Source organism: Lolium rigidum, chromosome 2 (assembly GCF_022539505.1).
Source record: "Lolium rigidum isolate FL_2022 chromosome 2, APGP_CSIRO_Lrig_0.1, whole genome shotgun sequence".
NCBI lineage: Eukaryota > Viridiplantae > Streptophyta > Magnoliopsida > Poales > Poaceae > Lolium > Lolium rigidum.
Genome location: NC_061509.1, coordinates 255,656,665 through 255,728,753, shown reverse-complemented (window position 1 = coordinate 255,728,753; position 72,089 = coordinate 255,656,665). Strand labels below are relative to the sequence as shown.

Sequence of the window (72,089 nt, the reverse complement as noted above, 5' to 3'; positions counted from 1 at the left end):
TTCAAAGGTATAACCGTGCTATGTAAAACTATTTCTACTTCTTCTTAATGAATGAAATAGGGCAAAGCTTTTGCCCTCTTTTCAAAAAAAAAAGTTGTAGGCCTTATTGTGATACTTAATCTGCCTCCTCACCATAACAATCGGCACCATCACAGCTGTCATCATCCATCTTGTTGTAATACCAAATCCTAGTCTGGTTTGCAAATGTACTCATTTGATCTATCGTACTTCGTTTATATTTATGATGAAGTTATTCGCTCCATGAGTCAATAGTTCCATTTGTTCTTTTGAAGATGGAGTAACCCTAGCACTTGTATGATTTTAAATTAAGATTTAAGATCGTTTATTAGTAACATGTGTAGTGACGGTGGAGGAGGGGGACGACGACAACCTGGCGAGCAGGAGCGACGGGATAGACCATGAGGATAAGTCGACGGAGCAGAGAGCCATTCTAGAGTCTTACAAGAATCAGAAAAAAGCAGTAGGACAACGCTCACGCCCGCGACAAGGCCTTCGAGGAGCAGTGGTGGCACACCGTTGGGATGTTCGTCGAACGGGCGCCTGTTGAGAAGGGGGCTCACCGCCTCATGGCGTACGAGTGGCAGTGGCTCGACGAGTAGGCGTGCGGACGTAGGGCTTGCGCCAACGATGCAGGAGGAGTGGCGACGACGGAGCAGGGCCATCGAGCCCTCCAGTGGATGGCGAGTAGGATAGGGTCTAGTCGTAGAAGTTTTCAGTCAACTTGTAATATGTAAAGAAAATTTAAATGAAAACTTTTAATTTCATCATATTCTTCTGAGAACGAGCGTCCCAAACAACGACACCACCATCCAACGTCTTTCATTCAATTGATCCGGCATGTTTATCAAATGCCATTTTTTTTTGAGAATTCGGTCGTTCTTTATTGATTAACAACAATAGCTTGTACAGGAATGTTAAAACCATCCGGTGGCCCTAGTAGCCACACTTGACGACCGCTAGCTAGATTTACAGAGCCCCTTGCTAGACGGTGAGCCTCGCCGTTTGAGCTTCTGTCTTCGTGTTTGAACATCACCTTCTCGAAAAGGGATGTCGTCTCCTTGATCTCCCGTGTGATCATACCATACACTCCCATATACGGCTGTTGTAGATTTTTAATGACCTCCAAACAGTCCGAGACCACACACAGTCTAGAGAGATGCAAGCCTTGAGCCAACGCTAGTGCCTCGCGGCAGGCCAGAGCCTCAAGCGTTGCCGGGTTATCCTGGTCCACTATTGTTAGAGCCGAGGCACCCAGGAACTCCCCTCCTTCACTATGGCAAACCACTGCAACTGCTCCTCCTGGTCCAGTCTTCGCCGTCGCCGCATCAATGTTCATCTTGACAAAACCCTGCGGTGGCGCCTGCCAAGGTGTTGATACCGCATGCCGGGTTCCTCTAGCAGGCTTCGGAATAGGAGCTGCCATTGCAAGATCATTCAGGAAGTTTCGCACAAAAAGGAACGTCGATAGGGGGCTTTGCTGTTCCCTCTCATGGATCCACCGCCTCCTTGCGTACCAAATGGCCCATAAGGTAACTACCAATTCCACAAAAGCTTCATGTTCCAGCGAGCTCATCATCGAGAAAATCCACTGCTTCGCCGATGGTTCCAAAGTCGAGCTTATGTGTTCTGTAACTTCCTCACTGACTAGAGCCCATACACATCTAGATGGTGTACAATCAATGAGCGAATGCCTCCAGGAGTCGTTCTCGCCACATATCGAACACTTGTTCGAATCTGCCATATGCCGCCGGTGCCGAACGTCTCCCGTCGGGAGGGACTCATGAGCTAGGCGCCATAAGAAGACGCGGAGTTTTGACGGTACCTGAACCGACCACATTTTCTTCCATAGCTTTTCTTGCCCTGCCTAGTTCGAGCCCCCCGGACGGTGCTCGATCCAATCTTCCCTCCTTCTCTTCGTATGAACCAGAAGGCGGTATACCGATCGCACAGACAATGCTCCTGAGCGCTCATAGTGCCACGCCCAATCATCCTCATGGCGTCTAGTACTCAGCGGTATCTTGCAAATGTGCTCCACATCCATAGGGAGGAACCACTCCTCTAGAATTGCCTTGTTCCATGATCTGGAATCACCACTGATAAAAGCACTTACTTGGGTTGGCGGATTTTCCTTCTTGCATCCGAGAGGTCGCAGCATATAGTCACGCGGGATCCATCCCTGGTTCCAAGCGTGTGTATTCGTGCCCGAGCCAATCCTGCGGATTAGACCTTGTAACATCACATCCCTTCCTTCAACCAGGGCACGCCATATTTGTGAAGGATGGGAACCAACCGCAGCCTCAAGGATATCTGATGATGGAAAGTAAACAGCCTTGAGAACTCTTGCACTAAGTGTGCTTGGGTTCTTCAGAAGACGCAAGCTTGCTTCGCAAGCAGAGCTAGGTTGAAAAGTTCGATATCGCGGAAACCCAAACCACCAGCAAACTTTGGGGAGCACATGACCTCCCAGGAGACCCAGTGCGTCCTCCTCTTACCATTCTTGCATCCCCACCAGAAATTCCGAATCAGCGAATTAATGTGGTCGCATAAACCCTTCGGCAGCTTAAAACAAGACATAGAGAATGTTGGGATAGCTTGAGCCACTGACTTGATCAAGACTTCCTTCCCCGCTGCCAATAGCAATTGTTCTAACCAGGCTTGGACTTGCTTCCAAACCCTGTCTTTTAGATACTTGAAAGCACCATTAAGTGATCTCCCAACATCTGATGGCATCCCCAAATATTTTTCATTCAAAGTTTCATTGGGTACAAATAATATGCCCTTCACAACTTCTCTCGTTGCCTCTGGACATCGCTTGCTGAAAAAAGCATCTCGATCGGTGTCTGGTGGCCCCAACGCACAGGAGCCCCGCCCATTGTCGAACGGCCCAGCAAGTTAAAAGGCCCAGGCAAATAAAGAAGCAACTAACGCTAGCGACACCCAGTCCACTCGATTCATCTGATCACCGCTAACTTGATGCAACTTTTTATTGCCCCGAAATCAACGCCTTCATAGCCGCAGTATTATCGCTTGAAGCTCGTTGTGGTGTCACTAATGGAGAACGAGGCTCCTACGGAGACCAAATCGCTCTCTATTTGCAAATTTCTACAGGTGCACTTAGGCACAATCGTTTCCCACCGGAGATTCTCCTTGACGTTTTTTTTTTCTTTGTGTCATGAACCACAGATTACAATCTCGCTTATCCACTCATTGACACAACAAATTCTCAAATTTTCTAGACCATCATTCGTAGAGTGAAATTAATGATTTGGAGTTCAAGAGTTCAACATAGCCAATCGTTCGGATTAAAAAAATCGGAGATTATCGACTATTCAACTGTTTCATGTAAGCGGCCCTATACTTCTATTCGATTTCTGTTATCGCCGGATTTTAGCCAAAGTAGGAGATGGGCCGTGATTGAGATGGACTTAGAGGATATGCATATAAATTGTTTCTGAATCGGCCTTGTACAAGAGTTTGGGCTAGATTGCCCGTGTATCTGTACATTATGGTAGATCACGTTTCAGTTTAGAATTAAGAGATAGAGTTTAGTCGTACACAGTTAGGTTTATTCCAAAGATAGAAAGTCTACGGACTATAAATATGTACCTAGGGTTATTGAGAAAGGAGGACGATCACGTTCACAATAAACACAATCTAGGCGCATCGCCACCCCTTGTTTCGAGGGTTTCTTTCGGGTAAGCGTCATGCTGCCCAGATCGCATCTTGCGATCTAGGCAGTATCAGTTTATTCGTTGTTTTTGTGTTGCTCGTACTGAAGCCTTGTTGATGGCGAGTAACACCGTTATCATAGATGTTTTGGGGTTAACAACGATACTTTTCTGATATGTTTGCTTAATTATGCTGCCCCTAAATATCTAGCTGCCTTTGCACCTATCTTAGGTGTAAGGGCAACATCTTGCTTGGTCTTTATTTAGTAGATCTGATCTGTTATGGTTGTTCCTTGTTCTCCAAGGATTAGTTTGATATCCGCATGGTCAGGCCTTGCAAACGGATTGAACGATCCAGTAGTGCGTAAGGTGTGGTTTGCCGATCCAAGAGGGGTTGTTCCGGGAATCGACTCTGTGTTGGTTTTTAGGCCTCTTCTAGGACTAGTTTTCTGTTATCTTTCGTATCTGCCAGGCTCAACTATGCGTAGGACGTTCCAATTATGCGGTGAAAACACTAGTCTGTCGTAGATTGATTTAACTTGGTATTGATAAAGCAGGATCCCCATGTTATCGTAGATCCAACACGAACCATGGATCAATCGGCTCTTTGAGCCGATTCACAGGGTAACCTGAGAGCCGATCGAGGCTCAGATTTAATGTTTACGTGTCTGCCATGCAGGAAACTAATTGAAGCAATTCATCACCTTGCTGACCAGGTATAGGTTAGGTGGCACGCCCTCGCAATAGTCAGGACGTGTGCCGGAGTTTTGCGGGCCGTCGCCCGAGGGACCAGGGCCCACCAGCAGTTCTGGGAGCCTCCCGGCTCTTCGTGTTGCTCGTCGCTGCTCGCCGGTGGGTTTTGGCAGACAACACATTCTGGCACGCCCGGTGGGACATTCTACAGCAACTGTGTCAACATCTGCAGCTGAGATGGCGGACGCACCAATCACGTACGAAGATCTGCCTGAGGAGCACAAGAAGAAATATGATGAGATTAGAGTTGTCTTCGAAGCCGATCTCATCGGCTCTTTCGAGAGGACCCGTAAGCATGGCATTAGATGGAAAGGGTTCTCACCCGAAGGCGTTCTCGATGAAGTAGATCTGTCTCTCCCTTCAGAGGAACGCACCAGAGTTCTGCGCCAGGAAGTTAATTACATGGTGGCTCATTCTCTACACCGTCACTCTGAGAGCCTGGTGAACGCTTTCGAGCGCATTGCGGTTCGCGTGGTTCAGGAAATCATGAAACATCAGTACTCTCCGTCAGGGCCTGCCCTAGGGACTCACCAGGGAGAAATACCGTTCCAGACCAGACCGCAGCTGCCATTCGCGCTTGCAGCTCCAGAGCCACAGGGTTCACCGGCATATGTCGTCTACAAGATTGGAGGCGATCCTGGCGATTACCAATTCCTGTATGAGCCGCCTAAAGAAATTCCACATGGATACGTGTGCACATACGTGCCGGACTGCAATAACTTGGCGCGCACGAACCAGATTGCAGCAGGAGGGATTTCTGGAGCGGACGCCGATAAACAGGCGTGACTAGCTAAATATGCCACCGGAACGAGTCACGAAAGCTCAGCCCCTGCAGCTCATACCGTGGAACAGATCAGTACAATCTTGAGAGACCAGTTCGGCATCCTGCCAAAGAGGAGAACAGTCGGCTATTCCAAGCCGTTGAAGGAGATATGCCCTAGAGGCAATAATAAAGTGGTTATTATTTATATCTTTATGTTTATGATAAAATGTTTATATATCATGCTAGAATTGTATTAACCGAAACATTAGTACATGTGTGATATGTAGACAACAAGAAGTCCCTAGTATGCCTCTTAAACTAGCTTGTTGATTAATGGATGATTAGTTTCATAATCATGAACATTGGATGTTATTAATAACAAGGTTATATCATTATATGAATGATGTAATGGACACACCCAATTAAGCGTAGCATAAGATCTCGTCATTAAGTTATTTGCTATAAGCTTTCGATTCATAGTTACCTAGTCCTTATGACCATGAGATCATGTAAATCACTTATACCGGAAAGGTACTTTGATTACACCAAACACCACTGCGTAAATGGGTGGCTATAAAGGTGGGATTAAGTATCCGGAAAGTATGAGTTGAGGCATATGGATCAATAGTGGGATTTGTCCATCCCGATGACGGATAGATATACTCGGGCCCTCTCGGTGGAATGTCGTCTAATGTCTTGCAAGCATATGAATGAGTTCATAAGAGACCACATACCACGGTACGAGTAAAGAGTACTTGTCGGGAGACGAGGTTGAACAAGGTATAGAGTGATACCGAAGATCAAACCTCGGACAAGTAAAATATCGCGAGACAAAGGGAATTGGTAATGTATGTGAATGGTTCATTCGATCACTAAAGTCATCGTTGAATATGTGGGAGCCATTATGGATCTCCGAGATCCCGCTATTGGTTATTGGTCGGAGTGAGTACTCAACCATGTCCGCATAGTTCTCGAACCGTAGGGTGACACACTTAAAGTTGGATGTTGAAATGGTAGTTCTTGAATATGGAATGAAGTTGGAATATTTGTTCGGAGTCCCGGATGTGATCCCGGACATCACGAGGAGTTCCGGAATGGTCCGGAGAATAAGATTCATATATAGGATGTCATTTTATGTGAATAAAATGTCGCGGAAGGTTCTATGGAAGGTTCTAGAAGGTTCTAGAAAAGTCCGGAAGAAACCACCAAGGAAGGTGGAGTCCACAAGGGACTCCACCTCCATGGCCGGCCAGCCCTAGTGGGGGTGGAGTCCCAAGTGGACTCCACCATAGGGGGCCAGCCACCCCCACATGGGAGGTGGGAATCCCACCTTTGGGTGGGAGTCCTAGTTGGGCTAGGTTTGCCCCCTCCTATGGAAGGTTTTGGTTTCGGGTCTTATTCGAAGACTTGGACACCAACACTTGGGATCCACCTATATAATGAGGGGCCAAGGGAGGGGGCCGGCCACCCCAAAGACCATAGCTTGGCCGCCCCCTTGAGTGGCCGGCCACCCCCTCCCAAACCCTAGCTTTGCTCCTCCACTTCATATTGCCCGGTTTGCTTAGCGAAGCTCCGCCGGACTTCTACACCGCCACCGAGCACCACGCCGTCGTGCTGTCGGATTCAAGAGGAGCTACTACTTCCGCTGCCCGCCGGAACGGGAGGTGGACGTCGTCTTCATCAACAACCGAACGTGTGACCGAGTACGGAGGTGCTGCCCGTTCGTGGCGCCGGAACCGATCGTGATCAAGATCTTCTACGCGCTTTTGCAAGCGGCAAGTGAACGTCTACCGCAGCAACAAGAGCCTCATCTTGTAGGCTTTGGAATCTCTTCAAGGGTGAGACTCGATACCCCCTCGTTGCTACCGTCTTCTAGATTGCATCTTGGCTTGGATTGCGTGTTCGCGGTAGGAAAATTTTTTGTTTTCTATGCAACGTTATCCTACAGTGGTATCAGAGCCGTGTCTATGCATAGATGGTTGCACGAGTAGAACACAATGGTTTTGTGGGCGTTGATGCTCTTGTTATCTTTAGTTGAGTACTTTGCATCTTTATGGCATAGTGGGATGAAGCGGCTCGGACTAACTTTACATGACCGCGTTCATGAGACTTGTTCCTCGTTCGACATGCAACTTGTATTGCATAAGAGGCTTCGCGGGTGTCTGTCTCTCCTACTATAGTAAAGATTCAATTTACTCTTCTATTGACAACATTAGTATCAACGTTGTGGTTCATGTTCGTAGGTAGATTAGATCTATATCGAAAAACCCTAAACCACGTAAAATATGCAAACCAAATTAGAGAGCGTCTAACTTGTTTTTGCAGGGTTTGGTGATGTGATATGGCCATAATGTGATGATGAATATGTATGAGATGATCATTATTGTATTGTGGCAACCGGCAGGAGCCTTATGGTTGTCTTTAAATTTCATGTTGAGTAGTATTTCAAAGTAGTTGTAATAGTTGCTACATGGAGGACAATCATGAAGACGGCGCCATTGACCTTGGTGCTTCGCCAACGATGATGGAGATCATGCCCGAAGATGATGGAGATCATGTCCGTGCTTTGGAGATGAAGATCAAAGGCGCAAAGACAAAAGGGCCATATCATATCACATATGAACTGCATGTGATGTTAATCCTTTTATGCATCTTATTTTGCTTAGATCGCGACGGTAGCATTATAAGATGATCCCTCACTAAAATCTCAAGATAATAAAGTGTTCATCCTTAGTAGCACCGTTATCAAGTCTTGTCGTTTCGAAGCATCTCGTGATGATCGGGTGTGATAGATTCAATAAGTACATACAACGGGTGCAAGACAGTTTTGCACATGCGGATACTAAGGTGGCCTTGACGAGCCTAGCATGTACAGACATGGTCTCGGAACACATGATACCGAAAGGTAGAGCATGAATCATATGGTTGATATGATGAACACTTTGAGTGTTCGCCAAAGAAATCACACATTTTCTCGTGATGATCGGGTTTAGGTGCGGTGGTTTTGGTTCGTGTGATCACTAAGACAATGCGAGGGATATTGTTTTGAGTGGGAGTTCATCTAGATTTTTAATTATGTAGAATTAAAATTTGAACTCAATTTGTCATAAACTTAGTCTAAACTATTGCAAATATATGTTGTAGAGATGGCGTCCCCAATCAATTTTAACCAGTTCCTAGAGAAAGAAAAGCTTAAGAGCAACGGTAGCAACTTCACCGATCGGTTCCGTCATGTGAGGATCTTCCTCTCTGGCGGAAATCTGCAATATGTGCTTGATGCACCGCTAGGTGACCCTCCTGCTAGAAACTGAAACCGATGAAGTAAAAGCTGTTTACGCAACTCGGAAAACTCGGTACTCTCAAGTTCGGTGTGCCATCTTATGCGATCCGGAATCCGATCTTCAAAAACGTTTTGAGCACCACGATCCTCATGAGTTGATGAAAGAGTTGAAGACTATTTTTGAGACTCATGCGGCCGTGGAATGCTATGAAGCATCGAAACAATTTTTCAGCTGTATGATGGAAGAAGGCAGCTCCGTTAGTGAGCACATGCTCGCCATGACCGGGCATGCGAAGAAACTCGGTGACTTGGGAATAGTGATTCCTAACGGATCGGGGATTAATCGTGTCCTTCAATCACTGCCACCAAGTTACAAGAACTTTGTGATGAACTACAATATGCGAGAACATGAACAAGGAGTTACTCGAACTCTTTGGCATGCTAAAAGCTGCTGAGATTGAGATCAAGAAAGAGCACCAAGTGTTGATGGTCAACAAGACCACCGGTTTCAAGAAACAGGGGCAAGTCTAAGGGAAAATTCAAGAAGGGTGGCAAGAAAGCTGCCACGCCTCCTGTGAAACCTAAGAACGGCCCTAAGCACGATGCTGAGTGCTATTCTCGCAAGGAGAAGGGACAACCGGAAGCGTAATTGCTCCAAGTATCACGGCTGATCCGAAGAGCGGCCTTGTCAAGAAGAAGAAAGAAGGTATATATGATATACATGTTATAGATGTTCATTTCATTGGTTCTCGTTCTAGTACACTGGGTATTTGATACTGGTTCGGTTGCTCATATTTGTAACTCGAAACAGGAACTAAAGAATAAACGACAACTGCTGAAGGATGAAGTGACGATGCGCGTTGGAAACGGATCCAAGGTCAATGTGATCGCGATCGGCACACTTCCTCTACATCTACCTTCGGGATTAGTTTTAAGCCTAAATAATTGTTATTATGTACCTGCGTTGAGCATGAACATTATATCTGGATCTTGTTTAATGCAAGACGGTTATTCATTCAAGTCCGAGAATAATGGTTGTTCTATTTTTATGAATAATATCTTTTATGGTCGAGCACCACAAAAGAATGGCTTATTTACGTTAGATCTCGATAGTAGTGATACGCATATACATAACATTGATGCTAAGCGAATTAAATTGAATGATAATTCTACTTATATGTAGCATCGTCGTCTTGGTCATATTGGAGTGAAACGCATGAAGAAACTCCATGCTGATGGATTACTAGAATCACTTGACTTTGAGTCACTTGATAGATGCGAAGCATGTCCGATGGGAAAAATGACTAAGACTCCATTTTCTGGTATGATGGAGCGAGCGACTGACTTATTGGAAATCATACATACCGATGTGTGCGGACCAATGAGCGTAGCATCGCGCGGTGGTTATCGTTATGTTCTAACCTTCACAGATGATCTGAGTAGATATGGGTATATCTATTTCATGAAACATAAATCCGAAACTTTCGAGAAGTTTAAGGAATTCCAAAGTGAAGTAGAAAATCAACGTAACAAGAAGATTAAATTTCTACGATCTGATCGTGGAGGTGAATATCTGAGTTATGAGTTTGGCATGCATTTAAAGAAATGCGGAATACTTTCACAATTGACACCGCCGGGAACACCACAACGAAACGGTGTGTCCGAACGTCGTAATCGAACTCTCTTAGATATGGTTCGTTCTATGATGTCTCTTACTGATTTGCCGTTATCTTTTTGGAGTTATGCATTAGAGACAGCCGCATTCACTTTAAATAGAGCACCATCAAAATCCGTAGAAACGACACCGTATGAATTATGGTTTAATAAGAAACCTAAGTCTGTCGTTCCTTAAAGTTTGGGGTTGCGAAGCCTATGTAAAAAAGTTACAACCGGACAAGCTAGAACCCAAAGCGGAGAAATGCGTCTTCATAGGATACCCTAAGGAAACTATAGGGTACACTTTCTATCACGAGATCCGAAGGCAAAATCTTTGTTGCTAAGAACGGAACCTTTCTTGAGAAAGAATTTCTCACTAAAGAAGTGATCTGGAAGAAAAGTAGAACTCGATGAGATTGATGAATCTATACTCGTTGATCGAGTAGCGCGAGTACCGGAAGTTGTACCTGTACCGCCTACACCGGCATTGAGAGGAAGCAAATGATAATGATCATGAAACTTCGAACGAGGAAACTGCTGAACCTCGCAGATCGACAAGGGAACGTACCACTCCTGATTGGTTTGATCCTTGTCTAAATGTCATGATTGTGGATAACAATGATGAGGACCTGCGACGTATGAAGAAGCGATGATGAGCCCAGATTCCAACAAATGGCAAGAAGCCATGAAATCCGAAATGGGATCCATGTATGATAACAAAGTATGGACTTTGGTAGACTTACATGAGAGCCGAAAGGCTGTCGAGAATAAATGGATCTTCAAGAGAAAAACAGATGCTGATGGTAATATTCTTGTCTATAAAGCTCGACTTGTCGCAAAGGGTTTCAGACAAATTCAAGGAGTTGACTACGATGAGACTTTCTCACCGGTAGCGAAGCTAAAATCTGTGAGGATTTTGTTAGCAATAGCTGCATTTTTCGATTATGAGATTTGGCGGATGGATGTCAAAACGGCGTTCCTTAATGGAGACATTGAGGAAGAGTTGTATATGGTACAACCCAAAGGTTTTGTCGATCCTAAAAATGTCGACAAAGTATGCAAACTTCAGCGTTCAATCTATGGACTGAAGCAAGCATCAAGAAGTTGGAACCGACGCTTTGATAAGGTGATCAAAGACTTCGGGTTTATACGAGTGTCATGGAGAGGCCTTGTATTTACAAGAAAGTGAGTGGGAGCTCCGTAGCATTCCTGATATTATATGTAGATGACATATTATTGATCGGGAATGATATAGAACTATTAAGCGAGTGTTAAGGGTTATTTGAATAATAGTTTTTCAATGAAAGACCTTGGTGAAGCATCATATATATTAGGCATCAAGATTTATAGAGATAGATCAAGACGCCTAATAGGGCTATCACGAGTACATATCTGGACAAGATTCTAAAGAAATTTAGAATGGACGAAAGTAAGAAAGGGTTCTTACCTATGTTACCGAGGCAAGGTATTGAGTAAGACTCAAGGACCGGCTACGGCGGAAGAAAGAGAAAGGATGAATAATATCCCCTATGCCTCGGCGATAGGATCTATCATGTATGCCATGCTATGTACTAGACCGGATATAGCACATGCTTGTTAGTTTGACTACACGAGATATCAAAGTGATCCGGGAATGGAACACTGGACAGCGGTCAAGAATATCCTGAAGTACTTGAAAAGAACTAAGGATATGTTTCTTTGTTATGGAGGTGACCAAGAGCTCGTTGTAAACGGTTACACCGATGCAAGTTGGAACACCGATCCCGATGACTCTAAGTCACAATCCGGGTACGTGTTTATATTGAATGGTGCTGCAGATAGGCTGGGCAAGCTCGAAGCGGTGCACGGTGGCGAAGTCTTCAACGGAATCGAGTACATAGCGGCTTCGGAGGCTTCATCGAAGCGGTATGGATGAAGAGGTTCATTGTAGAGCTCGGTGTGGTTCCTAGTGCATTGGACCCATTAATCATTTACTTGTGATAACATGGGTGCCATCGCCAATGCACAAGAACCAAGGTCACACAAGAGGCTGAAGCATATCAAGCTGCGTTACCACTCGATTCGCGAGTACATCGAAGATGGAGAAGTAAAGATTTGCAAAGTACACACCGATCCGAATGTAGCAGATCCGTTGACTAAAGCTCTCCCTAGGGCAAAGCATGACCAACACCAGAATGCCATGGGTGTTAGGTATATTACTATGTAATCTAGATTATTGACTCTAGTGCAAGTGGGAGAGCGAAGGAGATATGCCCTAGAGGCAATAATAAAGTGGTTATTATTTATATCTTTATGTTTATGATAAAATGTTTATATATCATGCTAGAATTGTATTAACCGAAACATTAGTACATGTGTGATATGTAGACAACAAGAAGTCCCTAGTATGCCTCTTAAACTAGCTTGTTGATTAATGGATGATTAGTTTCATAATCATGAACATTGGATGTTATTAATAACAAGGTTATATCATTATATGAATGATGTAATGGACACACCCAATTAAGCGTAGCATAAGATCTCGTCATTAAGTTATTTGCTATAAGCTTTCGATTCATAGTTACCTAGTCCTTATGACCATGAGATCATGTAAATCACTTATACCGGAAAGGTACTTTGATTACACCAAACACCACCTGCGTAAATGGGTGGCTATAAAGGTGGGATTAAGTATCCGGAAAGTATGAGTTGAGGCATATGGATCAATAGTGGGATTTGTCCATCCCGATGACGGATAGATATACTCCGGGCCCTCTCGGTGGAATGTCGTCTAATGTCTTGCAAGCATATGAATGAGTTCATAAGAGACCACATACCACGGTACGAGTAAAGAGTACTTGTCGGGAGACGAGGTTGAACAAGGTATAGAGTGATACCGAAGATCAAACCTCGGACAAGTAAAATATCGCGAGACAAAGGGAATTGGTAATGTATGTGAATGGTTCATTCGATCACTAAAGTCATCGTTGAATATGTGGGAGCCATTATGGATCTCCAGATCCCGCTATTGGTTATTGGTCGGAGTGAGTACTCAACCATGTCCGCATAGTTCTCGAACCGTAGGGTGACACACTTAAAGTTGGATGTTGAAATGGTAGTTCTTGAATATGGAATGAAGTTGGAATATTTGTTCGGAGTCCCGGATGTGATCCCGGACATCACGAGGAGTTCGGAATGGTCCGGAGAATAAGATTCATATATAGGATGTCATTTTATGTGAATAAAATGTCGCGGAAGGTTCTATGGAAGGTTCTAGAAGGTTCTAGAAAAGTCCGGAAGAAACCACCAAGGAAGGTGGAGTCCACAAGGGACTCCACCTCCATGGCCGGCCAGCCCTAGTGGGGGTGGAGTCCCAAGTGGACTCCACCATAGGGGGCCGGCCACCCCCACATGGGAGGTGGGAATCCCACCTTTGGGTGGGAGTCCTAGTTGGGCTAGGTTTGCCCCCTCCTATGGAAGGTTTTGGTTTCGGGTCTTATTCGAAGACTTGGACACCAACACTTGGGATCCACCTATATAATGAGGGGCCAAGGGAGGGGGCCGGCCACCCCAAAGACCATAGCTTGGCCGCCCCCTTGAGTGGCCGGCCACCCCCTCCCAAACCCTAGCTTTGCTCCTCCACTTCATATTGCCCGGTTTGCTTAGCGAAGCTCCGCCGGACTTCTACACCGCCACCGACACCACGCCGTCGTGCTTGTCGGATTCAAGAGGAGCTACTACTTCCGCTGCCCGCTGGAACGGGAGGTGGACGTCGTCTTCATCAACAACCGAACGTGTGACCGAGTACGGAGGTGCTGCCCGTTCGTGGCGCCGGAACCGATCGTGATCAAGATCTTCTACGCGCTTTTGCAAGCGGCAAGTGAACGTCTACCGCAGCAACAAGAGCCTCATCTTGTAGGCTTTGGAATCTCTTCAAGGGTGAGACTCGATACCCCCTCGTTGCTACCGTCTTCTAGATTGCATCTTGGCTTGGATTGCGTGTTCGCGGTAGGAAAATTTTTTGTTTTCTATGCAACGTTATCCTACAGCCGTACCCCAACGAATATGATCTGATTCCGCTGCTGCCCAAGTATCGGCTCCCTGAGTTCTCAAAGTTCAATGGATCAGAAGGGTCTAGCTCAATTGAGCATGTGAGCCGATATTTGGCACAGTTGGGCATGATTTCAGCATCAGACCCGTTACGTGTAAGGTTTTTCGCGCAATCTCTCACAGGACCAGCTTTTGGGTGGTACACCTCGTTGCCACCAGATTCAGTCCGGACGTGGAAGCAACTGGAGGAGCAGTTTCATGTTCAATATCACTCAGAAGCCACCGAGGCTGGCATTGCCGATCTGGCGCAGGTGCGGCAGAAGCGAGGAGAAACGGTGTCGGAATACATTCAACGCTTCAGGACTGTCAAGAACCGATGTTATTCGGCTCGTTTAACTGAGAAAGAAGCAGTCGATCTGGCAGTGTTGGGCCTCGCAGCGCCGATCAAGGATCTGGCTTTCCAAGTGGAATACAATTCACTGGCACACTTGGTCCAGAAATTAACATTGTACGAGCAGCGCCACCCAGAATTGTATCAAGAAAAGTTCAAACGCCCGATAGGCCTGGTCGAGACAGAAGAAGTTGGGGACTCTGCAGAAGACCAGGAAGTAGCCGTGGCTGAATGGACTCGGGGGCAGATCCCGTGTCCTGCAAATGGGTGAAACAACAAGGGCCTGCAAAAGGGTTTGACTTCGATGTAAGCAAAGCTGAGCAGATATTCGATTTATTGCTTAAGGAAAAAACAGCTGAAATTACCCGAAGGCCATAAAATCCCTACGGCGCAAGAAATGAACGGGAGACCGTACTGCAAGTGGCATCACTCGTTCACCCATATCACCAATGACTGCAAAGAGTTGCGTCGGCAGATCCAAACGACGATAGAACAAGGCCGTTTGATCCTTGGACAGTTTGCCATGAAAGTGGACACGCAACCGTTTCCTGGCGTCAACATGGTGGAACACAATCGCTCCACGAGGCATCAGATAGATTTCTCATTCGATGTTAACATGGCAGGGCCTGTATACCACCATGGCAGGGATAAAGAAGAAATCGGTCACTCCCGTGGCAAGGAAAAGGAGGAGGCCGGCCCACGCGACCGGCCCCGATATGATGACAGACGGTACATCACCGAGGAACAAGTGAGAAACGTGCGGTATCAATGACCGCTCTCCGCGCATCTCCTTAACAAATATGAGCGTCAGTGCGACCGACGTCGGCGGTACGACAGAGATGACGAAAGATATCATCGGTCTGATGTAGACAATGGAAAATATCGTCGGTATGATAGAGACGACGAAGGATATGAGCACCGCGCTAAGGGGAAGTCAAGAGAGCAGGAAGACATGGACAGACACTGGGATTGTCCTTTCTTTAAACACTGCTGGGATTCAGGAATGAGCCGGTTGCCTACAATCGACAATTGCCCGGAATTGAGACAGCAGAAGGAGGACACAAGTGAGGTTTCAGTGTTCAAGCGTCTAGGGCCTCTCCCACCTCAGAACAGACAAGCTGAGTCATCTCGAGTGGAAGATTTCGAGGAGTCAGAAGATGAGGAAGAAGATAGATACCACCGTCCAAGGTGGTGCCCTGATGGACTCAGTCACTCCCAAAAGCGTAGGGTTCAGCGGCTACGTAGCTTGGAGGAAGCCGAGGCGCAATACCTGCACACGTTGAGGAAAGCGCGGCCCGATCTGGCCGTGAAAATTCAGCATACTTTGGACGCGGGGATTCGTCCACAGAAGAAAGAATGGCGCCCCAAACAAGTAAAAGCCGATGCGAAGGCATCGGCTGGCACAAATATGGTGTTCATACTTCCGTCAGAGTTTTGTGCTCCAAGAACCGAAGAAGTGCCGGTAGCACAGTTTGACTACGGCCCACGGCCAGTTATCTTTGAAAAGCCACGAGAGAAGAGCTACAAACATTTGAAGGCCCTGTACCTAAGAGGTTATATCAACGGGCAGCCTGTCGGCAAGATGTTGGTTGACACGGGAGCGGCAGTCAATATAATGCCATACTCCATGCTACGGCGTTTGGGACGCTCTAACGCAGATCTGATCAAAACCAACGTCACACTAAGTGACTTCAACGTCCAAGCATCAGAAACGCAAGGCGTTCTGAACGTAGATCTAACCGTGGGCCAAAAAACCATCCCTACATCAGTCTTCATCGTCGACAGCAAAAGCACCTACGCTGTCCTGCTAGGGAGGGATTGGATTCACGCCAACTGCTGCATTCCATCCACAATGCACCAATGCCTGATACAGTGGGATGGAGATGAAGTGGAGGTCGTTCATGCAGATGACTCGATCGAGATCTCAATAGCTGGCATGAATATGTGGGACGCAGAGAACCAAGAGCCGATCTCTGGAGTCAGTTTGGATGGATGTGAGCGCATCGAAGCTATAAAAAACGGGGTGAGGCTGGTCTTATCCACCGGCCTGACAGAGTAGCAAGAGCAAAATCAATGGACGTACGTGGCAAGGCCGATCCCTGCGATCGGCCCCAAAAAATAAAAAGCAATCGTCTCACCTCAAGCATGTCACGTAGTCGTAGTAGGAAGACTCCCTCCCGTAGTAGAGCACAAATAAGCTGTAAACTTTCATTGAGCAATGCAATCGAAAAGGGGGCCGATTCCAGCAATCGGCCCAAATTATCCTCGCCATACGTTTTGCCTGTGTGCAGCGTCGATCTAACAGGTGACGGAAAGCTAGGATATGGATTTACGTCGGCTGATGAGCTAGAAGAGATTGACATTGGTCCTGGGGATAAGCCACGACAAACATTTATCAGCAAAAAGTTAGATCCGCATCTGAGGGGCCTGATGATAGCTTTGTTGAAAGAATACCCAGATTGCTTTGCCTGGGATTACACAGAGATGCCCGGGTTAGACAGGAGCATCATTGAGCATCGGCTCCCTTTTAAGAAAGGATTTCGGCCGTTCCAGCAGCGGGCATGACAGATGAAGGCCGAAATTTTAGAAGAAGTCAAGAAAGAGATCGAGAAAATGTTGAACGCCGGGTTCATCAGGCCTTGCAGGTATGCTGAGTGGATTTCTAGTATCGTACCTGTAGAGAAAAAGGACGGCCGATGGCGCGTCTCCATAGATTTTCGGGATCTCAATAGAGCCACTCCAAAGGATGAGTATCCAATGCCGGTAGCAGAGACATTGATCAATGCAGCTGCTGGTCATAAGGTTTTAAGTTTCATGGATGGCAATGCCGGTTACAACCAAATTTTTATGGCTCCAGAAGATATACACAAGACTGCATTCAGAGTACCAGGTTCGGTGGGCTTGTTTGAATATGTAGTCATGACATTTGGACTGAAAAATGCCGGCGCAACATACAAAGAGCCATGAATTACATCTTTGATGATCTGATCGGCAAGTTGGTGGAGATTTTACATTGACGACGTGGTAGTCAAGTCTGTTTCAGTAGAAGGACACTTGGAGGATTTGCGACGCATCCTGGACCGAACTAGAAAATTCGGGCTAAGAATGAATCCAAAGAAGTGTGCTTTTGGTGTAACGGCCGGTCAATTCTTGGGTTTCCTGGTTCATGAACGCGGAATTGAGATCGTCCTGAAAAGTCAGGAAGCAGTACGAACAATGAAGCCACCTACCACGAAGAAGGAACTCCAGTGTCTCATCGGCAAAATCAACTTCGTCAGACGGTTCATCTCCAACCTGTCAGGGCGAATCGAGCCGTTCATGGGATTGGTAAAAATTAAATCTGATGAGGAGTTTCGCTGGGGGCAGAGCAACAGCAAGCGTTTGACGAGATTAAAGAGTATCTAACGAAGCCACCTGTGTTGGTTCCGCCCCAGCAAGATAGACCATTCTATATTTACTTGTCAGTAGCTAACACTTCCATCGCCTCAGTGGTGGTACAAGTCTATGATGGTCTGGAGAGAGTCGCTTTCTACCTCAGCAGGAGGATGTTAGATGCAGAGACTAGGTACCCTGAGATCGAGAAGTTGTGCCTCTGCCTATTTTTCACCTGCACCAAGCTTCGTCACATCTTGCTGTCAGCGGAAATTGTCATCATATGCAAATCAGATGTCATCAAACATATGCTGTCGGCTCCTGTGTTGAAAGGCCGACTCGGTAAATGGATGTTTGCATTATCGGAATTTGATATCCGGTATCGGCTCGCGAAAGCGATCAAGGGACAGGCGTTGGCCGATCTTATTGCTGAACGAATCAACACTGATATAGCAGCACTGTCTGTGCGTGGATGGGCCATGTTTTTCGATGGATCGGCTTGTGATGACGGTTGCGGCATTGGCATTCTACTCGTGTCGCCCCGGGGGGCAACATATTCCTTCTCCATCAGGCTACCTACCCCTTGCACCAACAATGTCGCTGAGTATGAAGCAATACGCAAGGAAATGGAGTTGCTTTTGGAAGCCGGGGCAGAAGCAGTGGAACTTTTTGGAGACTCAAAATTGGTGATTTCCCAACTAACGGAGGAATACAAGTGTGAGAGCGAGTCGCTCTTCCCATTATGGATGCAATGCCGTGAGTTGATGGCACAATTTAGGTACATAAACTTCATTGGATCCCGAGGTCGCAAAATACCGAGGCGAACGATCTCGCACAGATGGCGTCAGGCTACAAGGATGTAGCAGGTGGAGCCGATGTTCAGGTACAGTTCCTGGAAACGGATGACTGGAGAGCCGATATCTTCAATTACTTGAAAGATCCGGCTCGGGGGGCACCTAAACGGATAAGGTACAAGGCCATGAAGTATGTCCTTATTGGGGATGACATGTTCTACAGGACTTTGGAAGGGTTACTTCTCAGATGTCTAGGACCAGCCGAGTCAAATCGGCTCTTACACGAGGTACACGAAAGCGCATGTGGAACTCACCAATCGGCTCATAAGATGAAATGGTTGACCAGGCGATCGGGGTTTTATTGGCCCACCATGCTTGAGGATTGTTTTAAGTACTATAAAGGGTGTCAAGCGTGTCAAAAGTTTGGGAAAATTCAGATGGTACCCGCATCAGCAATGAACCCCATCATCAAGCCTTGGCCATTTCGAGGTTGGGGCATGGATATGATCGGCAAAATCAATCCTCCATCAAGCAAAGGCCATGTGTGGATTTTGGCCATTACAGATTATTTCACTAAATGGGTGGAGGCCGTCCCTATGAAGTCAGTGGCATTGAAAGATGTTATCAGTTTCGTGAAAGAACATGTCATTCATAGATTCGGGATTCCCCAGACTATCACGACCGATGGAGGTTCGGTCTTCATCTCTCGCGAGTTTAGAAAGTTCTGCGAGGACATGAGAATTAAGTTGATCCGATCGTCTCCATACTATGCTCAAGCAAATGGGCAAGCTGAAGCGTCCAACCAGAGCCTTATCAAGCTGATTAAGAGGAAAGTCGACGAGCACCCTAGACGTTGGCACGAGGTATTGTCAGAGGCTTTGTGGGCTTATCGCATGTCGTGTCATGGAGCGATAAAAACCTCGCCATACCACCTGGTTTATGGACAAGAAGCCGTATTGCCCTGGGAAATCACGGCTGGGTCGAGACGTATTACGTTTCAGAATGATTTAACAATTGAAGAATATGCAGCCCTGATGAGTGATAGCATTGAGGATCTAACGGAACTTAGACTGTGGTCACTTGAGAAAATTAAAGAGAACAAAGCCAAGGTAGCTCGCGCATATAATAAGAAGGTGAGACCAAAGGAGTTCCACGTTGGTGATCTGGTATGGGAAGCTGTATTGCCATTGGGGACTAAGGATGCAGTGTATGGTAAATGGTCTCCAAATTGGCACGGGCCATACAGGGTTGACCAAGTTTTAAAGGGTAACGCATACATGCTCGAGGAGCTGAGCGGTGTGAAGTTCCCAGTGGCTGTCAATGGTCAGCATCTCAAGAAGTATTTCCCAAGTATGTGGGATGACGGACAGTGAAATATGGGGGCCGATGCATGAAATCGGCCAGTAAAAAAATAAAAAATATACAAAGCAACAGGACGCAAAGCATAGCCGATGCACAGACATCGACTTTAGAATAAGAAAGCTGATGCGCAACCATCGACTCTAGAGGTACAAACTGTTACGAGCAGGTATCAGTACAAAAGCCGATGCACAGCCATCGACTCTAGAGGTACAAACTGTTACGAGCAGGTATCAGGTTACATGAATAGGCTCTACTGAAGGAATGCCTCGAAGGCACGGAGGGCGTCAGCACGGACACGATCCACCTCGGCGATCTCGGCCTCGTCATCTTCGTCCTCGCCCGTCACTAGCTATTTGTTCAGAGCACGTATTTCTGCCAGATCGGTTTTCAGTTGAGCTTTGAGGCCTTCTGCTTCCTCTTGGGAGCGGACAATAAGAGCTTCCTTATCGTGAATAAGCTGCTTGGTTGCCCAGACCCTCTCTTCAAGGTCCTCCAATTCCTTTCGCAAGGTCGCAAGTTCGGCGGTGCTGATAGAGGTGTCAGTTTTGGCATCTAAGGCCGCCTTTTTCTCATTGAGCCGCTGACATTTGTCTGCAATATCGGCTTTCAACGGAAGTTGGGCGTGGCGTAGATCGATTCTCTGACGAGCTAGCTTCACCCTTGACCTGTAGGCAGACAGAGTCACAACTGGCCAAAGTTTCACCTGCAACATTACCGGGAGGTGATGCTGGATTTCTTCAAGAACACTCTTCACTTCCTCGGGGTCTTCGACCAACGTCTCGATCGGGAGGGAAAGCAGGGCTTTGAGACGCTGAAATTGGCATAGGACAGCGCTGGGTCGTGGTTCGTCGCATGCCGTAGAAGGAGCTGGTTCGATGGATTCAGGGTCGAACGTTAGCAAGCCCAAGAGGCCACAACCCTGACAAACAGAAACAGCGTCGGTATGCAGCAGAAAGGAAGGGTAAGCCAAACGAAAGGAGTATACCTCTCCTGAGACCAGGGGGACAGCCGACGATGAGGTAATCGGCTCTTGTGTTTCTGCTGGGGACTTGGCCAAATTGGCGACCTTGTCAACGACACCTTTAGGGATTACTGGATCCAGGCTTGCGGAGGGCATCAGTACTTCCTCGACTCCCCCACTAGAAGTGTCATCAGTCTGCAAAGGAGGTGGTTAGCCGATGCGAGCAACAATGGATTAGCATGAAAGTTGAGCCGGGGAGAGTATGGAGGGTAATTACATTTGAAGCCTCTTGGTTTGATGAAGGGGCTCGCGGTTCCTTTCGAGTCCTCTTGGTGCATCGGCTCTTTGTGCGTAGACCTCCTTGCCCCGCTTTGATTGGAGCTTGGGGGATAACAGGTTCAGGAACTGGCCTTTTCCTGGAAGCCGATGGTGGCAAATCTGGCTGGCTCCGCGTGGTGATTTTCCCAGAGTTATCTGAGCTCGAATCCCCTCGACTGGATTGTGTTTCCTCGCTGGAGTTGTCTTCGGGGGAGGCCTATAAAAGAAGAGTTGGTAAGCACAAGCATGTTTGAAGAAGCCCATAAGGATAGATGAAATCAGTCAAGGCATGGATCAACGTACGTGCAAGCTCTCTTGATCTGGAGAAGGGCTCCGGCGCTTCAAAGTTTTCCTGACGGCTACTTTCCTCACCGTCGTTCTCGCCTTGGTTGAGGCTCGGGGGGCAGCTGGCCTGGGGGATACTTTGTTCTTGGAAGCCGATTTTGGTGAGATCGGCTGGCTCTGCATCAAAACCTTTTTCAAGGGTGGCGAGCTTTTGCAGAAGAGGACCACAGGAGCCGGTGGGAAGAATTCAAAAGGGGAGCCGTCATCATATGTAGGTTCTGGACCATCTTGTTGCTGCAAGGAGACAGAGCAAGGTTATAGAAATCATTGTAAGCCACTTCAAGAAAATTTGCGAGTGGTAGTACCTGTTCTGCGGGGATGTTATATTCATCATCGAGTTGTTTCAGCAACGGTCCCAGAGCTCTCCTGAAGGCATGAGTTTTCCACATTGACCACCAGGTCTCAAAACCATCGGTTGACGAGGTGAAAGAGAGGTTGTTAGGGACTGGGATGGCTAGAGCATCAAAGAAAGAGTAACACCTCTGACCGGTGAGGAGATCGGGCAAGTCAGCTCTGCTCTCTGTTAACTGGTGGAGGAAGAAATAGGGAGACACCTGCCCAAGACCAAACTGCCGGGCTGCTACGACCGGCTGATATGACTCATAACCAGGTTTGATTATTCTGTTGGACGTACCCATGCCAACTGGAAGGAAGCAGGGACGGAGCATGGTGGAATACAATTGCCGAGTGCTGGTGTCATCGGCAAAGCTGTCTAGCCTGAAGGAGACTGGATTTTCAAAACCCACCGATATTTCACTGTGGAAGGTTTTCATGCTTCTCAAGGGGAGACAATGATAAGGACAGAGCATCGGCTATTCCTGTGGTTTCCCATGTGGATTGGTAAGTTTTGGATACTCTACTATACCAGGAAACCCAATCTTCGGGAGGGTTAGGCCGGGCTCGTAAGCGGTCGGCCCAAGAAGTTAGATCTAAATTTTGGCTCACGAAGGGGATCCTATTGGCCTCGCAAGAAATCAGATGGGCGGGACTCTCAACGATGAGGGGGCCAAGACAAAGAGAGTTTGGAAGAGAAGGATGCGGCAACAGAATGTCTGATACCTAAAATTAATGGTGGAATAAAGCATTAATTCAGATGTTTGCTATTAGTTCTATCACTACGCTCGGATGGTGAGGGGCAGTTAAGGATTACCTTCAGGCCAGAGACCGTTGCGTTGGCATTGGACGATTCCGCCATCTGATTCGCTGGCGGAGATGAATCTGCGCGGTTGGGGATCTGGGATTCGCGTTGCCGCGAGTTGAATCTGTTCGATGGGCAATTGGAGATCTGAGACGAGGGTCACAAGTTACCGTTCGAAATTTGGGGAATGACCGCTTGGACCGGTCTAAATGGGTAACTGAGTCTGGCCTTGCTGGCGTTTTTTTGGTAAAAGACCGATGCGTTGCTATCGGCTCTTTGTGCGTTGACCTATTTTGACAATCGGGAAAATCAGACATAGAAGCATTCTTCATGGATTAAAAGGGGTTTTTACAATAAGAGTCGATTGATCACAAAAGGGAGATCTGCTACCTAATATACTACTACTAGCCCTATTCTAGCAATCCCTAATCTAGGGGCCGGCGCTGTCGCTGCCGTCGCTGCCCTCGGCGTCACCGTCCTCGCCGCTATCGGCGCTGCTGCCGGCAATGTCTTCGTCGCTGCTGCTGGAGCCGTCGGTAGGGACTTCTTCTTCGTCGTCGTCGTCGTCGTCCTCCGACCCTGCGCGGAAGCGCTTCGCCGGCGGGTAGTCATCGGAGGAGGTGTCGTCCTCCGCTTCATCCTCTCCGTCGGAGGAGAGGTCCTCGCCCCAGGAGAAGGCGTCATCGTTGCTCTCTTCCTCCAACTCCCCGTCCACGAGGAACTGGAGGTTATCCTCCCTGTCGGTCAAGGATTCATCATCCTCTGACCCGACAGCGAAGTCCCAATCCACCTCGTCCCACCATAGTGGGGCGCGGGCCTCGTACGCCGCTGTCGGGTCGTACTCCGGCGTCGGCTCGCGGGAGGAGGAGGATTGGAAGGAGAGACCCGAAGAGGCAGAGGAGGAGTCCATGGTTGCAGAGGAGGGTTTTTTCGATTGCTAATGCGGAACAGGAGAATGAAGAGGCGAACTGCTCGGATGAGGTTAAATAAAGGGGATATAGTGGGAGATGATTCAATGCTGTGGCGGTTTTCGAGGATGCGGTGCCAAAACTGTCAAATCGTGCAGTACGGAGAAGTTGAGAAGACAAGGCATCATGATGGAAGGGTGCTGAAGCGGTTCTCGCTCTCGCAACGCATAACCCGATGAAGGAAAACAGAGTGGTTTTGGAATTATTATTGCCAAAACCAGGGGGGCATGTGTTATCGCCGGATTTTAGCCAAAGTAGGAGATGGGCCGTGATTGAGATGGGCTTAGAGGATATGCACATAAAGTGTTTCTGAATCGGCCTTGTACGAGAGTTTGGGTTAGATTGCCCATGTATCTGTACATTATGGTAGATCATGTTTCAGTTTAGAATTAAGAGATAGAGTTTAGTCGTACACAGTTAGGTTTATTCCAAAGATAGAAAGTCTACGGACTATAAATATGTACCTAGGGTTATTGAGAAAGGAGGACGATCATGTTCACAACAAACACAATCTAGGCGCATCGCCACCCCTTGTTTCGAGGGTTTCTTCCGGGTAAGCGTCATGCTGCCCAGATCGCATCTTGCGATCTAGGCAGTATCAGTTTATTCGTTGTTTTTGTGTTGCTCGTACTGAAGCCTTGTTGATGGCGAGTAACACCGTTATCATAGATGTTTTGGGGTTAACAATGATACTTTTCTGATATGTTTGCTTAATTATGCTGCCCCTAAATATCTAGCTGCCTTTGCATCTATCTTAGGTGTAAGGGCAACATCTTGCTTGGTCTTTATTTAGTAGATCTGATCTGTTATGGTTGTTCCTTGTTCTCCAAGGATTAGTTTGATATCCGCATGGTCAGGCCTTGCAAACGGGTTGAACGATCCAGTAGTGCGTAGGTGTGGTTTGCCGATCCAAGAGGGGTTGTTCCGGGAATCGACTCTGTGTTGGTTTTTAGGCCTCTTCTAGGACTAGTTTTCTGTTATCTTTCGTATCTGCCAGGCTCAACTACGCGTAGGACGTTCCAATTATGCGGTGAAAACACTAGACTGTCGTGGATTGATTTAAATTGGTATTGATAAAGCAGGATCCCCATGTTATCGTAGATCCAACACGAACCATGGATCAATCGGCTCTTTGAGCCGATCACAGGGTAACCTGAGAGCCGATCGAGGCTCGGATTTAATGTTTACGTGTCTGCCATGCAGGAAACTAATTGAAGCAATCCATCACCTTCCTGACCAGGTATAGGTTAGGTGGCACGCCCTCGCAATAGTCAGGACATGTGCCGGAGTTTTGCGGGCCATCGCCCGAGGGACCAGGGCCCACCAGCAGTTCTGGGAGCCTCCCGGCTCTTCGTGTTGCTCGTCGCTGCTCGCCGGTGGGTTTTGGCAGGCAACAATTTCATTATCTCGTTCTTCTGTGTAGTACCAAATTTCTAAATATTATTTGTTTTTCTTTTAGGAGCTTTTTAACTTCCCATGCCGTCAAGTTTGCCATTTTATTCTTTTGGTCCGGTGTTTTTTTTTCGAAATGGGGCATTGCCCAGCCTCTGCATCAATGTGATGCACACGGCTTTTCATTTATTTGAAAGGTTCAAAAATATTCAGAATTTTACATCACGGATCAGAGATGGTTGAGACAAGTATCAACCATCGGAAAATGAATAAAAACACAGAATTATCCATTTTGTATCCTACTAGTGTGTCGCCACCCGAGTAGCCCGGAAAAAGAAGTCCCGAGTAACCGTTAGCGGACGGTTGCACCCAATATCCATAGTCTCCCGCTGATCCTCCGGAAGAAGGAAAGCCCATTGTTGGATCCAAGTACGCCGCACGCCGAATAACCTCGCAAAAAATTAGTTCCCTTTTGTCTGTTAAAAATTATGTCATTCCGGTTTGTCCAAATAGACCAGCATACAGCAGATATGCCAATCCGTATTCTATTCTTATCCAATTTATGAACCCCATTAAGCCAATTACCAAACATATTAGTAATATTTGCAGGTGGGTGTATACCAAAAGTAAAATAAATCATTCGCCAAACAATTTTGTCAAATGGACATGATAAGAATAAGTGATTTATGGTTTTCGGCTCATTACAAAAACAACATTTAGTGCATCCATGCCAATTCCGTTTCACCAAATTGTCTTTTGTGAGCAGTACTTTATTGTTAAGAAACCACATAAAATTTTTGATCTTGAGAGGTATTTTTAATTTCCACAGATATTTGCGTAGAAAAGGAGTGTGACCATTCATTAAGTCAAGATACATTGATTTGACTGAAAATGTTCCGGAATCAGCAAGTTTCCAAACAAATTTATCCGGAGTGTTTGTCAACTGTACCATCATTAGCCGTTGACAAAGATTAATCCATTGATTCCATTTGTTTTCTTTAAAAACCCTCCTAAAAGCAATATTAAGCGGATTTTGTGCCAACACAGTAGCAACTAAAACATTCTTTCGTTGTACTATATTATACAACGCCGGATATTGTTGTGCTAAAGAAGTGTCTCCTAGCCAAATGTCCTCCCAAAACCGTGTATCAGATCCGTTCCCCACTTTAAAAATGCCCCTGCTAAAAAAATCATCTTTCACACGCATAAGACCTTTCCAAAATGGAGAATCAGTAGGTTTCCCCTCAACCTATGCTAACGTTTGGTTTTTCAAATATTTATTAGAAAGAAGTTGCTGCCACATTCCCTCCTCAGTGAGAATTTTAAATAGCCATTTGCTTAGCAAACATTTGTTTTTAAGTTCAAGAACTTCAATACCTAACCCTCCTTGGTCTTTAGGTCTACAAACCATACTCCATTTTGTAAGCCTATATTTCTTCTTCGTTTCATCCGTTTGCCAAAAAAACTTGAGCGGTAGAAATCCAAACGTTTTCCGACCCCTACAGGAATCTCAAGGAATGACAACATGAACATTGGCAAACTCGTCAAAACTGAATTGATTAAGATTAACCGATCACCGTAGGATAGTAGTTTACTTCGCCAAGTCCCTAATTTTGCCCCAAAATGGCTCTCTATAGGATTCCATTCGGAATTTCTAAGTTTCCGATAATGCACAGGAATACCGAGATATCTTATCGGTAAGGACCCAGCCTCACACCCAAAGATTTGTCTATAATCCTGTTCCTTTTCTTTAGCCTTCCCAAAACAGAATATCTCACTTTTATGGAAGTTAATTTTCAATCCAGACAATTGCTCAAACATCGAAAGGATTAATTTCATATTTACGGCCTTTTCAACATCATGTTCCAAGAATAGTATTGTGTCATCCGCATATTGGAGTATCGATACTCCCCCATCAACCAAATGAGGAATGAGACTCCCTACATGACCCTCTTCTTTCGCACAAGAAATTAAGATGGCAAGAACATCAGCGACAATGTTGAAAAGAATTGGAGAAAAAGGGTCACCTTGTCTCAATCCTTTCCTAGTTTGAAAATTGTGTCCAACATCGTCATTAACCTTAATTCCGACACTACCTCCTTGGACAAAGTTTTTGATCAAATCACACCATTTGGGATCAAAGCCTTTCATCCTTAGCACTTGTTGGAGGAATGGCCATTTAACTTTGTCGTAAGCCTTCTCAAAGTCAATTTTGAAAAGAACTCCGTCTAACTTTTTCCGATTAATTTCATGAACAGCTTCATGTAGGACAACTACTCCCTCAAGGATATGGCGTCCCGGCATGAAAGCCGTTTGTGTTGGCCTAACAACCTTGTGAATTATCTGAGAGATTCGAATAGTAGCTACCTTAGTGAAAATTTTGAAACTCACATTAAGGAGGCAAATAGGCCTATATTGTTGTATTTGGATCGCATTTTCTTTTTTAGGTAATAACGTGATGACACCGAAATTAAGTTTATACAGAGGTAATTGGCCCATATGTTATTTTGAAAATAAGGCCATCAGGTCATCCTTAATTATACTCCAACAATATTGGTAAAACTCCGCGGAAAACCATCAGGTCCAGGAGACTTATTATGTTCCATCCGAGATATAGCCTCGAACACCTCAACTTCAGTAAATGCCGTTGTAAGTATATTGTTTTCCTCCGGTGTTAGTTGAGGGATATCAGTCACGTGATTCTCCATCATGGAGAAAGAGGTATGTGCCGGTGCCCCAAACAATTTTTTATAATATTCAGTGATATAAATTTTTAGATTATCATCACCTACTATAGTACCTTCATCCTGCTCCAATTGGAATATTTTTTTCTTTCTATGTTTGCCATTTGCAATGAGGTGAAAATATTTTGTATTATTACCTCCTTCCCGAATATGCTTGACTTTGGCTCGCTGAGCCCATTTTTTCTCTTCATCTCGACGTAGCTTATTAAGACACTCATGTGCATGTTTCAGCTGATTTCGTTCGGAAGGTGATAACAAGCTAGATTCTGCTTTGATATCCAAAAGATCAATAATACCAAGCAGCCGTTCCTTTTCCTTTCTATATTTTCCGCTTAGATTTTTTGCCCAGCCTCTCAAAAAACGTCGTATGTGTCCGATCTTCTTCCGCCAAGTTTGAATTGGTGAATTTCCAGCGGATACTCGCTGCCCATTCGGCAGCAATCATTTCATGGAATCCATCTTGTTCGAACCATGACAATTCAAAAGAGAATCTAGGTCTGTTACCGCGGTGAGCGTGTTAGCCAGATTCAATTAGAAGCGGTGTATGGTCTGAGCCAGCTCGAGTGAGCGGCCTCACAGTCACAAGAGGGAACTTTTGTTCCCACTCCACACTAGCTAAGACCCTATCTAATTTTTCATATGTTGGAATCGCTCTTCTACTTGCCCAAGTGAATTGTCTCCCAGAGAGAGCAATTTCTTTTAAGTTCAAGCTTTCAATTATTGCATTAAAGACAAAGGGCCGAGTGAGGATTAAAATTGTTGCTACTTTTGTCCTCTTTTCTTCGCAGAATATTAAAATCGCCTGCCAGTAGTGTCGGTAAGGTTTCAGTTTCACACATACGAACCAACTCGGATAAAAATTCGGCTTTATGCGCATCTTGAGCAGCGCCATAAACTGGAACCAGAACCCACTCGAAACCATCTAGCTTAGATCTAATATGAAGTTTGACACAAAAATCTCCATTATCCACTTTCTTAACCGAGAGAGTTTGAGTGTTAATTCCCACAAGAATCCCTCCCGATCGGCCATGAGGTGGAAGACAAAACCACGCAAATTCACGACCCGCTGCCAAACTAGATAAAAAGCTCAGAGTGAAGTTTGATCTCCCTGTTTCCAAAAGGGCGATAAAATCCAAACGGTGTTCCCTAATTGCCACGGTAACAAACAGATGCTTGCCCGGATCTCGAAACCCCTCACTATTCCATGTCATACCCCTTAAACCCTCCATCAAATTTTTTTGTTATTCTTTTTTATTCTTAGTCTGTCACTTCTCCGAATTTTAGTCTTGTCATAAGACTTTTTTCTACGTACACGTTTAGCTACAGTATGGGTGACCATATGGTCTGTGTGCATCTCAGTATTTTCATCTGAAAATTCATCTAAATCATCACATAAAACAGAGGCTCGGGTGACCGCTAGACACAACGGTACGTTATCAGAGACTTCATTTGATTGCTTAGAGTTATTTAAAAAGGTTAAGCACCGTTCTTTTTCAGTATTCTTAATTAGCTTTGCTGCCAACAGTCTAGATTTCAAATCGTTTCCCATAGAAACCCCAATAGCCTTTGCTCTATCAATTATTTGTTCATCCGAAAATGTAGAAAAAGAAAATGTGGTAGCTGTTTGTGTACCTTGGGTCTGAAAATCATCACGCTTCTCGGCAATCATCATCGCCCTCTCCATTTGAGTAGCGTCAGCATTTGGTTGTGCTCTTAGCCTATCACTCGACCGCATCCCCATCGCCGAACTAGGCTGGATTCCTCCAAAATTTATGACCTCCGACATAGTAGGTTTATAAATTGAGGACTCCCCCAGACCCTTAGATAAAAAACTGAAATTAGTACCAGAAGTTTCCATTTCATCCTGTAAAGTATTCAGACAAACAGTTGGCTGTACCTTTTGTACTCCAACAGGAGTTGAAACAGATAACATGGGAGATGACACACGTGCAACAGTAGACTCTCCCAGACCCTTAAGTAAACAACTTAAGTTAGAATCAGAAGTATCAAAATCATCATGTACTGTGTGTGTATAAACAACTGGCTGTACCTTTTGTATTCCTGCAGGGGTTGAAACAGAGATCAAGGGAGATGACATACATTCATCCGTATACTCTCCAAGGCCCTTAGGTAAACCAGTTAAGTTAGTACCAGAAGTATCAATTTCATTATGTATTACATGTTTAAAAACAAAAGGTTGTACCTTTTGTAGACCAACAGGAGTTGAACCAGAGAGCAAAGGAGATGACACATTGTCATCAGAGACCCCTCCGATCAACGATTGGTCCTTGGTTGGCGTGAACCCATGCATATTGGGCTGTGCCCGGCTGTAATCCTCTCGCAATAATCCCAATATCTGAATTGTCGACAACAGCCGACGGATAAGGTGCAGCATCCACCGATAGTTTAGCCCCCGTATTTGTTCATCATTCTCGTCAGAAACAGGCGTATCAAATAGTCTTGCACAAGTGTTCTTCAAAGTCTCATCAATGCATGTGCTGAAAGTTACATTAGCAGATTTGGGAACACACGACCATACTTCAGCATTAACAATTTTTTCAAAACCAGCCACTCCAAATTTAATAGGAGATATAGCTAGAGTCTGTCCTTGTACCGATGTAGACTTGCCACCTTCATCAGCCATTCCATCCTGTGTGTTTTCGAAGTACCAAACTGGTCATCAGTATGCTCTGTATTTCCATTCTGCCCATCATGTTCCATGTCCCCTTCACCATTGTTTGCATCATTCATCACTATATCAGCAAGTGGAGCAGCTTGTAAACCCTCCACCTCAAATCTGAATCTATAGAAATCATCAAGCACTCTTATATCCATATTGGCAGGGATGAGAGATGGATCAAGACATGTGATAAGTATGCGTAAAACATCATTAGCTCTAGTGAAAACCATATCAATGTCTCTTGTCTTGCCGAATAAATTGCCCAATGCCCAAAGGGCCAGGAAATCATCTAGGACAGAGGTGGGCAGATCATACACTCTGACCCAAACATCTTGAGCTCTCCAAATTGGTTCCACCGATTTTTTCCAGAAATCAAAAGTCATATAAATTTCAGAGTTGGGAACATTAAACTCCAAGTGGTGGCCGGTAGAAGTGTGATTGGCTCGACGACACGGCCGTGTGGCCTTGATCCCTTGCATCGGCTCGCAATCGCGGCTGTGCAGACTGGCTTCAGCGTCGCGATTACTGGGTGATCAATTCATGTGGTACCCACTAATTTTGGGTACGATGCGGAGCTGGAGCACCCGTGGCCCATCATGGCCCAAGCGGGGCCGAAACTGCGGGTCTGAACATGCCAGCGACCAGCGAGCGATCGGCCCACGCCAACCACCCAATCAAAGCAAGAAAACGAACTGGTACATGGCAATCTGGCAGTATTATGCAGTTTGGTGGGAGGACAAAACCATCCAGAAAAAGCGTTGACGAAAATTTTGGCAGAAACTTTAGCTCCTTTATTATTAGGTATATATAGAAATGCTATATACTACCTCCGATCGTATTTAATCGACACTGGGTGTAGCTAAGCGAACATGTAGCTAGGTTGTATGGACGTCAATTAAACATGGACGAAGGGAGTAAAATGTCACTAGCAGAAAATAGACCTTTTGTCGGGCCCCTTTGGTCTAAAGGCATAGCCACGTCGCTCCGAATCCACCCAATCGTACGGCACATATATCCCGGTTCATTAGGACCCATTGGTCCCGGTCTGTCCCAAACCAGGACTAAAGGGTTTTGCGGCACCCCCACCAGCCGGGACTTAAAGTCAAACGCTTTGTTCCGGCGGAAGCCGATCGCGTCGCCATTACTGGCGTCGCAATCTGAGCCCCCGCGTCGGCATCGGCGGCCAACCACATGAATAGATCACCCAGTTGTTGGCCTCTTGATCTTCATCTTCCATTACTTTATATACTCACATCTTCTCCACCATTGCCACACACAACATTCTTCCACATCTCTCATCTCCTCCACCATTACAAAAAAAGCTCTCCTCTTCGTCGACATTTCGGACTTAATGGAGCACCTCACGCGTGACCCAGATCCTCGAACTCGGGTATATCACCTGATGGCGGAAGGGATTTCGTTCAAGATCACATTCGCTCTCCGTGCAACAAGGTTGGAGAAGTGGATCCGCGCCGTGAAGAGGGACTACCTCGACAACACACCAAAGAAGTGTGCCAGCTTAGACTGCGAGTTCCCCAACCCTCGCGAGGGTAATCAGCGCGCTGCCGTCCTTCAACTCTCGATGGCGTCCGAGAATTTGATATTCCAAATTTGTCGGGCGGATGAAGTGTCACAGTTGCTGAAGGAGTTCTTGCAGGACGAGGCCAACAAATTCTTTGGCGCGGCTAACGACAAGGATGTGGAAATGTTGAGTCACTACGGTATTCATATTACTTCTGCGTTCGACCTCCAGAAGATACTCCCGAATCCCACCAACTATCCAATTCTGAGCCTATATGATCTGACGAATTCTATCATTGGGACAAATTGAGAAGAAGAAGAGGAAGAAGTACAAGAAGAAGAACGCCGAGCAAGAAAAATAAGATGAACTCATATTTGGGTGGGCCAATGTTCCATTAAGCTACGGGCAAGTGCGCTATGCCGCGCTGGACGCTCGTCTGGGATTTGAGATGGCTTGGAGACATTGGATGCTAGTTGGCTACAATAGCCATGTTGATCGTATCAATATTTAGAGATGATGAATAGATGGTGGTGTGTGCTACTATGTGTATGGACTATGTGTCTTTCAATATATATTGAACTGTGTGTCTGAACTAGCGGCAAATATCCTTGTGTATTTTACATCTCTGCATTCACTCCATGCCGCCTCCCCTCAATGTACACCCCCATCACCATGACGTTTCTTGTATCTCTGCATGCCGCCACCTCCACGTCCACCTCCATCACCATCACGCTGCACCTGGCGCTCCACCATCACGCTGCAACCGAAGAAGATATATTGAACTATGTGTCTGAACTAGCGACATATATCCTTGTGTATTTTACATCTTTGCATTCACTCCATGCCGCCTCCCCTCCATCACCATCACGCTGCACCCGGCGCTCCACCATCACGCTGCAACCGAAGAAGATATATCGAACTATGTGTCTGAACTAGCGACATATATCCTTGTGTATTTTACATCTCTGCATTCACTCCATGCAGCCTCCCCTCCATGTCCACCTCCATCACCATCGCGTTTCTTGTATCTCTGCATGCCGCCACCTCCACGTCCACCTCCATCACCATCACGATGCACCCGGCGCTCCACCATCACGCTGCAACCGAAGAAGATATATTGAACTATGTGTCTGAACTAGCGATATATATCCTTGTGTATTTTATATCTCTGCATTCACTCCATGCCGCTTCCCTTCCATCACCATCACGCTGCACCCGACGCTCCACAATCACGCTGCAACCAAACAAGATATATCGAACTATGTATCTGAACTAGCAACATATATCTTCGTGTATTTTATATCTCTGCATTCACTCCATGCCGCCTCCCCTCCACGTCCACCTCCATCACCATCGTGTTTCTTCTATCTCTGCATGCCGCCAACTCCACATCTACTTGCAGTTTACAGATAAAGCATATATTATTTGTCCGATTGCGGTTTACAAGTTTCAAGATATTAATTATTTGGCCATATTATATGAATAATGCATATCTTATTTGCTAATAATAATAAAAAATAAATAAAAACATAATTATTTCATATTCCAATTCCTCACATTTTTCTAATAATAAAGCATATATTATTTGTCCAATTGCGGTTTACAAATTTCAAGATATTAATTATTTGGCCATATTATATGAATAATGCATATATTATTTGCTAATAATAATAAAAAATGAATAAAAATATAATTATTTAATATCAAATTCCTCACATTTTTCTAATAATAAAGCATATATTATTTGTCCAATTGCGGTTTACAGATTTCAAGATATTAATTATTTAGCCATATTATATGAATAATATATATTATTTGCCAATAATAATAATAATGAATAAAAACATAATTATTTCATATTCAAATTCCTCACTTTTTCTAATAATAAAGCATATATTATTTGTCCAATTTTGGTTTACAGATTTCAAGATATTAATTATGTGGCCATATTATATGAATAATGCATATATTATTTGCTAATAATAACAAAAAATGAATAAAAACATAATTATTTCATATTCAAATTCCTCACATTTTTCTAATAAGAAAGCATATATTATTTGTCCAATTGCGGTTTACATATTTGAAGATATTAATTATTTGGCCATATTATATGAATAATGCATATATTATTTGCTAATAATAATAAAAAATGAATAAAAACATAATTATTTCATATTCAAATTCCTCACATTTTTATAATAATAAAACATATATTATTTGTCCAATTGCGGTTTACAGATTGTTTTTGGTTTCAAAAAATATAGAAATGTGACACAATGGTATAAGAGGTAATAAGATTGGTATGGTAGTATTTACAACAAGGTACAATCACATTCGCGGGAGCGCAACTGAGGGTGGAGTAGTATGCGGATGGGTGACCGACAGAGAAGTGATGACCAAGTCTACAATTTGACTACAGATTAAGTGTAATTAGTATTAAAAAATGGTCCAAGTAAGAGAGTAACAAGTCAAACAAAAAGAAAAAATGAAAAAAGAAATTAGAAAATGAAAAATGAAAAACAAAATTATTGAAACTAATAGTTAGTCCCGATTGGAATTACGAGCCGAGACTAAAATTTCTCCAGCCCAAACCCTGTATCGCGGCCATGTGGAGAGCCATTAATCCCGGCTAGCAACTGGGCCGGGTCTAAAGGCTTCGCCTTTTGTCCCGCATGAATAGTCCCGGTTGGCCAACCGGGACTAGATCCCATTACGGGCCGGGAGTGATTGCCCTGTCTTCAGTAGTGTGTATTTTCAAAATGAGAAAAAAATAGACAAGTACAGAAGTTGATTGGATCCTAAAGAGGATGAGCCGGAAAAAATTCCATGACTATTTCAACTATTATGAATCGATATGTTTTTTGTAAGTCATATACTCCCTCCGTCTCATGAAACTTATCTCAGATTTGTCTAATTTTAGATATCTACATAGCAGATAGTGTTTAGCTACATTAAAATTTTAATAATTCTAAAATAAATTTGGGAAGACGGAAGGCGTATAACAAATGAGGCCTCTTCCTATGTTTCACCCTAGGGCCCCCGAACGGCCAGGAACGTCCCTGGCTGATTGGGTCATTGGAGTGAGTGCTAGTCGGCAGCAAATTGCCCGGTTGCCCCAATTGCCATAAAAATAAACGCTCTTTTCTTATAATGTTAAGTGCCGGTCGACGTCCCGCCGAATTTGCATACTGTGAAATGTTATCATGATGAGCAAGACTTGTCTGACCTCACCATCCACAGCCACCGCAAGCAATCTTTCATTCATTTCCTTTCTGACTGTCCCACCTAAACACTACTGAAAATAGTCGGCAAAAAGTACCTAAGAATTGGTAAGACCAACCTGATCTCTGTATGGTCTCTGATGAAAGCATCTGAAACCATGGTGGGTGCATTTAACATCTGAACGCTTCAGGCTAGCGAACGTCGTTCTCTATAATTAACTAACCAGGAGCAGACCATATTGTCCTCCAAACTAAGGTTGTTTTTCCTTTGCAAAAAAAACTAAGGTTCTTTTTGTTAATTTTTGAAGGGGCACTAGGTGCCTAATGCCTTCTTTTTAATTTTTATTTTGGCATAACATAGCTAATGAAATAATACATATAATTCGTTAGCTAGGTACAAACAACGAGATTACGGTGGTTGTCTTAATCGATTTGGTCATCTAAACACAATCCAATATTCAAAATGTTATCATGAGCCATCTTTCTTTTCAATGTGAAAAAACCTTGAGTGCGATCATATCTAAGAATAGCTCTTTGCGGCGTACTCCTGATATTTCATTATGGAGAAGTTCACACCTATCTAAATAGAGTTTTCTGGTTATATCCCTTACTGTGTCAATTGTGGCAGTCGTTATCACTTATCACTCAGCACTGCATGCATGCTCAGCGACTGAGTTCAGGTGCAGATATTTCCATGATACGACGAGATAGTACTACTAGCTTGCTTGATGCAGAATACACACCAGGCCTGCTCCTATAAATAGAGCCCTACATCAGACAATCATCGCACACATCCCCAAAGCAAGACCTAAGATCAAAGTAGCCAAATAATCTACCAGAAATCAGAATAGAAACCAGCATCCATGGCAAAGCCACAGGCATTGGCTGCAGCACTCCTGCTTGCCTTAGTGGTCTCCCTCGCCGCAATAGAGGGTGCTCATGGCATCTGCGGCTTGTCCAACGACGAGTTCAAGCTTTGCCAGCCAGCGGCGGCGGTGAATAACCCCACAGACGGACCATCGTCTGAGTGTTGTGCCGCGCTTGGGAAGGCCAACCTGTCGTGCATCTGCCGTTACAAAGGACTTGCCGGCGTATGGCTGAGGATGTACCACATCGACGCCGCCCGCGCCATGGCGCTTCCCGGCAAGTGCGGCCTCGCCATGCCCAGCAACTGTTCGTGATAATCCGACGTACTACTGTCTATAGGCGTCTGGGTGTCAGTCGGTCTATTATAAAGCTAAATAAGTGGAGGAGCACTTGAAAGGCGTTGTGCTGCTGCTCGATCTTACCGGTGTTGTGTGATTTGGACGTGTGCTTATCTCTCTAAGCCATGGATACTAGTACTGGAAGTACGCCTATAAATGCTGGAAGTGCAATATTGATGGCAAAGAAATGCCTACAGTCAGTCCCAGAATTTAATATATTGTATCGTCAAAAAAAAGAATTTAATATATTGTATCGTCAAAAAAAAAGAATTTAATATATTGTTCTGCTGGTTCATGTCAAAAAGCTGCAGGTTTTATAGTAACGCAACAAGTTTTTTTTTCTTTTTTTTGAAATGAGGGTATACCCCGGCTTCTGCATCATGACGATGCACACGGCCCTTTATTAAATAAGGTTCAAGAAAATATTGTTTACAACTCACGCATCACCGATGATTGATATATACAAGAACCGACCATCGAAACCAAACCATACTATGACTACAGATCAGCATAGTCTTCTAGTATGTCGCCAACCAGTCTGGCACAAGATATCCTGAGCAACCATCAGGAGCCGTGTGCATCCAGAAGCCATGGCATCCCGCTGTCCCTCCGGGGAAAGTAGGGCCTAGAGCTGGACCCAGTGGGAGACCATATGCATAACCTGCAAAAAATGAAAAGAGGATTTTTTATTAAAAATTATATCATTTCTGACCCTCCAAATAGACCAACATAAAGCAGAAACCCCAATCCGGATAAAAGCCTTAGATTGTCTATCTACTCCATTTAACCATTACCAAACATATTAGTAATATTGGTGGGAGGTGGAAGATCATAAGTGAAATTAATCGTACGTCATAAGAGCTTAGCTAACGGACATTCAATAAAAAGGTGTTGAATGGTCTCCTCTTCCCCACAGAACACACATTTTGTACACCCATTTCAATGACGTTTAGCTAGATTATCTTTGGTTAACAGTACTTTATTACTCAAGAACCACATAAAAATCTTAATCTTAAGCAGTATTTTAACCTTCCAGAGATACTTTCTCAAAAAAGGGGTATGATCAGACATAAGATCTTCATACATCGACTTAACAGTAAACACCCCATTAGATGTCAACGTCCAAACAAAACGATCCTCCTCATTATTCAAAGTAACCATCATGAGTTTCCTGCATAATTGTAACCATGAAGTCCATTTACTACCACTCAGTACCCTTCGGAATGTAATATTCAAAGGTGGTTGGGCAAGACATTCTTATGGTGTACAATATTATACAAGGACGGATATTGCTGAGCCAAAGAAGTATTTCCTAACCAGAGGTCTTCCCAGAAACGGATGGACCTACCATTACCCACTTGGAAAGAGCCCCTCGAAAAAAACTCCTGTTTGACCTCCGTCAATCCTTTCCAAAAAGGGGAATCAGTAGGTTTAGCTTGTACCTCTGATAACGTTTTCTGTCTTAGGTACTTGTGATGTAGCAACTCTTGCCACACCCCGTCTTTATTAAGAAGTTTAAAGAGCTATTTACTCAGCAAACATCTATTTTTGATTTCGAGAAACTCAATACCTAATCCCCCTTGATCTTTGGATCGACATACAATGTTCCATTTTGTTAACCGGTATTTCTTTTTGTTTTCTTCGGACTGTCAAAAGAACCTAGATCTATAGAAGTCCAAATGTTTCTTTACCCTAACAGGTATTTGCAAGAAAGACAACATAAAACCATAAAACTATAAAAGTTCAGCTCTCGAGTGTCTTGTCTTTCCATTGCGCCTCCCTGGTGCATACTTGCTTTAAATCTGAAGGCACGACACTATAAAACTATCAACACTTTAGCACTATGTATTGTGGGTTAAGACTCGCACACTAGGAAGTTGGTTTTGTCTCAATAAATTCGGAAAATTCTGTTACATGGCGATTAATCTGACAGCTGCAACGGTGTATCAGATTGTGAGATGTAAACACCCAGCAAACTGAACTACTGTAGTATTTGATTTAAGTATCCAGAGCTTTTTCTTTTTCGGGGAAAGTATTCAGAGGTTACCTAAGAAAAAACTGAAGCATGTAGGGATCCATGCATTTTGGAACAGATGATGGTGGAAGAGGAGGGAAGTAAGGCTTGCGTAAGGACGAAAACAACGATGACTGCAGTTTTCATCGACCTGGAGAATGCCCCCCCCCCCCCCCGCAAGTGAAGGAAAACAACATGACAGTTGATATAGTGAGAGGGCGGAAGAAAAACAAAAGCTAAGATTTTCAGTCAGATATCTTTTTGGAAGGAATAACTGTTCTAACCTAGTTTTCTTGTTTCGAAGAAGACAATATATTAATTTTTTTGATAAAGAAAATATATTAATATGAAAGATGCCAATTACACCCAGCCTCCGCAGCAACGCAATACCCTACTGTTAGTACGGATGCATACAAGCAAAAAGATAAAAATAGAACTAAGAAAAGAAAAGTCCGGCTACGGTATTCCAGCCCTAGCAGCAACCGTACATTGACCACCAAGATAACACCTGAACTACAGGCTCTCCAAAAGCGACGCTTTGAAGAAGTGAACAATGCACAAGCGCCATCATCACCCGATCAAAAGATCCAACGTGGAGCTTCCCCTCCCTTACCGTCAAGAACCTTCCCAAGAGGCAACACATGTCGCTGAAGCGGGTCACACCGGGGAGCTAGCTCTTAGGTTTCTTAGCATCCCAACACTATTATATGAACATGTTAGGCCCACTTGTAGGTTTTGAGCTCAGATTAGAGTGGCAATGAGGAGGTATCTGGACGGCGGTAGGAACGGCCTTGCAGGCCATGTCAGTGGCGACGGTGAGAGGGGTTGTGCTGGCGGGAACCCGTGGAGGACAAGTGGGTTGTGAACTCTTTGTCCGATACATGGCTATATATAGTGTCGCGAGGGCGAAAAGATGGCGGCAAAAAACGACCGGAAGGAATTGGCAGGGAGGAGAAGGAGGAAAAATTAGGAAGGGAGGGCTTTGTCGTGTTTATTCCCTTTGATTCATATTACTTGACTCTAATATGGATGTATCTTGACCTACTTGACTCTACTATGGATGTATCTAGAACTAAAATGTGTCTAGATATATTAATATTAGAGCCAAGTAATATTAATCGGAGGGAGTATATAAATACATACAACATAAGCGTAGATTTGCCGTGTGTATTTGTATTCCACACGGCAAAGCCACCCCTTTACCCCGTGCATTTCGTGCTACACGGCAAAGAAAACGGGGCCGTAACGACTCCGTCAAATTTGGCCAGCTTAGCCATGTGTCTCACCGCTTTGCCGTGTGTTTATTTTATCTCTTTGCCATGTGTTTTTATCAAAATTTGCCGTGTACAGTTTCTTTGCCGTGTGTTTTCCAAGCGTGGCCGTGATCTATTCTTTGTGGTGTGTTGTCTCGAAGGCATACAATCCATACATGGCAAACTCTATCTTTGCCATGTTCCGGGCTCCCTGACACAGCGAAGGTGTGACGAAACACGGCAAATCTATGTTTTTTTTTTCGCGAAAACGCAAAAGCCTTGCGTTTCGATGCATTGATAGAAAAGAGAGTTATATGTACAAGCCCTCCGAAAGGGCACACCCCGCCACACAACTCAACCCAAGAAAAACTAATCTAGGGGAGGAATTGGCGGACACCACGGGCTCCCACGGGCTCCCTGACACGGCAAAGCTATGTTCGCCGAGTGCTATATACGATGAAGTACTTACGGTATGTTTTTAACCGTTTGCCGTGTATTTTCGATATACGACAAAAATATTGTTTCATGTAGTGTTAACTGACGCGCCACCGTATCCTCACTTCCTCAGCCGGCCAAGTCATCCCAACTCCCGAGGGGGGCGATGGATGAACCGACGGAGTATCGCGTGGCTCAACTGACAATAGTACTACACACTACCAACACGCAATTCACCGTGCAAAAGCTAATGCAACGCCGTATTTAATCACGTGCTTGGCGCACAACCACATACTAGCACAACGTAACCGGACACTCTACGCTTTTATTAAGTCGACACTACGGGAAAACATGTCTTTGCCGTGTTGGCCAAATACACGGCAAAGCCTCTTCGGAACACGGCAAAGCTCTTGCCGTGTGGCGGAACACGGCAAAGTCCACACGGCGAAAAACAGCACGGCAAAGGATCTTTGCCGTGTGCCTTTCTGCGCGGAACACGGCAAAGCCTTTGCCGTGTGCCTTTCATCCAGGAGCACGGCAAAAATACAGTTGACGGAACCTCGACTTAACAGACGGCGCCACGTCAGATGGTTTTTGCCGTGTGCATCAAACAAGAGAACACGGCAAATATTTGAATATTCGCCGTGTGCCTACAATATAGGACCACGGCAAAATATTTTCTTTGCCGTGTGCCACACCATGAGACGAGCACGGCGAAGAAAAAGCCCCGGCTCACCCCTTTCCCTGCTTTGCCGTGTGCCACAGACTAAGGAACACGGCAAAGATCCTCCCTCTTTGCCGTGTGCCACCAACTACGGAGCACGACAAAGGCCGTTTGGCCTGACCAAATGGCGCTCCGGGTGCACAGGCTGCTGCCACGTGTGATCTTTGCCGTGTGTATGATCTTTGCCGTGTGTATGCACACGGCAAAGGGCACACCCAGTTTTTTTTTTTTTGATTGTTTCCTTTTAATCCCTGCATAGAAAGCAATAAACATACATACAACAGTTTAAAACTCACAAATATCATCATATATCGCCATATATTCCCATATCATCAAAGCCGGTGTCACCATATCATCATAACCACATAAATAACAACAAAATAGATCATCAAATGTCCATACAAGTCACATAGAAGTCACATATATAGTTCATCCAATGTCCATACAAGTCACATAGTCCATCAAATGTTCAAAGAAGTCATATAGTCCATAGTGGTTACATATCCATAGTGCAAAGTACATAAACACCATTAGATAAGGCAAAGCTAGCCACATGTCCACCGCAAACACATGAAAACCTTGATGATCAAGGGCTCTACATGTTGGCCACGCCGGTGATGATCAAGGGGCATCATGTTGCGCATCCTACAAGTTTCAAATCAAGAGGGCATTGTGAGATTGGCACATCATATATTTTTGACAAGTTGCAATTTTGACAAGTTTGGACAATAAAGTGAGATTGACAAGCCATATATGTTTGATAAGTTGCAATTTTGAAGAGTTTGAAGACTAGAGCGAGTGAGGCTAAACTTAGAAGCGTGTGAGACACCAATTTAGGAGAACTAACCTGGAACAACGCGCGTTGGTTCCCCATGTTCGCGCTTTGCTGAGCTGACGTACGAGGCGTCGGTGTGATTTCAACTTCACCTTGGGCCGCATGGTTGGAGCCGCCAACCGAACTCTGTGACTACAACAACAAATGGTGAGCATTATTTAACAATAGATGCAAAGACAGCAAAATGGCATATGTACTGACTACTTACCCAAGGGAAGGTGAAAGGAGGAGGATGAGGACCAGTCCCGCCAGTCGGTATCAAGGATTGCATCTGGACTCTCATAACCTCCAGCATCTGCTGCTGCTGGATCAGGGCCTGCTGTTGCTGGGCCAGCTGCTGCTGCTGCTGGCTCACCAAAGTCTCCATGTCCTCACGTCGCCTCCTTTCTTCAGCCACCTCATTCTACGTTGTGCCATTTGTTTTGTCATGATTGTTGCAGCAGAAAATATGAAACGAAGTGTAGATTGGGAAGGATAAAGAACATACCCGAATCTCCTCCATAGCTATGGTCCCAAGCCGTGGGCGTTTCTCAATAGCGGGCTGGGAGCTCGTCCTGCCCCTTCGGAGCTGGGAGAGAGTAGGAATGGTCTCAGGGGGAATGTTGCCATCTGCAATCCATAAGCGCCCATTCCTCTGGCCTTCTCCCGCTAGCACAGCAACCTCAGGGTCAAAGTCGGAAGTGCGAGGGTCGGCGTCGTCCCCGTGTACCTCCTTGAACTTTTGCACGAACTTGGTACTCCGCAACTCTGATCCTTTATTCACCCACATCGACCCCGTTGTAGGATGAGGCTTTTTCCTTGTATGCATTGTTTCCCAAAACTCGAATACGTTGGGATCCACGCCTGTCTTTTTAGCCTACAAAAGAGATAGCATTTTAATACATGTAGTAGCTAGTCCGCGAGCATGCATCGTTCCATGGACCATCAGGTTAATTATTGCACTAACCTGCAGGCTAGCTCCATGGACCATGCATGCACGTAGCTAGTTGGTAATGGCTGATTAGTTAAGATTGATTATTTGGACCATGCATGCACGTATATTTTTTTGTTTAATTGTAGCTAGTACTACGATCTAAGTGTGTATATTGTATTGTTGCCTAAATGATTAGAGAAAATTCCTTATATGACACTGCCTTTTTAGACCACAAAGTTAATGCCATAGCACATTATATATTGGTTTCATGTCTTTGACAGCCAAGATAATTTTACTTGCATCATTTAAAAGAACCTGACTATAAATGTTATAATATATTGTATACGTATGTCTCAACTACTGTGTGCACTTTCATGGTAGGAAAAATTCCATCAGTTGCCAATTCTATTGTATACTTTATTTCAGGTTGCTTCCTTAAGGGAACAATTATATGAAAGAATTTTGCCATACTGCCCCCAGCTAGAATTTAGCATCTCTACCATATCAACAGTAGTTTGTTATGTTGGATTACTGTTGGATTACCGTTGAATTATTGAATGTGCCCTCTGTAGGTGCTTCACAAAAATAGCCCGCTTCGGCACTCGGGAAATGGGAAACGGGTTTTTCGTTGCACCGAAAAGGAAACACTGCATACGGCGTTGCTTCCCGTCCTAAGGCACACGCACGTGCCCGATATGGGCTCGTTCCGACGAACTATGCGTGTCCGGAGGGCAATAGCTCTTTTGCCCTAATAGCCATATAACTCCGGACATGATAGCTCATTTCGTGAAGGGTTTTTCAGAAGAACATCCATATCCCGCATTCGTCTTTTGTTCTCGCTACTAGGTCACATAAAACGACGCCCCGCAACGTCTCGCATATTTCCGACTTTGTTTCGATACATTCTGCCACCATAGGCAACGAGTGACCGAAAGCTATTCAAAGCTATTAGTTGAAGTTCTGTTCTGGGATATCCGATCCTTACTTGATACTTTTGCTTTTACTTGACTGCGTAATGCATTAGTGCTAGTGGTCTGGGTGGAATGTAGTCCCCCTCCCATCCAACTCTTGACTTTTTGGAGAAAAGAAAGTAGGCTCATTTCCTTTTCCTCTAAGGGCATGGCAGGGATTTCTCTTTCTTCCCGGTTGCTTTTGATCCCCATCGGCTTTCTTCTCGTTCTTCGGATGATTCCTTCGACAGGATATAGAATTCGAAAGGATCGGGCATACCTTATGAGACCTGGTCGAGTTGGGGAACTCTTCCTTTGTTCGCCATTCCGCGAGTGAGGAAGGGAAATATTCATCACGGTTCGAATGGTTGGTAGAGTGAGCCCGGGTCATAAGACAACTGCGTAGGTATAAATAAGTAGACCCACATGAAATGACGAACCACCAGAACCGCAGGCCGGGGTTCACCAAGTTGGGAACGCACAAAGAAAACACATGGGTATATATAGGGAGGACGAGTGCTGAAACGGCGGGAAAGAAGAGAGAAATGGCGGGGAAGAAGAGGGAAATTGACCTTTGCCGTGTGCTTTTTGATATGGCACACGGCAAAGACACCTTTGCCGTGTTCTTCTTGATATGGCACACGGCAAAGACACCTTTGCCGTGTTCCTTCCTCTTCTGAACACGGCGAATGTTTCGCGCCAAAATACTGCCGACATTCTACTTCGCGCGGGAAAAGTTGGCGGGAGGGTGTCCGCGGGAGAAGGATCTTTGCCGTGTGTCCGTTAGGGACACACGGCAAAGGCACATCGTTATGACGGCGCCGTCCTGAGAACTCCCTCGGGACACGTGGCGCAGCTTTTGCCGTGCCGCCAACCTTTGCCGTGTGTCCTGGTCGATGTTCGCCGTGTTCAACTTTTTGCCGTGTTCTTTTTCGGACCTTCACCGTGGTGGTTTCTTTGCCGTGTTCTTTTTTGAGATGTTGCCGTGTTTTAAACCTTTGCCGTGTTCTTTCTCCGTGGTACACGGCAAAGCTTGTACTTGCCGTGTTCCGAGGCTCTTGGCACACGGCAAAGGTTTAGCAACACAGCAACTTCAGTTTTTCCCGTAGTGCGACATCGACAGTGCGCATGCAACAGCATACTGAAATCTAAAAGACGATGGTGTCACCTTGAACATCGTTAACCCAGCTATACTTGTCCGCGTACGGGTTAGTGATGCTCTCCGGCGGGTACTCATTGATGCACTGCGCCCAGACGCCCTTGTTGGCCATGTAACCCTTCACCTCCCACAGGCAGCTGTTGCACTTAAACCCCGAACCGAACGTGAGCATGAGTACCCTGTCCCCTCTCTTGAGCCTCTGCTTCGCCTCCATGTAGGACAGAACGTACCACAGGCTGCTCGCCGACGTGTTCCCCCACCGGTGCAGAGTCATCAGCGCTGGCTCCACGTCACTGGCATTGAGGCCGAGGCTCCCCTTTACTCCCTCCACGATCGCGGTGCCGCCGGGGTGGATGCAGAAGTGCTCCACGCCGGTCTTGAAGTTCATCTTCGGACCGCCGTGCTTCGCGCGGCCACGGGAGAGAAGCTTCTTGCGCATGGTCCCGGCAGCGAACCGCGCGAGCTCGGACACGGGCAGGATCCGCGGCGCGAGGCGGCCCAGGTTCAGGGTCAACGCCCGGGCAGCGGCCCTGGGCAAAGCCTTGCTGAGGCTGATCCCGACGCGCCCGTCGCCGTCCTCGCGCTGCAGCGCGCACGTGTGCGCCTCCTCGTCGCCGGCGGTGTTCTCGCGCACGAGGTGGCGAAGCGACATCTTGGCCCGCCGGCCGAGCGAGGGGTCGTTGGTGAGCAGCGCCGCCGAGCCCCCGCAGCGGAACAGGCAGTTGCCCATCATCATGGACCTGTCCGTGCCGGCGTACCAGTTTGGGGCGATGGACTCGGTGGAGACCACGAGGGCTACGGACGTCGGCCGCGTCCGCAGCGCGTTGCGCGCGAGGTCCAGCGAGACCAGGCCGGCGCTGCACCCCATGTCGGAGAGGTTGAAGGCGGCGACGTCCTCGCGCATGCCGAAGCGTCCCACGATCCGTGAGGCGAGCGACGGCGCCGGGGAGAACATGGAGACGTTGACGACGAGCACGTCCACGTCGCGTGGCCCAAGGCCGGTCTTGTGGAAGAGCTTGGCGACGGCCGCGTCGAAGAAGGCGTCCATCTCGTCGAGCGCGTCCTAGTGTGTGGGCGTGTCCTCGCGGCCCTCGACGATGTTGCGCGGGCAGTAGCTCTCCTCGCCGATGCCGGAGCGGACCATGACCCGGAGGAGGAAGCAGTACTCGGGGAGGCCCAGGCGCTGGTTACGCTCGATAACATGGCCGGCCATCTCCGTGCTCACCTTGCGGCCGTCACATGGCTTGTAGCAGACATAGTCCAGGAGGTAGCACTGCGACTGCCGGCGACGAGCGACAACGGCGCGCACCAGGGAAGCCACCGTGCGCGCAAGGAGGAGCACAGTGAGCAAAATGAGAAGATCCATCGTACTCTCACTCTCTGAATTTGATAAGTTCGAGCTTAGAGTTCAGTAGAGCGAAGCAGAGCGTGATAATATAGCCGCCGAAAAAAAAAACACGTTTCGTCCCTGGGCTCCCGCGAGGCCCAGGGCGAAACCCTAAATCGCCGCGGCCGCCGAGCTCTTCTCCCCCTCCCCCGCTTCGCCGCCGCCAGGAGGGCGCCGCCGGGCGAAGCTCGGGGGCGCCGGCGGCGGCGGGGCACCTCTCCCCTCCTCGCGGTGTCGCCGGCGCGGGCGGTCTCGTCGCGGAGGGGCGCGACGCTGGCAGGGGGCGTGGCGGCGCGGCTGCTCCGGCGGCGGCGTGTTTGCTCTGTGTGTTGGGCGCACTCAGGGCGGCGGCGGCTCCAGCGGAGGCATCTGTGGTGCTGGGCGGCGTGAGCTCGGCCGGCGGCGGGATCAGGGCGTCGAGCACGGCGGTGCGAACTTCGGCGGCCACGGCCGGGCGGGCCGGCGGTGGCGAGGCCTTCAGGGATGGAGCAGGGCGAGGCGTGGTCTGGGTGGCCTCCCTGGCCGCCCTGCGTGCGGGTTGGGGCAGGGGCCCCGGGCCCTGCCAAGCCCAGTTCGCCCCCAGATCTGGTACCCGGCGGCCATGGTGGCCGGCGGCTACCTCTCTGGCCTTCTTTGGGGTTTGTAGGTCGAACCTCGCGGCGGTGTTTCTTGCTTCCCTCGGTGCTGCAGCGGGCAGAGTTGGGATGCCGGGGCGGCGGCCCTGGAAGGGGGGAGCTATTTGGTTGGCGGGCGAGCCAGTAGCTCTGGTGCTGGTCGGGGCCATGGTCGTGGGCGCGACGTGGTACTCGGCGAGTCGAGTGGTGTGGGGTGTAGATGGCGGAGAGGTTGCCAAGGGGAAACCTTTGCCCCTCGGGCCACGGCGGCGGCGTCTGCGGACGGCGTTCCCTTGTTGAAGGCGCCGTGAGGCCAACCTCCGTCCCTCTACTTCGTCCGGGTGAAAACCCAAGATCCTCGGATCGGGCGGTGGCGGCACTCCGGTGTCGTGCTCTTCTTGAAGACACCGTCTTGGAGCCCACAGCGCGAGGCTCACCGAAGGTTGTGACGGAGGTGATTCTTCGGCGGTCTTCGGCAAGGCTTGCTCCGTGCCCTTCCTTTGTCGAGCTTCCTTGGCGCTGCTCTTCGGTTTGCGAGCAACTTTGGGTCGGTCCCCGGTGGTGGTCGGCTTCCGGTGGCATCTCGACGACGGAGGAGTTTTGTTGAGGCGCGCGTGAAAATGGCTCGCTCTCGAGTGAGCTCCGGCCCGACACTGTAGACTCCTGTTCTTCTCCGAGTCCTCGTAGGTGCTTTGGCTGAGCTTATTGGTCGCGCTTCCGGTTGTAGCTTCTTCGGTAGTTCGTGTGGGTGTGTGGTGTCGTTCTGTAAGCTGGGTTCAGCACTTTGTATCGTTCTCGTCGTTGGGGGCTTTGTTAATTCAAAGTCGGGCACTTGAGTGCCTTTCATCTAAAAAAAAATAATATAGCCGCCTGGAGGCTAGCAACCAATAGTCTCTTTTACAGTTGGGATTGAAAAGTGGCTAAGAAAAAAGCAATATATATAGCAGTACTCGGTCGGCCCGTATAAACCAACCTATATAGGGTGTAGCTAGTCCAATTTTGGCTAGCTGAAACGCAAAACCCTAAACGGCGCCTAACGCGGCGGCGCAGATTGTTGGCGCCCTGTAGCCCCATGATGCTGTGGCCTGTGGGCCATCCCATTCCGCGGGTTCTCGGTCGTTCTTACTGATCTTTTTTTGGTTTTCTTAGTTCGTTTTTGTTGTGGTTTTCTGTCTATTTTCTGTGGCGGTTTTCTGCTGTGGTATTCTCGCTTCATTTTAAAAAATCAAAATTGAAATGTTCAAATTTAGAAATTATAATTTCGACATTGTTCAATTTTGAAAATGGTTACTTAAAAAAATGTTTAGATTTTGAAATCATTCGGATTTTGATTCTCCTCGTACGAGAAACAAAAACATCGAAGGAAGGAGACGAACCAATCTAGTCAAGGAAGCAAATGGGTTGGCCCATGTCGCAACCGCTTCAGGTGGAGGGGACGAATCGCGCCGTATCGAGCGGCCGGCCTACAGCCTACAGGAGTCCCCAGCTGAAATGACATGCTAGCTCGACAATCGACACCTCCGGCAGGTGCATATTTCAGCGCTCTTTTCGGCCAGCTTCCTCATCTCTACAGGCTGGGTTTCTTCTACTAGCAACAAAGATAAAATGACAAAAAAAAAACCCACAACATTTCAACCGGCTATCTTTCACATAACGACCAACTTAGGATTGGCGTAAAAAACAATCATTTTTGTGGTACGTGTGTAACACATAAGACTAATTTCTCCAATTATACGTCTTTTTACCCCATTTTTCGATAGCTGGGACCAGTGTTAGGTCTACGTGGCACGCTCAGTGTTCCTAATGTTAAAATTGGCGGACGTTAAACACTACTATTTTCTTATTATTTTTTTTCTTTTTTTCTTTTTCCTCGTAGCCTGTTCGGAACACGACCAAAATCAGTAGGTCTCTAGCCAAATCCTCTTGACCACCGCCCTCTTCTCCATGTCAATCGCTCGAGCTCCTCCTCCTTGGCTGAGCCGAGCTCCTTCCTTCCTCCATGCCTGAGATTCCCTTCCCTCGGGTAGCCATGGTCGGTGGCAAGCTCATCGCGTCTCTGTGTTCTTGGCAAGACGGTGTGGTACAAGGAGGAGGAAGGGAGCATTGGACTCATGTGGGCGCTGCCGTATGAGTTGGGCATGCTGCTCTGCTAGGATTGCCTGTAGCCGGAGGGGAGAACGAGGTGGATGCCGCCATGGTGCAGGGCCTCAAGTGGGAGGTGCTCCTAGCCGCCAACAAATTGGGTGGCCTTTTGATCGACGATCACACAAGCAGCATGGATACATACATCCTCGACGACGCTGATAACAGGGACATGTTGTTCGGGAAGCTTGCGGCGGAGGACGAGCACAAGCCAACGACCAAGGGTAGGCAGGTGGCACCAAAGGCTGCCGGAGTGTCGGATAGTCAGCTAGAAAACGGTTTAGCCTGACTAAACTCACACATATTTCAGTGCTAGATGTTATGTTATACACTTATTCCAAAAGCGGTTGTTTTTTTTACGCCCAATCCTAAGGTGTGGTGGTTATGTGACATTGCGCCCCAAATGTGGTGGTTATTTGTCGCTTCTCAACAACAAAGCTAGTTGATCTTTTGTAGATTCAAGACCCCTACTTTTACACCGACAACTCCGTGTTAGCCTTGGCGGCAATATCTCCAATTGTATTCAAACCTCCAGGACACCACTGGGAGAACAAGTCTCATCTTGCAGAAATCTAGTGTTGGAATTTGGCACCTGGCAATGGCTCATAGCCCAATACAATATTATGAAATTTTCATAGGGCCGATTCTAGCATTGCTGCACTAGATGACACTAAAGTTTAGTCCTGCATTGCTAGTTGTGAGAGAGTTAGAGTGGTTTATAAGGTGAGCTTTTCTACTCTCACTAAGGTGTGAGAAGAGAAGAAGCCTTCACACACTCATCATGCACGGTTGCCCGCCTCACCACGTCTCGCTGATAACCCCCAAGTGCAAGGGATCACCGCAGTACAATTCGATAAGTATTTGAGTATCGAACCCATGAGAAGCTGAAGGTAAACAATCTATTCTCTAAAGTACTATAACCCACTTATATGACCATCTATGCAAAGCTAGAAGATATGGTGTGTGTAGAGATTTTTACTAAGAAACTACAAGTGCTAAAATTAAAATAAAAAAAAAGTAAAACTAATGCAAGAATAAGCAAAGTGCAATAAAGTAAAATGCATTTGTGTGTTGTCATAATTAGTGAAGCTCATCATAGTCTTTTTAGTGCTTCTTCTAGGGAGGAGCCATAGATAGGTGTAGGTATATACATGTGCAAGTACACCCCTAGTGATTAATCCTAAGGCCATTTTCATGAGCAAACAAAGAAAATATTAAGACATTCTAATAATGTCCAACCAATGTAAGTTTAAAGGTCCCTAATATTAGTCCCCCCGTTAACATGCATCTAAGAATCGGGACCGGGCAGCCGCTCCCACTTTCTCACATTCTGTCAACATGCAACGGTGATAACCTTATGCATCCCCTTGACATATGTGTGCACTCATATATTAATACATAAGATCATCATAGAAGATAATAGATACTTGTATGCAACCAACAACAAACTATATAACAATCGCCATGAACAATTACCATGAACAATTCAAACTATATAACTCTACATTGGAACCGAAAAACTATAAATCCTGATACTGACACTGGCACTCTTATAATTTCCTCAATTTTGTCAGAAAGAAGTAGCCGTTGTAGTGACCTAATATACAAACATATACAATATGAGCCAACACAGATCAATAGATTCAGCTCAAACACAAAACACTGAGCAAAATAATTGCCTGGACACTGTACCACACAACATGTGACACATGGTACGGTGAGGCCAGCTTGCATAATTACAATTGCGAGATAGCTGGTTAACTACAGAATGGCAAGATAAAACTAACAGATCACACATACCGACTAACTGAATCTTGTTGGGTAGAATTAATTACATCTCCCATGATCTCGACCATGACTGTATTTTTTTTTCCATGAAAGGAGCATCACACAACAGTGTTGCCAAGGCACTGTTCAATTCTTATGAGAGGATGAAATCATCTCATCTTGCATACCGGTCACTTTACTCGGTTTGGATGGGTCATGCTTGATGCATGGAGCTAGAACCACAGTATGCTGAAAACTGGTAACTTTCCGAGGTATCCCGTACCCTCTATTTGTGCATCATGGATGGCGTGTCAGCGTTTTCTTAGCAGCCAGCGGATGTGAGGAACTTGTCATAAGGATTCAAGACCGGTAGCTTGCAGAAATTGGAGTAACACTGGTCATCGTTTGTGACCAGAATTAGCCCATTTGTTGGAGAATCTGGCTCAGATGACTCAAGCTTCCCGGTAGATAGTTCACCAACCTGCAAGTATGATATCATTAATTAGGAAAGTTGATTTCATCGTACCATAAGAGAGGAAAATGTACTTGTCTTAATTCCATATAATGTAGCACCATCTAGAGCTGTTTAAAATGTAGGCAGCTCAAGTTGCTCGTGATCTTTTGGGAGGTCAGTACTCACCTCTTGTTGGTGGGCACTCATGCAGACAGATAACTTTTTCTGCTTTCCGATTAAGAGAGCTTCACATTGGTTGGCTACATCCTTAAAAGTCAAGTCATGATTTGTTGATACCGACAATCTTCCAACATTCCGGGATGTTTCCACAACCTGCAGAAGCAATAACCTCTTTTTAGCATGTATTGCTGCATCTTAAAAAGACAATTATTACCACATACATATATTTTACTAAAGGCTATTTAGCTTCTATTATGGTCAGTAAACCAGAGTACCAAAACTAGCAGATAATACATACTGATTCGAGAAGCTGATTCACGTCAAGAAGACTATTATCCGATGGATTTCGGGACTGAGGTTCTGCTAAACTGTCAGGTTCAACAAAGGTATCATCCTCGAAAACAAACCCCATTGGAATAACCTGCATAATAAGTCCCACCACAACATAAGAAAACCAAAATGACTAGTTTCTGGCTCTTGATATTTCTTTGATTGCTAAAAGAAGGTTGATCACCTCCAAGGATTTTTGGTGCATCTTCGCATTGTATGCATGGGATTTTGAAGGAGATGCAATGAAATGAGAACCAATAGGACAAACATCATCTGCAGCGAAATCCTCAAACAACTGGTTTCTTGCAGTATTCAATTCTGACTGCAGAAAATCACGGCATACTTGGAAGTTAACAGTTAGAGCAGCAGAAAATGTCAAAACACGACTAGGCAAGGGTATCCTTGTGACTTACCTCAGACAGCTCCAAGCTATCAAGTATAATGGAAACTGCTATTTGTTTTGACTGATCATTCATGTTGATATGAGAGAGAGATTTCAGAGCAAGCTCGTCATCTTCTTTCGAACCATAGGCTGCACTGTCAACAGATTGCAATCTGAGGTCTTCAACTAAATGAAGAAATGGATCGGCCTGTTAAACATATCGGTTATAAAAAATCAACACAAACTGCATAGTAACACAATATATGAGTACCTATAAAATAAAAGGCACGAGCACAAGGAACATAACAAGAATAGGTGAAAATTTTGTCATCAATGATCCCACCAAACAGCTTATTTCTTGAGATTATATTGTAATGGTTCGAATTGATCAGATACTGTACACAAAATGAATGGCCGTACACAAGAACTGATAATATAAACTCAAGTGCTGTTGGTCGGTCACACAGGTATCCAACTGAATATAAGGTACTTTTGCACTATGCACCATATTTTCCAGGGAGAAAAAAACTAAAGAGTTCATTCATTAACCTCGATTAAGAAATTTCTCCATACTGATGTTGGGACATGAGTACACAAATGTCTTCTAAAACAGAAGGAAAATGTAGGAACACCATGTTTTTCTAATAAGAAAAGAAATAGGAAGCCAGTTCTAATCAACATTTGTTCTCTTTTTTCAAGAATCCTACATATGTACTCTTTGTGCAATTGAAAAAAGTTGGATTTGTGGACTCTCTAGATTGAAAACATGTATTCACCACAGAAAACATAATGAAACAAGGGTGTGTAATTTAACTTACCGTACTTTCAGTCAACAAATCTTTAACAACTGGAATGAGTGTAGGAACATTAAAAGCTTTTGAAAAGAACACAATCATAGATGTTGCCAAAGTAAAAAGAGAGCGCCTGCGTGATGGTGGCAGAAAACCTGCAAAACATGTTACACGTTAAGAAGAAGCCCAGATGTTATGTCATTTTTATTGTGAATTAACATGTAAAGATTAACAAAGAACAAGCTGACCTATCATTAAATAAAATAACTGAATAGAAAAAAGCAAATCATTGTTATTTTTATGAATCACATTTCAGTGGAGCAAAAATAGTTATACGTGGGCGCGGGTTTCAGGGCCTTAATCAGGCCCTGATGATCCTGCTGCCTAAGCGCCCGGACGCGGCGGCACTGGGGTGATTACAGGCCGATTAGTCTTATCCACATCTTCGCCAAGCTTGTGGCTAAGACCTTGGCCACACGGCTAGCCCCTAGGATGCAGTAGCTGGTGGATCGTAACCAATGTGCGTTCATCCGCAAACGGTGCATCCATGAAAACTTCATGTTGGTCAAGCGGACTGCTAAGTTCTTGCACAGGGAGAAGGAACCACGGGTGATGCTCAAGTTGGACATAGCTCGGGCGTTCGATTCTGTCTCGTGGGGATTCCTCATGGAGATCCTTCGCAAGATAGGTTTCGGTCCTAGGTACCACGAGCTGGTTTCCATTCTGCTATCCACGACAAGTACCAGGGTGTTGCTCAATGGCGAGCCAGGCCCCCCCATCTGGCATAGGAGGGGTCTGAGACACGTGACCCCCTGTCGCCGTCGCTGTTCGTCCTGATGATGAACTCGCTTAATAGGTTGCTGGCCAAGGCCATCGAGTTGGGTGTCCTCAAACGGTTGGCTCGGCGAGACTTGGTGACATCGGTGTCGCTATACGCGGACGATGTGGTGACCTTCTACCACCCTGATGAGTCGGAACTACGCGCAGTCCGCGACATTCTGGATCTCTTTGGGTAGGCCTCGGGATTACACGGCAACTTCGCCAAGTGTTTGGTCTCCCCCATTGGATGCTCGGAGGAGGAGGCTGCTGGCGCCGCTGGACTCATGGGATGCCAGCTGGCGCAGTTCCCTGTGAAGTACCTTGGCATTCCGCTATCTACCAGGAGGTTGTCAGCCGCCTCCTTCCAACCCCTGGTAGACCGGTTGGCTGACAAATTCCCTACCTGGCGTGCTTCCATGATGCCCAGGGCTGGGCGTTTGGCCCTGGTACGCGCAGTGCTCACGGCGATCCCTTTGCATCAGCTGATGGTGTTGGGGCTGGACAAGAAAACGCTGAAACGGGTGAACAAGATTTTGCGCGGCTTCCTGTGGGCCGGCAGGGCAGAGGCCAATGGAGGGCACTGCCATGTCAACTAGTCCAGGGTGTGTCGGCCGCTGCGGCGGGGGGGCCTAGGAATCCCCGACTTGGCACGCACTGCGACCAATTTGAGGGTGCGTTGGATCTGGAGGATGCGTACCGACCCAACGCGACCGTGGGCGTGGGCTCGATATGCAGTTCTCTAAGATGGAGCTCGACGTCTTCACGGCCTCCACTACGATGGAGGTAGGCGATGGAGAGTCCGCCCTCTTTTGGGAGGACAAATGTCTGGATGGCAGATCCATCAAGGAGATGGCGCCGGAAGTGTATGCGCTGGTCCCTAAGCGCCGCCAAAAGGCGCGCACGGTTCAGGAGGCGCTGATCGATCGAACCTGGATCCGCGACATAGCAGGTGCGCCAAGCGCGCTCGCACTTTGGCGGCTTCGCGATGTGCAACTTTTGGCGGAACATGATAGGATGGTCTGGCGCTGGACGACGGATGGCCAATAAAGTGCTCGATCCTGCTATGACGCCCTCTTCAGGGGGGCATCACGTCAGGATCTTGGAGGCTGAATTGGAAATCTTGGGCGCCGCCAAGGGTGAAGTTCTTCATATGGCTGTTCTGCATGGACAGCTGGACGGGTGAGAGGCTAGAGAGGCAGGGCTTACCGCATGCGCCTACATGCCCGTTGTGCGATCAGGCTGTGGAGACCATGGCACACCTGCTCACTGGGTGCTCTTTCTCCAGGACGGTGTGGTTTGAGATCCTCTCGTGGATCCGATCCACCTCAGGTCCTCCCACGGTGGAGGGTGACTTCGCGGAGTGGTGGTCGCAGGCTGTGCGGACCGCCCACCGCCAACTGCGCAAAGGAACTTCGTCGATTATCATGCTTACGGTGTGGTGGATTTGGAAACACCGGAATGCGGCGGTCTTCGACAACGCGCGGCCTTCGGTGGCGTCCCTATTCAACGACATTAGGTCTGATGCGTGGCAATGGGAGGACGTGGGAGCTCGGGGTGTCCATCAGCTCCTCCCCTAGACTAGTTTTTCTTGGGTTGAGTCGTATGGCCGGGTGTGTCCTCTAGGGGACTTGTACATATAGCCTTCTTTTCTATCAATGCATCGAAACACAATGCTTCTGCGTTTTCACGAAAAAAATAGTTATACGTCAAAAACTCTGAAAAACATTTTCACGGAAGTAAATACCTGCGTGTAACGAAATACTTCTTAATGAAAAAGCGAGCTGAAAGCTGCCAACCATAACTTCTAGACGTGAGTTCTGCAGTAGATAAATTAGGTCAAACCACAGAGACTCATGGAATCAAATGTCAAATAAATCTTGCAGCTTTGGAGCCTTAGAATTTATGGTTACAAGAAATACGACAAAAGAAGATTCACATAAGCAAGAAAATAGTCAACTATCTTAACAGTTCAATAGCCGAATATGGCTGTGATCTATAATCTGGCATTCAGTCGTATAAGAGAAAAATGGGAGATAAGTTACTTTGATAAACTCCTTTCAGATCAGATCCTATAAATAATGCTATAATCGGCGATCTGACACAGCGAACAAGATATGATAGTTTATTGTCACTGTACCTGCTGAATTTATCATACTCCCTCCGTCTCAAAAAACAGCTGCTCAAGTTTTTCTAGATATGGATGTATCTACACACTAAAAACATGCCTACATACAACCGTATCTAGACAAACTTGAGCAGCTTTTTTTTGGGACGGATGGAGTAGTTTATTTTCACTGGCAGCTTGCGTATTAGATCGATTGCTCGTACAGTCCTGTGTTCAAATCAGCCTCCTTGCATATAAAATGCAAGTGAAAGGCTGCCTAGAAATACCTTTCCCCATACCCCACAATGTGTAGGAGCTTGCAGCACTGGGTACGCCCCTTTATTATGTGAATACTAAATGGAATCCATATTTAGACGGTTAAACCATTTTGGATATACTTCACTCAATAGTTTTGAAAAACATTGGCTGGCAAATACCAACGCCCTTTTAATATTTAGAATGACAATTCGGAAATCATATGCATAGATTTTTATTAGAATTTGTTTCTAGAATGTTATAATTTTTTAGGTTTTACACCTATAATATAGTAAAATAATTGGTTAGACTTGGATCTTGGAAACTATGTCAATGTATAAAATGGTTTTCAAGAGCTTGAAATGCCTATAACGTTACTTATTTCAGAACTGTACAATGCGCCTCTCACGGTCTCACCTTGGCTTCAGAAAATAGTAGCATCAAGCTGTAAGTATGTGAAATTGCTTCATAGTTTCGAGGAGCATTTTCAGGTGACAATGCCTGAGTCCATAGCGAGGAAAGCAGAAGATTTGCCTGACGTGCACTCAGCATGAGAATGACTGGTTCCTGCATGTAAATGAATAAAACTTCATGTTCTGTCAAGAATTAGTCACATTTACTAAATGATCTTGTTAGCCAGAAGATAGCTGAGTATAATACATACTGTTTCCTGAGTAGGTCCATCGGAGTTACTTAATTCTGTTGCAAACGGTGAAGAGGTATCTTTTGTACTAGTCATCCTTTGGAGAGTCTGAGACTTAAACATTTTTGGCTCATTCTCAGTGCCCTGATCCGAGTCCTCACTGATGGGCATTAGATTTGTGCTATCCCGGCGTGGACTTTCGCGAAACGAAAACACATCTCTTTTTAGCTTCCCAAATATAGCCGCAGAAGATGCGAAAACTGATGATTGCCTGGATAATGTCCTGTGAAGATTATTTTTGCTCGTCTGTGGAGTTCCTGAGAATGAGCATGGAGAGACAGAAGAGGGAACAAGAACAACAGAGAAAATCCGATGCGCCCCTAAATGGGTCTCGCAATCTGGATAGACCATCGCCATATTCAGTTGATGAAACAATGCTTCGGGAAATGCCTACAGTGTGTAGTATATCTTGTTAAACATTCTGTATAGAATAGGACAGAAAGACAAAATATTGTCAATCAAACATACTTTGCTCTTATATGCCAAGTTTGGCAATGAAGCAATTATCTGGGCGGTACGATATGCTGCAGAAATGGTTGACCGTGCAACAGGTGTGGTACTTGAAATATTTTCCAGTACTACAGCTAATGTGTCAAGGATAGGTCCAGCATCACCAACCTGAATAGCATAAAAGAAAATTCAAGGAGCATGGACGTGGGTGGGCATGGTTGCAAATGATCTGTACCTTGCATATAGCTAAAGAAAAGAAAATGGTGTTTCTGAAAAATCTTTAGAAAAAACTTACCTTCTTAGACAATTGAACAAGACATTCATCTACAGCTTTCCGATATCTGTTATTCCATTTGTTATCATCTCCAGCACCAGCATCACTGTCCAGGGATTGCATACTTTTACCCAAATGCCTCACCATATCACTTATCGCAGACATTATTGCAGTAGAAGATTGTGCTTTGGAATGCTCAGCAAGGCGTGATGTAACTTCAATGATGTCTACAATCATATCTGGAAGTTTCGATACATTCTTGTGCTCAAGATGCTTGACTAACATGGACAACAATATATGCGCATTCTGTCCTGCCAGCCAATAATTTAAACTTATAAAAATAGAAAATTTATCAACACTAGCAATAATATAAGATAACAAGATAAGCACGATTGCGTAGATATCTTGAAGGAAGTGTAAAGTGCAATATTAGTAAAAATATGTCACTTAAATCTTTAAAACTGAGGAGACGATGAAATACCAGATTTCTCCATCACAATCTGCATATCCAGAAGGACACACAGTGCAAGTCCCTTGGAAGGTGACCACACGTTGTTATTATCAAAATAACGAAATATTGTCTCCAGAACTCGACGGATAGTTGTCGCTTCCCTGGATATTCTAGCAAGGTTGTGAAGACAAATCCCTGACCAGAAATTCTGACTTCCTGTTTCTTCTCTGTGCAGGAAAAATGATTTAAAGAGATACGATATTAGGGAAACTTATAAAGACAACAACTTCTAAAAACTCCAACATTAAATTCTTTACATTGTCAAATTCAATGCACCGTGTGCAGCTCTAATATCTTTCCATGAAGAAACCCTCGCCAAAATGGTAACACCGGGAGGGTCATGACCATCAGCTTTGAGTACTTCATTCACCCAGCGACTTCTTTTTTCCTCGACAGTGTCATCATTATTCTCAGAATTTGCATATGGGCTCTCATAGTTTTCCAGAACTGCAGAGACAACCTGTGCAACAAAATTATTATTGTTGAGACCATAACTAGTGTGGCAGAATAGCAGTCATCCTGATACATCATTATGCTCCTCTGGTTATATGGTCTCCACAGAGTTAGGAACTAGCTGGTTTTCTGTTACATTTGTTTGTACTAAAACTAACACAATGGAAAATGGAAAATATCATCAACATTAAATCCTTGGGTTGGACTTTTTTTCGCGAAAACGCAAAAAGCCTTGCGTTTCAATGCATTGATAGATAAGAAGGTTTTATGTACAAGTTTTTAATTGGTTGATTTGTTTTTTAGTAACACTACCATAACGAAAAATGTTATATACCATATACTTACATTGTCCAGTTCGGCAGAGATATGGGAGTGTTCACCCATAAACCAAACCTGAAAACAACATAAACCAACATCACACATGAGGATTTTGGATACACAGCAGAAACACAATTGTTCAGGGCCGAAAATAGAAGAAACATTTCTTGGATTTTGCCCAAATATGAGGGCATGGTATGTTTTGTATTGACCGACCCATCCCTTGGCAGGACGGTGCAAGGACCAATTTGTTGTTGAGGGGATCAAATGAAGCATCTCTATTGGCATGATGTCCGAAGGACTGGAGATTTTGAGGACATCCATGTGGACATTTTCTAAGTCTAACCATACTAAATATTCTTTTTATAAGACTAACAGTTCAATACATATAACTAGTAGCAAAACCCTGAAGTTTGTTCACTGTCATCTGCTTAGCAGCTGTCCATCTGAAAAAAAAAATTGCCACCATCGATCTATATATGTTGCAGGTTGATACGCCACCGTGCATGCTTCTTATTTCCCCGCCTCTTTCAGCTTGTCACTTTGTTTATCCTCTTCTCCTTTTGCTGCAGCCGTATTGAGATTGAGATATCTGGAGATCTCACAGGTCCAGTTGTGCATAGAAACGAAGTCTTTTCCGGCAACAAGCTTGCCGACTCCTCGCAGCGTCTTACTTCTCAAGTCAACAGCAGTCACCGCTGCCTCGGACAAGAGGTAAACAACATCATCGTCCATACTCATCGTGGGGCAAGACCCGACAAGGGCTGACAGAAATGCTGCTTCCTCGGTTGGCTGGACAAGTATTTCATCAGAGGTGACGGTGAGGCCAGGGATCCAGTCCTTCCATGAACCGATGGGGATTGGCATGCTCCATGTGGTGGCCTTCCAGCCATCACGTACTTCACGGCGTGGCTTTCGGTAGAACCATTCCAGGTAGGAAGCAGGTGGTGGGTCAGGAGGATCGTCTCTTGGCAGGCCAATTTCCATCTCGATGTATTTGATGCAGTCTCTGCTTAGGCTGACGGTGATGTCCCTGAAGCCATATGAGCAGTGCTTGTGGTACAATAGCCAGTTACCCCTTGATGGCGGTGGCAGCGGCACGTCACGGAGCACGGGATTTTCATCGAGCACGTTGCAGACGAGCATGCCGCGCCAGAGGTCGACCCAGCCCACGGTGCCACCCGGGCCTCCGAGCGTGATCACCTTGGTCGTCACGTGGTAACGCTCCGTCTTCTCCACCGGGCACACCTTGTCCCTCAGCGGCTCCTCCACCGACAACGTTCTGGAGCTCCACTGCCCCTCGACGGAGCGGTACAGCCAGAGGTTGAACTCCAGCGGCTCCTCGAGCGAGCCGTCCTCCTTGAGCGGCGCCTCGTAGAGCGTGCTTCGTAGAGCGGCGATGGCGTACTCGTCGTCGCTGCAGCGCAGGAGGGCCATCTCGCAGTTGAGGAAGGTTCTTTGTGGGTAGGGAAGGAGGTGCAGCGACGGGTGCTGAGGGTGCGCCCTGTAGAGGAAGTAGTCGCCGTGGACAATGCCCGGCCGTGCGGCTCGGGTGAAGGGGAGGCAGAAAAGGACGAGGTCGGCCTCCGTGGCCATGACCCTGGGCTCCCCCGCAAAATCGGCGGGCGCCAGGTCCAGGCCTGGACGGTGGACGCAGAAGTGGGAGACGTCGGGCGGGCGGGCGATGGAGAAGGTCACCTCGATGCGCTGGCCGGTGCTCGTGATGCTGCTAGCGAAGGTGGCGTTGGGGCATCTGGAGCTGTAGGCCGAGAGGTCAAGGAGGACCCAGCTTGGGGCGTCTTGGCCCTCCAACACGGGAAGGGTAGGTGGGTTCGGCCTCGGCGGCGCCATGGCACAACCTGATCGATAGACGATCCAATCCCAGCCGGAGATAAAAAGGCAGGACGAATGAAATTTTCTGACCTACTTAATACGTGCATCCTTTATTATCTTTTTTTGACGGTACTCCTGCATCAGTTATCTTTTTTTGACGGTACTGAATCCATTAATATCTTGGTGCGTGATTCTTTAACAAAAATAATAGAACTCAGAAATACAATGTACCTTTTCTGGCCCGCGCTCCCTATAGGCCCGTGAGTTCTTTTTTTTTTTTTTGAGAAATTATCGCGTGTCCATTATAACAAAACAAGTACAGAATGTTTAGAAATTAAGCACGCAGTAAAACGCCTGAAAACTAGGGAGGAAACGTTTGCCCAACGCATCAAACCGAATTCCTGCAGCAGTTCGCTGCCGCTGCCGGGACGGGCACCGGAGGAAAGCTCAGAAAGCCATCGTCACCCGAACCGAGAGAGCAACATCGCCATCTTCAGGCTTTGCGAGTTGAAGAAGCTCGGAGCGAGCCATTGCCCATGTGGCAAGTCGACCGGGGATACCCCGTGCATCATCTCGGCTCTAGGTCAGGGCCCTCCCTCTGACGTTGGCGGAGAAGAAGCACCAAACCCGGTTTCCTTGAACTACCAACCCTGTGTTGGGCCACCCAACCTCCATAGAACGGCGCCGTCGCCAAGAAGCTGCGCGCGCACCAACATCAAACATAAAATCCACCATATCAAAGGGACGGTGGAATGCGTTGTCCACAGACCCCTCGAAGCCACCGCCATGAACACCGTCGAGGAGGAGCCTTATTCCACACGATGACGCCACCTCCTTCAAAACGCTGGTGCTAGACACACTAAGCCTAGCAATATCTACACGATCGAGACGGAAAACCATGGTTCCCCCTCCTCCTCCCGTCGTCGGAGCAGCGAGTAGAGGAGGGAACTCCGGCGGAGAGCGGTGGCAAACTTTCTCCTCCCTGTCTCATGTATATGAGAGAGAGAGGTTCCCTCGGGAGGAGCGGTTTGGAAAAATAGGCATGTGAGTCGGGTTCAGCCATGCCTTGGTTACGAAAATTCCCTCTACTATTATAGCCTCGGCTCACCAAGGACGGATCTGGATTGGCCATGGGCCGGATCGAGGCCCTAGTGGACAATGGCATGACACGGTGGCTAGGCGCACGGCGGGGTCGTACCATATCCATATGTGAGATGGAGATGCGGCATCGATTTCTCCTTTGGTCAGCTAGTTCTCGACGATCAGGCCGGCAAAGTGGTGGATGACGACTATGGCAGTTGACATCGTGGCTGTATTCTCTCCAGATGGAAAACTATGATTTAGCTTCCTGGCCGTTGGCACTTTGTTTCCTTGTTTGCCTTGTTGAAGGTATTGGTTCCACTCGGGTGATTCGTTCTTAAAGGCATTTTCTTGGAGCGTTGCACACTTCGTCAGATCATATGCCTCTCAACTAGTGGACTAGTTCACGATCACGAGATTTGTGGTAGGATTATGCAGATGCTATCACGAGGCATGTCCACATGTATGACATTAGATTTTTTTGGTAAGCCGATTTGTTCAATATCAGTGTTTGGACTTACTTGGAATTATTTTCAATAATTTATAATAGATTTGTACATCAACTACCCTTCTTTAAAAAAGGAAATCCATAAAAGCATCATGGAGGGAAAGCTACCAATGAGCCAATCAGGTGTAGAAGGAGTACCATGGATGAAAGGGCTTGGAGCCCAGCTGCATGAAGAATGGATATCTTCTCCTTCTCACCCAACTCTTGGGCCAGTTGACATAGTTTGGGAATTTGGCTCTCTAGATTGAACATGTAGCTGCTGTCAATCTGCAACAAGAAGAGCATGACACATAACTCAAATTTTACAGAAAACAAGAGTTTCTGTTGGGCGATAACAAAACTCAAAACTACTTCAGATTCACAAACTGATGCCTACCCGAATGTCCAAATACCTGGTAGTTTACAAAGTCAAAAAGTGTTTGACAGGCTAGTATCCGTAAGTCATCATGTCTATTTTGCTCCAGTGTGGTCTCTACGATGGTTAGTAAGCTATTGGCAAAAAGGGGCCTGCAAAACAGTGACTTCGCTCATGACAGCAATTATCCATACAAACAGAACATATAAAGATTCGCAGCAGGTGCAGTTTTTAATGTTAACAGAGATCAGAATCTACCCCTAATAGATTTATCCCCCAAAAAAGAATCAAACTATATATACAATTGGATAATGTAAGTGACAATATTTTAGTATATAGTATGACATAGCAGGGAGTCAGAAATATGTAGTGATCATACAATGAAACTGTCAGAAATATGCTACTCCCTCCGTCCATAAATAGATGTCAAAGATTTGTCAAAATTCGGATGTATCTATACACTAAATCATGACTAGATACATTCAAATTTAGACAAATTTTTGGCATCTATTTATGGACAGAGGTAGTACAACATTCCAGTATTTAGCGACTAGAACCTTCAGTGACATATTCAAGAGGGAAAACGCAACTAGCAAAAAAAAACTTACAGTTGCTCCTGACAAGAACATATCACCTTTCGGTAAATCGCCATTACAACTTTCACTGAGCCATAACGCTCAGCTCTCAATTCTTTGAAGAACTTTTGCTCCAAATAAACCGTGATCTGCAGAAGTGCATGCACACCATTATTTAGGTTTTCCAACTTGTCAAACTCGACGAACAGGCACTAGTCGCCATCATGCTTTATTTAGAAGAAAAATGTATTCCCTAGACAGTTATATAAAGTCTGAAGGAGAAATATACCTTGGGAACACGGAGTGGATTCTTCGAAACGTATTCGCACAATTTGCCTATCTTTCGATCATTAGGCGGCTCATCCTGAAAAAAGAAGAAGAATGTATGTAGAACTCCTCAGTTTCCTGAATGGTCATAGAGGACGCACTAATGCAGTGCACGCATGTACTGATGTGAAATTGTATTCCAGCAGTGAGCAATTGGAAGCATCGGTATTGGAAATGCACGTCACCTGGGACTTGGGGAAGATCTCGGCGAGCAACTTCTTGTAGCGCTTAACAGGGTGCCGAGACCTGGTCCGCAGGTCGGGGCAGAGGAAACAGAGGCTCTCGCACACCTCCATCGTCGTCAGCAGGAGGGTGCCTCAAACTCCACCATTACGCGATACACGCCGCTGCTCCCGAGTAGGCCGAACAACGCACATCAGGGAAATCCTGTCGCCCCCAATTCCCAGCTTACACCTGCAAGAATCAAACAGGCGGTCAAATCTAAGATCGCCGTATATGTGCGACAATTCACCGCGGAGAGCAATAGCGGAATCTCCGGGGATGATGCCCTGCGCACCTGGGTCGATCGATCGGCGAGACGGCCGGCGCAGACGGCGCGGCGGTGCTGGTCCGCGCGTCGCGGCGATCGTCGATGGCGATCGGTCGGGGTGAATCGGGACGAGGATCGATGGGGGAGAGAGAAGGAATGGAATGGAATGGAAGGGGGCAGGCTGGATCCTCCTCCTCTTCCGCTCCCCCTTCCTCCTTGGTCTCCGCGTCGTCTGCTGGCGCGCGGCTAAATTGCTCTGCTCCCGCTCGCCCCTTTCTATATCTGGACGGCGCTTTCCGGGCGAACCGTTTTGTTTTCTAGTTTCTACACGCGCTCAGCGCCACACGCAACGCAACGGGAACGGTTTGGTTTCAAAAAAAAAAAAAACGGGAACGGTTTGCCTGCTCGCGCTCAGTTCATCCAAATATGCGCAAATCGATATTCAGAGAAAAACAAGATCAAACAAATGTGAAGCCATCTTTTTGAAACAAATGCGAGCGAAAACATCTGAATTTTGTTTTACCGAAACGAGCACATCTGAACTTGTTTCCCCAAATTTTGGAGGATCTCATTCCTTAGGAATATATTTTACTAGAACAATACCCCGCGCGTTGCAGCAGATATCTCTTTAAGAAATCTAATAAAACACATATAATTTGGTTTATAGAATATGCAATATTTAGTTGGCCATGGGAGTTGAGACACTAAATTTAATAGCCATGAAATGGATAGGTATTTGAAAATTTAAAGATCATTATATTTCAGAGGTGTACGTGATTGATTTAGATAAGGTAAAAAAACCAAATGATATTAATGGCTTGCATGAAAAATGCATGCACATTGCCGCATGTTTTTAAAAACGTCATATGTGGTTACATATAAGAGCACGTAATTAACATTGAGTTTAATTCGCAAAGAGTTCTTTTCGTTGTCAAACTATTTTGGTGTTCAAGTTTTACATGACTTAACTATATAATGATATAACATGAGGGTGCGATATTATCAATCGAGCGGAAAACAAAAGATGACATTGCTAGTTTAATGGTTAAAAATAGATAATATGAATATCTTGCATGTAGAGATAGATAATAAATAAGAACTATTCGTGGGATGAGGTGGGCAAATGATTGGCTAAGGGAATATGTGATGTGGATAGCTTGCATGTTAAGATAGACAAATATTAATTGCACTTAGTGGGATTTTGTTTTATAAGAAGTATAGATTGGTGTGACTAATTCTCGGTTGACTACGAACTTAACCTTGGCTCGAAAATCCTAGCCTGGGCTTGCATGTCGGACCAATTTTGGGCCTGAATTTGGAACCCAAACGTCGGGCCGGGTTGGGCCCTAGATTGCAAATATGGAAATTAGGTTGGGATCTGGCTAGGCATACCAGGCCGGACTCAATCCTAGTTTCTTAGCCTGTCGGTCCAACTAGGCCGGGCTGGGCCTAGGTATAGAAAGTAGGGCTTTTCTATGCTCTCCTTCATTACCTACCTGGTACCATGAATATCACCCTTATGCTACCAAGGTGGTAGTTTTCATTGTGTCAAAAAAAGGTGGTAGTTTTCATTTAGTTGAATACTCACCATTACCACGAACCACCAAGCAAATAAAACGGTCCGGGGATATTTTTCCAACATCACTTGCAGTTAAAAAAAAAAATCAGTTGCAACCTAATTTGCAACTAAAAAAATCCTAGTTACAACCCAACTTGCAAACTCAAGTACATGAATCACGATGTAAATCTGATGTAGTAGTCGACTAAGAACTAAGTTAGTTCTCGGCTAGCTAAGAACTAGCAAAACTGATATTTATATATAACTTTTCAATTCATAGGATCTTAAGCCATACGAACTTTTTCCAAAACTATGCTAGATCGGATGGGATGGGATTCGGTCTTGCGCTCCCATGTTTTTTTCCAACCGTTTGGTTTCATGGGAAGCGGCGCGAAGCTCTAGTATCTGTTGCCACCATGGGACACTCCTTATTATTTCCACGGTGAAGTCAAATGCAGGGAATGGCATGGAAGCCGATTTTTTAGGACTAGTGCTCGTGGTTCGAGGCTTTGCATCGAAGGTGAACTTGCTTGGTGCTTCGGGCTTTATAGTAGCGGTATGCAATTGGGAGTGTCAAGAAGTTCAATGCCCTACCTTTAAGGGTTAAAATCTAAGGTCTGACCTTAACTAGTTGTGTCTAGTAATGGCTTCCTTAAAGACATTATTTTAAAAGCGGAGATTTTCTTCAGGGTGAAAAATCTAATATCTATGATCAGACGACGACTATGTTTGCGCAATGTTTCCTTTTTTAGGATGTTGCTTTTAGAGAACTTGAACTTCATGTATTGTTATGTTGGTGTTTGTGTTGTTACGGTAAGAATTTAAAAAACTATAGGGAGATGTACAAGCGCAAAACAACGTTAAAGGGATACCCAACTGGATACAAAGCATTGAGGGAAGAATGGGTTATACTGGTAAGTGAAAATTAATCAAGATCAAAATTCTAGCTAGAGGGCAACTTTGCTGGAGGAAAGAGAAGGAAAGAGCCAGGACGACGGTACACGGTGACGGTACAGAGTGTATATATGTAGGCGCTGTAGGAGGCGAAATTGCAATTAACCTCCACGTGCCGGCGTTCGCCACCCCATTCGAGCTGGATGGAGCTCGTTTGGGAGGTAACAGGCCCATCTAGCCTCGTTTGGGAGGTCGTCTACATAAGTGGTCGATCTGGAATCGAGCAACTGCTCGCGTCGGAGGTTGGCTGCAGGGAGCGGGCATCAGCGATGAGGTCCTGGCGGCGACGGGTATCTCGTAATTAGTTTGAGCCGAGCAGCGAGTATTTGCGTTTCGGAGATCGTGGAACGAGCGGCGGGAAGTAAGATTCGGCGGCGGTAGGGCTCGATTCGGCGGCGGTAGGGCGAATCAGTCGGTAATTAGGCTTGAAACAGAGCTTTGGCCTTTGGATGGCCTCAGGCTATGAGGATGATGGTGAAGAGAGCAGAAAATATAGAGAAAGAAGTAACAGTTCGTGGTAGCCACTTACCGGTTGTAGTTTTTGTAATTTTTCTGAAATCCGACTTTTCCATAAACGAGGAGCTAGCAATTAGTTGCTCGCATTTTTGCGCTACGGGCCGCTCCGTTCTTCGGTTACAAATCCTGGAAGCTGAGGCATTCGGCACCGCTCTGCATGCTCCGGTAGTGGAGTTGGGACTTGGGAGCCGGTCAGCTGTAGTGTTGTGTTGCCGCACAGCCCGGCTGACCTCGCACTTCTAGATTAATTTTATTTCGAGAATTACTTCTAGATTAGCTCAGTCAGCTTGCCGGACGAGGCCGACCCACGAAGTTGCCGCACCTAAAAGCCCTGCTGAATCGGCCTGTCAGTTTGTTGGCCCATCACAATACCATATTTGGCCTGCTCATGAGAATTCACCATAGTTAATTTAGGGAGGTTCTGTCCGCCGACCTGGTCGGTGCGGATGGACCAGCGCACACTCACGCGAGGCATATTGGGCCGGCCTAGTTTGCTTTTGTCCTTTTTATTTTTTTCCATTTTTTTCTCTATTTTAAATAAGAATAAATTTGCAATTTGAATAGTTCTAAATCTGTTTTTTTTTTAATTTGCAGAATTTTCAAATTTTTGAATCTAAATGATTTTCGAATTTTCAGAATTTTTGAATTAGAACAATTGTCAAGTCTGCACAATTTTCAAATTTGAACATTTTGTAAAATCTGAATATTTTCAAATTGAAATATTTTTCGAATTTCGAACATTTTTCTAACTTGGAACATTTTTTCAACATTCATTTTTTTTTGAAATATGAACATTTAAAATCTGCAATCCTTCATGGAATATATCATGGTCCAATCTTGGGGTTGTATGTCAAAAAGCCCAAGCCATGCTTTTAAGGATCTCCAAATACGAGGAGAGAGAGGGCAATTGAAGATTTGTTGTGCGATCGATTCTTGGACTTGATTGCAAAGGTTCCGAAGCCTACAATTTAGTCAGCCCCGCTTATGTAACGTTTGTTGTCTAAACACACTATAAACGGAGTAAATAGACTGAGGGAAGACGCCTCACAATAGGAGCGATCAGCTCATATATATAGTCACGGTTACAATGCCTTGGAAGCCAAGTGAACAATCTCCTCGTATCAATTTAGAACCGAACATAATGGTAAGATATGGTAGATAGAATATGTCTACAACTACACAACGTAATTACTTTAACACACAGTTTTGCATGATCAACCATGTGAAAATTTTGCACTTGAGACACGTACGATGGAAGGCTTCCGAACTATTGAAGGCATTATAGAAGTGACAATCAAGAATTGCAGAAAGGAACTCGGTATGGCATGTCAATGAGGATCGATCGATCATCGGTTCAGTTCGTTGGGTCATGGAGTCAACCTTCGACCTTGCTCAGTTGGGAAAGAAGAAGGCGTCGATGCCAACAAAGAAAATCCCCCAATGGCAGAGATCGGTGATGGGAATTCTGAAAATCAATGTTGATGCTAGGTTTGATGTTGAGGCACGTCAAGGTACCTCAGCCTTGGTAATCAGAGATCATGATGATGTCTTTGTGCTCGGACAAGCTTTGTGGTAATGCGCTTGGGCGAGCGCACTAATCATGGAGGCGCTTGCAATTCGTGATGGAGTTCAGTTTGCTCTAGATGGTCATTACCCCATGGCGGAGATAGAAAGTGATGCTAAAGAAGTGCTACATCAGATGGAAGATCCTGGAAGCGACAGATCCGAGATCGCTTGCATATGCCAGGAGATAAAGGAGCTGAGTGGATTCTTAACTAGCGCTAAATTTTCGTATATTATGCTAACAGAGCTAGTAGTGATAGAAGAAGGTGTTTTTGGGTGAATTATAAACCTCCCTTCTTAGAATAGATCCTTATCAAGTTATATAAAGCTCCTGATTCGAAAAAAAATGCTGAGTAGCATCCATCCTTGCCAAACTTCCATGCTATTGTACCCGGGATGTCTCAATCTCTGTAAACATTGTCAATCATCTCTTAATGCTTGGAGAATTATACTCCACCGATAAGCCCTCTTGGATGTTTAGTTGGGACACCCAAAAGGTCGTTTTTTTGGTCTCTGACACCATCTGTTTATGGAATTTGTGTATTCGCTTCTGTTTGAAATACGAAATACTACGTGGCTACACTCAGTTACATCTGCTTCCGCTCTGTTTTTCATCCCACTTAACATTACCAGTGGCTTCGTTCTCCGGATATGAATACGGGAGTGCGTCTCTCGTCTTCTTCTTTCAAAATTATTGTGGATGTCATCAGTGACTCATGAGATCAAATACTGATCTCACCTCGGAATATACAAATCAAAATGAAACCCCCAGCGCAGCGTCAGTGTATGATTAGCCAAACGAATCATGCAGTTCGTGTGACGCAGCTGGGTTGCCGACTACTCCAGTTTGTTGGTACCCGCCGGCCGCCACAACGAATATATTTCCGTTTCCTGTCGTATCGTGTGACGGGTGATGACTGATGAGACGGCGCAAGCAACTAGTGCGGAATTCCTGGCCGCACTCTAGTCGTCGTTGTGTTCGCTACCCAATTAGTTCTTCTTAGTTCCCCTTTATATCGAAAAAAAGTTCTTATTTTGTCTGAAACCACTCTGGAGTGGTTGAAAATAAACGAGCGGAGCTCTAGCATTTTTCCTTTATGCCACTGCAAAAAATCTGTATCAACTAAGCTCTTTGATTGTTTTGAAAATTAGAATGCATGTGCACTGTACTCCACGTGTACATCTTGATTCTTGAAGTAAACAAAATCTGAAAAATCCTAAAATATAAGGTGCATATTGTACTAGTTAAGTGTAGAGTAGAAGGAATCTGAAACCAAGAAGTTTGATTCTTTCGTTCCATGACTAATTTATCATCTGTGCTCTTCTGATTGAGAAATAGAGTATTAGTAGTTTAGTACGTACGCAGCAGCTATCAGCTAAGCTAGTAACATGCTAGGCTAATAAAAGAAAAGAACGTAGCGTGCAGATCATGGAGAGGTGGAAGAACAAAGGCACCAGATCGAAGAAATGCAATTAATCGATTAGCAGAAAATATATATAACACTTGGATTCATCGCATCCTGTTAAACACGATCGAGTACCATACATGGACACGTACGTACGGCTCGATCGACCTCCTGCTGGTCCACGCGCACCGCCGCGCCGGGCAGGGCGGTCAGTTGTAGCGGCGGCCGGCGGCGACGACGGGCGCGAAGGCGGTGCCGAAGGAGCAGTCGGCGCCGGCCTGGGCGCGCAGCGTGCTGATGGACGCCGCGCCCTCGAGGAGGTCCTCCAGCGCCCTGGCGTAGAAGGCGCGCAGCCGGCGCAGCGCGCGCCGGTACACGGCCGCCACCCAGCGCATGCGCAGCCGCCGGACCGCCCCGAAGAGGCCCCTCCGTGCGCGGCCGAGCCGCGCCACTGGCATCTTCTTCTTCCGCCCGCCAGACGCCGGTAGAGGTGGCGCGCCCGTCGCCTTGGCAGGCCGCCGCGGTATCCGGAACTGCACGGCGCCTCGCCGCGGCGCCCCGCCCGTGCGCTGCAGATCGCCCATCGGCTTCGCCTCTCCTCCTCTTGCTTACCGGGAGCGAGCAAGCGAGCTGCACCGCCTTGGCCCTTTGCTTCCGAACGGCGAAATGAAATGAGATGTGTGTGCGCTAGCTTGTTTCGTGTAGCTGTACTAAATAAAATAAGAGGAGGTTACGGGGAAGTGGGATGGCGATAGGTGTTGGGTAATCTGAAGTTGACGTGCTATACACACGGCGGCTCTGGCCTTGCATGCCGTTCAGCACAGGTCATACTAGCTGCCAACTTGCTTAATTTAACTAGCTAGCTCTCAAAGCATCCTCTTCCTGCGCCACTCTTTTTCTTATTATAATGGGTCTTTATTATTTAAAATGTTTAAACATTACACCCATTTTTAAATAACTTGGGTACACAACCACACAAATAATGAAAGTAAGAAAATAAGAAAATGAGCAATTCAAATAATCCTCGAAGAAACTATAAAGACGCCTAAAACACTGGTGGATCAATCCGTATATCACACTGTCATCTATGTTGTAGAGACAACCATGAACGGAGAAAATATGTACATCGCTAGAAATATGCAATGTAGAAGATTTTTTTAAATCATTGAATACCTTGTCATTCCTAGATCGCCAGAGCGATCAAATAACACCAAGCTCTCCCGCCCTAATAAGAATTCTAAACCTATGATCAACGCCATTTAGTTAGTTTCTAAAGAAATTAGCAATGCTACATGGTGGATGCAAGGTAGAAGCTATTTGGATGACTGGACATATAGATATACCAAAATTTACACCGAAAGAATAAGTGTTTGATTGTCTCCACAAAGTGCACACTTTACATTCGTGCCAATTGCGATTTAAAATATTATCTTTGGTGAAGGTTACTCATCTATGGATATATCATGCAAATACTTTTGTCTTAAGCGGAATTTTGTTTTCCAAATTTTGTTGTTATTATCAACTAACAGCTATAGATGGACCAAGTCTCTATTCATGGAGCCTTCTAAGATTTTACAACTCTCATGTATATTCCACCGAAATTTGTCAAACTGTTGCATCAATTGGACCACACTGCAGCAAAGCATTCCATGATGCAAGCCTAGTTCCAACTAAATCCCTTCTACAAGTCACGTCTGGTGGAGAAGACTCTAACACCTTAGCGATGGTATCAATCGTGCGATGAACATTGTTGTATAGAGCTGGATATTGTTTCTAGATTGTAGCATTACCCAACCTCTTATCTTCCTAGAATATAATTTCCGATACATGCTTAACTAGAGATGATCCAACTAGGAAGAAGTGTTTCTTCGTCACCATTAGACAAACCTAGAAAATGTGAGTCTCTGAATTTCCAATATATTTCGGACAACACACGTGAGACTGCATATTTTACTATTAGGAGGGTTTGCCTCACCCCATCTTTAATAAGTAGGGTGTAAATTCATGTACTTAGAAGGTCTCTATTCTTGACCTCAAGGTCATGAATCCTAGCTCGGTTTGATCTTTGAGTCGGCAAAACCACATTCTATTTAGCCAGTCGATAAGCTATGTTCTTGCCAA

At 45.8% G+C, this 72,089-nt stretch overlaps 3 protein-coding genes and 1 pseudogene across 3 annotated transcripts; 1 reads left to right on the top strand and 3 right to left on the bottom strand.

Annotated features, from left to right (window-relative positions):
* Positions 1 to 36,185: 36,185 nt before the first annotated feature.
* Positions 36,186 to 36,832, top strand: LOC124688600 (putative lipid-transfer protein DIR1). The gene has a single exon (XM_047222259.1). It carries the CDS (start codon positions 36,245 to 36,247, stop codon positions 36,560 to 36,562), a length of 318 nt encoding a protein of 105 aa, XP_047078215.1. The 5' UTR covers positions 36,186 to 36,244; the 3' UTR covers positions 36,563 to 36,832.
* Positions 36,833 to 44,832: 8,000 nt separating this feature from the next.
* Positions 44,833 to 46,245, bottom strand: LOC124688599 (annotated as a pseudogene).
* Positions 46,246 to 50,975: 4,730 nt separating this feature from the next.
* Positions 50,976 to 63,777, bottom strand: LOC124690797 (protein SEMI-ROLLED LEAF 2-like). The gene is made up of 19 exons (XM_047224134.1): positions 63,667 to 63,777; positions 63,444 to 63,518; positions 63,188 to 63,303; positions 62,617 to 62,731; positions 62,363 to 62,491; positions 58,831 to 58,878; positions 58,290 to 58,492; positions 58,003 to 58,199; positions 57,543 to 57,832; positions 57,266 to 57,415; positions 56,759 to 57,187; positions 56,512 to 56,661; positions 55,480 to 55,552; positions 52,944 to 53,071; positions 52,157 to 52,333; positions 51,928 to 52,065; positions 51,712 to 51,834; positions 51,420 to 51,566; positions 50,976 to 51,260 (listed from the first exon to the last, which is right to left on the bottom strand). The coding sequence occupies exons 1-19, from the start codon at positions 63,775 to 63,777 to the stop codon at positions 51,102 to 51,104; spliced, it is 2,958 nt and encodes a 985-aa protein (XP_047080090.1). The 3' UTR covers positions 50,976 to 51,101.
* A 6,400-nt stretch (positions 63,778 to 70,177) lies between these two features.
* LOC124690796 lies at positions 70,178 to 70,552 on the bottom strand. The gene has a single exon (XM_047224133.1). It carries the CDS (start codon positions 70,550 to 70,552, stop codon positions 70,178 to 70,180), a length of 375 nt encoding a protein of 124 aa, XP_047080089.1.
* Between the last annotated feature and the right edge of the window lie 1,537 nt (positions 70,553 to 72,089).

What these genes read in the sequence shown, in the direction of transcription:
- LOC124688600 (XM_047222259.1), top strand. Translation starts at nt 36,245, where the DNA reads ATGGCAAAGCCACAGGCATTGGCTGCAGCACTCCTGCTTGCCTTAGTG.
- LOC124690796 (XM_047224133.1), bottom strand. Translation starts at nt 70,552, where the DNA reads ATGGGCGATCTGCAGCGCACGGGCGGGGCGCCGCGGCGAGGCGCCGTG.
- LOC124690797 (XM_047224134.1), bottom strand. Translation starts at nt 63,777, where the DNA reads ATGGAGGTGTGCGAGAGCCTCTGTTTCCTCTGCCCCGACCTGCGGACC. An exon ending in TCCAAGCCCTTTCATCCATG is followed by an intron (nt 58,879 to 62,362) that starts GTACTCCTTCTA and finishes TGTTGTTTTCAG; the next exon opens with GTTTGGTTTATGGGTGAACA. An exon ending in ATGGACCTACTCAGGAAACA is followed by an intron (nt 56,662 to 56,758) that starts GTATGTATTATA and finishes ATTTACATGCAG; the next exon opens with GAACCAGTCATTCTCATGCT.